Raw genomic sequence first — 72089 nt, 5'->3', positions numbered from 1 at the left:
TGGTGACGTGTCCCTGGGCCTGCCAGAGCTCCAGAGGCTGCTCTCTTCATGGTGAGTAGTTGGAAGGGGGATATCCAGAGGGCTGAGAGTGCCTAGAGGGCCCCACCCACCACCATCATTGTGCAGTGGATGAGATTAGGGAGGGTTCAACCATAGGATCTGGGGATTGAAACTTCCAACAGCCTGTTGGCTGCTGCTGGGTGCTAGGCCAGGGTCATCTCCATGCTCGGAGCCATGATTCCAGCCACCACATACACATGGTGCCCTGTCTCTGGGTGGTCAGTGCAAAATTTGGTGCCAGGCATTGCCTGCTGGCCGCTCAGTGGCCAGCTCTGGGATTTTGGGGCTTTGGATGGATGCTTAGGTAGCTCCATGTTAAGCCCACTGTACTACTGGGATGTCAATGAATCCTAAAGACTCCCAATGACAGAGTATCTTTTCCTTTGAAGGTAAGCAAGAATAATGAGACATGGTAGGTTGGAGGAGAGGGATCAAATGATCTTTACAGATAAGACTGATATACCAAACTCCTTTAAATCCTGTGTAGTACTTATAATCACTAAACAATGCTGACCACTGAACACCAGCCCATACAAAACCTAAAGCTCGGGGCTTGTCTAGCAGGATCATATCCTATTAGCTGACATTATGATGGATCAGGGGACGGGTCACATTAGGCAGGGACATGATATTAACTAGCACATGAGAGCACCATATCCAGGGGTAGATTCTGTGGGGGATGTGTGGGTCAATCTCCGAGGAAATATTTGCCCCACTGGTTAACTCAAGAGTTGAGGTGGTGATGGACGAGCTAGGTGTTACCAAGGAGCCTGCCATCACTCATAGGTAAAGGAGCCGATAATAGGCTGGACTGGTAAAGGCAGCAGCACCCGGATAAGCATCCTGAATAGGGTGTGGGGTGGGCCAGGCTGCAATGTTCACCAGTTCATGGAAGGCCAGACTATGCCAGATACTGTCCTAAAACCAAATGGCATGTATGAGAACTGGGTCAGGGAGTGGGTCAAGTGGAGGAATTTGGGCAACTCCCCTGGTGGGTCATATGTCCCACTGGTGAACACATGATTCAGACCTAAGGGTCACGAAGCTAGCAAAGTAGCTGGCTAATGTGTGATTTGGTAATGGAATAGGGTAGACTGGTCAGGACTGAGAAATCCTTAACTCACAAGCATAATTAGAAATCAGGATGGAGCACTGGTCATGCCGAGCTAGGCTGTTGCACCTACTAGTCTGCATGAGCCAGGGACGCTAAGCCACAGTGGCTAAGGCAGGGGCTGGGGCAGGTGAGGGGCTATGCTAAGCTGAGTCAGAGCAACCACTGGCTTGCAAGTGATCTATGGCTGGAAACAGGCCCGGTTAGGGAGCTAAGTGGACACCTTAGCTAGGCTGAGGTTCCCACAAAGAATCATGGGGCTGGAATGGGAGCTGGGTTCTGATCAGGATACAGTTGTAGTCTCACTTAGCACAAGTGTGGACCGGGACTGGATGCACCAAGTCAGGTTAGAGTACAATACCATTTGGTGCTATGGAGAAGCAGGGTAAATGTGGGACGGACAAGGCTAGGTCTCAGCCCCTACTGAGCCATGTTTGAGCTATATGTGGGTATGGATGAGCCATGGCTGAGCTAAAATATCCAACAGCAAGAACTAGATTGGGTTGAAGGCCAGTCAGGAAAAAGCACTGTTCCTGCTAGGACAGGAGGCAAACAGTAATACTGGCTCATGGACCACCTGTAATGTGCAAAATCTGGCATTGAGAGAGGTTCTGATGAAGGAGCCTGGGCAACTCCTCTGGCAGGACATAGACCCTGCAGGTAAGAGCAAGAAGCATGATAGGAAACAACCGCAAACAGGCCATGGAAAGTTACCCACTGGCATACATTTGGCATGGGTTGGGGGCAGACCAGGCTGAATCTGTTCACGTTATCTTCTGGTGAATCCGAGCACCAGAACAGAGTGTGGGTTGAGCCAGGTTTGATGGTGACAAAAAACCAGTGCACATTAGGGAATGCCAAGGTGAAGTTACCTGTACCTGAGGTGAACGCACCCCCCAACCAGCACACGTGAGAACCAGGGAGGGTGGGCAGAGCCGGCAGGGAGAATATGGGGGGTGCTCCCCTGCTGGACAGCTACTCCCATTGGAGAGCGTGAGCTGGGATAGGGGTAGACCAGACTAAGCAGTGCTACAACACATGTGGGTCTGATGTGCACTAGATCAGGGAAAAGCCAGGCTGGGCTGATTATTCCTACTGGTGCAAACAAAATTAGAGTGGCTGACGGTTCTTTGGGCTTAGCCATAGCATCAGCTGGCAGAAACTGGCACTGGGGTTAATCCTGTCAAATTAAACCACAGAACCACCTGGAGAGTGCATTATCCCAGAGTAGGAGTGGCCTAGAAGGGAAATAGTGGGCTCCTCCCTCTTGGGTTACCACTCCCACTGAAGGGCACTAAAACCAGGACTAGGACTGGGGTGGCTAGACAGAAAGGCACCCAGCAACATCTGTGTGGGCTGGATAGTGGAGATGGTTAGATGGAACTAGATTTCAATGCTCATTCACATGTATGAGAGCTGAATGGGATGTGGGATAGACTGGACTAGTGTGGTGCACATACTGGCAAACTAGCATACTGGGCAGACCTGGTGGAGGTTATAGTGGGTCACTCCGACTTGGCTGCAGCTCTCACTGGTTTAGGTGAGGGCCAAGTGTGTGCTGGGCAGAACCAGGCTTGACTGCAATATCCATTGGTTCCAATGGAAGACAGGACTGGAATCAGAGCTGACCCAGAAATTGAACCACCAGCTGATTGGGGCAATGGACTATGCCAGACCCTGTACTTGCTAGTACACACAAGAATCTGGTCTGGGAACACTTCGGACTAAGTTTCTTTGGGGATCTCCCCAATAGAACTGCCGGACTCAGAACCCCAATTATGAAAAGATAGAGGGCAGTCATGTGTTGCAGTGAAAAACTGGGCAAACAAATACTCTAAGATGGATTATGTCAATCATCAGATTCTTCAGTGATCTCATTGTGCTTGGAGTGGCGAAATTGGCAGCAGTTCATAACTGTTGTGCTATCAAAACCACTTGAGCAAGACCCTCAGAGCATATCCTACATCAGGGAGACCTGGCGTGGGTGGGAGATTGGGTGGGGCATCTCCCTTAATATCCCCTTTACCTAAGATACATGAAGGAAACAATGTGGAACCAATAGTCTTACCCACTTTCCTGTAGCCCTTGAACCTTTCTACTCTAATTAACTCTGTAAAGATTGTCAAAAATATAATAAAAACATTGAAAAAACGCAAGTTGGAATGGAAGTAGAATTAAAAATATAGAAGCTGACTTCACTTGTGCTATTGTAGATCGAACCTTCAATTTTTGTTTTTGTTTTTAAGATTTATCTCTGTTTTTTTTTTTTTTTTTTGGAAAGGCAGGTTTATAAGGAGAAGAAACAGAAAGATTTCCCATTTGCTGGTTCTATCCCCATATGGCCACTATGGCAGGAACTAAGACAATCCAAAACCATGAGTAAGAATGCAGTTTCCCAAGGGTTTAGGTCATCCTCCATTGCTTTCCCATGCCACAAGTATAGAGTTGGAGGGGAAGTTAAGCAGCTTTGAAACAAACTCGTGCCCATATGGGATCCTGCCACTTGTAAGGGGTGTGTTAGGCAATTGAGCCATTGTGCAAGACCCTAGATGATCACTTGTAATGCAAATATCTTACATCAGAATAACTGTTTCAGTCCTGGATACTTTGCTTCAAATTCAACTTCCTGCTTAGGAAGACAAGAGCAACTAATGGAAACACTGGGGCTTCTGTCACTCATGCAGAAGGCAAGGGTAGAGTTCTGACCTATTACTGTAACCTAGCCCAGATCTGGCTTTTGTAGACATATACAGAGTGAATAAATAGATGGATGATCTTTCTTTTTCTTTTCCCTTAAGTCAGATGAATTAATGTATTTTCCTTTTAAATAAAGATACTTTTATTATGATAATAATGTGTTGCAATTTATGCATTTGAAACTGGAACAGTAACTGGACAAGCTTATCCTTCTGCCTTCAGTGTCATCGTCTCATATGGGACTAATTCAAGTCCTGTTCATCCAGCTCCATGATTATGATGTGGGAGGGAAGTGTTGGGTGGCCCATGTCCTTGGGCTACTGCACCCACAAGACAGACCAGGAAGGAAGCTCCTGCCTCCCTGGCTTTGGATCAGCTTAACTCTGGATGTTTTGGCCATTTTGGGAGTTAAATAGCACATGGAAGAACTCTTTCTGTCTCTTTCTCTGTAAAATTTATCTTACAAATAAAAATAAATCTCAAAAAAATTAAGTTTAGAAAAATCATGCTTAATGAAGAGTTGCTTCAACAAAGGCCAAGAGTAGAGAATAACTGACGGTGTTATGTCTGAGTCATCACAGCAGTCAGTAGGACACCATAAAGATACGAGAGCTTCGCAGAAAAATAAGGGGCTCAGTACAGAACACAGTCACTATAGAATCAAGATCTCTGGCATAATGGAACTAAAGTGTTTCAATATATAATTATAGACCCTCTGGGAAATTCACAATGAATTATATATTGAAATCATATCAATCTTACATTATTAGATCATTTATATGAGTATAATAGCTAGATTAACTCTTATTTCTCAGGTTGGGGAATTCTGACAAACAATTGCAATGTTGTGATGCACTTGACAGATTCCTAGTACTATGAAATGAAGCAAGTTTGCATTTTAACATATCATAATAACTAAACCTTTAATATAGTACAGATTTTAATGCATCATAAAAGAAATGATGTGATAATATATTTTACTAAAGAGTTTAGCAGTGGGAGTAAAGCTCAATTAAGGCCAGACTCATTAACATTTAATTTCATTTGGGTCTTTATTGCTTTAATTGTAGAGTTTTTAACTTTATCCTTCTCTCTCTCTCTTACAATTTTAGTGAGCCTTACATCTTCATGGATGATAGTATTTCTCTATGACACTTAGAGATGAATTTACCAGTTATGAATAGACATGTGTCTTAAAGCTATCTTCCCCTGATTGAAGATAAAATGAACTGGTGGGGAATTAGATCATTAGCATTGTGAAGATGAATCCAAGAGATCTGAGATAAGTGAAGGAAAACAGAGTTCTAATAGATACCAATAGTCTCTGCACATGGCATAAGTAATACCTGTGATTTTGAAAAATGGCAAATACCAGTACACAGAATCACATCAAACATTTTAGAAATCTCTTCCTTGGAAATCTTTAGCATGAAAAGAAGTCTAAATCGTAATGTTATAAAGACCCACTTAAACACTGTCCAAATCTAACGAACGTTTCAAATTTTGCATTTGTAAATTAGCAAATATTTCAAATAAGTATGTGGAGTGTTAGAAAAATTCAGGTGTTTGACATTGTGGCACATGAAAGTAAGCTCTGCTTTTGATAGAGACATCACATATTTGAGCACTGGCATCCAGTTCTTTCCACTTCTTTTCTCAATATATCTCAGCTGATGTACTTGGGAAAGCAGTAGATGATAGCCAAAGTACTTGGGCCTCTACCACCCAAATTGAGGATCTGGATGGAGTTGCAGAATTCTGGCTTCAGCCTGCTCAACTCCCACTTCTGAAGCCATCTGAGGAGTAAGCCAGTGGATGGAAGATTTTTGCTCTCCTCTCTCCCCCTCAGTATCACACAGTTCTTAATATAAATAAAATAATTTCCTTTTAAATTCATTGAAATATATATTATTAACAAAAGTGTGTAGGTTTCAAATTGCTCTTTCATCAAAATAATCTTACATTTTCATTTTTCTTCTCCACAAATATTTTAAATAACCTCATAGATAAAGTTTAGGACATAAGCTTGTCTTTGTGCTTATCTCAGTCCCATTGGAGCACCTGGATACTTGAGATTGATGGCTGTACTTTAAGTAACACTTTTACCAAAGTTATTTGTATCCATAAACAATATACTTTATTGTTCTACATTTTTCTGTGGGTGGCACAAGCTCTCTAAAACAACAGGTCTCTTTGGGAGTTCATTGTGTTACTATGTCATTATATGCTTATTATTCTGCTCTTATTTATTACAGTGTTTTTAACATTAGTTTTGATAACTGATGCTGAAAAATGTGGATTAATCTTTCTGTACGTATGATTGTCCTTAATAACTTCTATGTGATCTATAGTGTTGTATCAACTTAGATAGAATATATTGTTTTTAATATCTACATTTTCCTATTTACTGTATTTCACTGCCCCTTTTTTCTCTCCTATTCATTATGCATTTAGCCTCATGCTTAATTTCTTAAAATAAAAAGACAATGTTTTAGTGATTGCCTTTTAATGTAACACAAATATAAACAAAGATAATAAGTAATATATGTTTATTTATATACAGACAATACAATCAATTCAACTAGGACTCTATTTTACTTTCTTATTTTCAACTTACTATTGTCAATTTAAAAATCCCATAAAAAAACTTTTACAATTGTTTTGTGGAAAAAAATATGAATCAAAGTTTACTGAAACATTTTATTCATCTATTTGTTTACCATTGCCTTTTCCTTCATTATCTTTATCCTTTGTTATTTGAAAAATGTAATTTTATTTGAAAGGCTGAGTAACAGCGAGAAAAAGATATATAAAGAAATATTCCATTCTCTGCTTGAATCTCCAGTTAGCTACAAAAGCCAAGGTTGGAACAGGCCAAATCTAGCAACCTGGTATTCCATCAGTCTTCCAAGGGGTGCAGGGATCCAAGCACTGGAGAAAAATTCTGCTGCCCTCCTAGGTACACCAACAGAGATTTGGATTTGAAGAGGACCAGCTGGGACTTGAACCAGTGGCAATATGAGATCCTGATATCTACAAAAGCCTAGCCACTGTCCTTTCAGGTCATTTTCTTAGTGGAAATCTGTGAAATATACTCTTTCTCACTTTTTTCATTTGAAAATATATGTGAGCACTATTTACTTTGATATGAAGTGTACTCTTTCTGCTTTTTTGCATCTGAAAATGTATCAGCACTACTTATTTTGATATTAATGTCTAGATTCACAACTGGTTTTGTGAAATATCTGATTTTATTATTATTTTACTTAACAGCTTCACATGTTTTGCTAACTACAGTGCATTTGAATGATCTTCCTTTAAGAATAATCTTTTTCAACTTTTTCTGCATTAGTTATATTTTATGTTTCTTTATGATGTAAGCAGTTATGCATTTGTGGAAGATGTATACTTACCTGCCTATCTATCTATCTATCTATCTATCTATCTATCTATCTATCATCAATCTGTGTAATCTTAGTTTTCTATATTTCATTGCAATTGGTGGACCAGTTATTTTAAATCTGCTCATGCTTAAATTATTCTTAAATTATTCTTAGTTGATTTTCTAACGCAAATCTAATATTCATTATGATTATCTTCTCACCTCCTCTCTCCATTCTCTTTTAATCTTAATTTAATATCTAACAGCTCCTATACTAGCATGTTTTCCAGGTTCTTACTTATTTGCTCTATATTTTTTCCAGCTTTCCTTAAATTCTGCTTTTCATTATGTCATTCTTTCTCCAGGTGTGTTTACTTCTTCCATTGAAACCATATATTGTTTAAAAGAAAAAAATATATTTTAATCTTTCTTTTTCCAGAATAATCTATCACCTTCTGTATAGATATCCTAAAAAATAAAAAGAGTTGTTAGTGTGCCTTAAATATATATAGGTGTGTGGATATGCATGTATGTATATATATAAATATAAATAATATTCAAATAAAGTTATTCATTTAGCCAGATATTTAATTTTTCTTCCATAAAACTCAGAGTTAAGTGAATAATTTCTTAAAAACATTCCCTTTGGAAATAGGAATTTATGTTTTAGAAATATTTCATAAAAATGAATTCTAAGACTTCTGTTGGTACCAGGTATGGATACATTGCAATAATACTGAGTTCAGTTCCTGATACAGTTTCTTGGATTGAGTTTTTTCTTCATCATTTTTAGTGGCTAACATTTTTCTCTTTAACTTAAATCATACATCACTTATGGTTTTCTTAAGTTGGAAACATTTTCATATTGACATAAAGAATTATTGTGACATGCAGTACATGCCAAAAAGAAGGCTGATGAAGACTTGCCTCATAACCCACTATTAATTACAAATGCAGATTTATAGACATCGGTTTCAACTCAACATGAAAAATTTCTGGACGTTTCATCATGAAAATTTTGGTTCAATATCAATACTTTTACAAACCAATCATCAAAAATAGATTTAATCAGTTAGTGTTGAAAGACCTCTTCCAGATTCAGTGCTTGAGGTTTATTCTGCCCCATCTGTGACATTTTATTATTTAATTAAGTGATTTGAAATAATGTGAAGTTTTCAAGATATATGGTTATACTTTATTACATTGCTTTGGCACCTTTAGTATTAAAAACCCTTCCAAAGAATAGTAAGTTAATCTATATAATTACAAATGAGTTCCTGCTTCTGTGTTAAATTCCCTGATTTGATCCCTGATTCTGGCTCCTGCCTACACCTTCCTGCTAATGTGAAACCTGGAGGTTCAAGTACTTGGGCCTCAACCATTTATGTCAGAGACTTGGCTTCTAGTTTTGACCCCTTCACAGTTCTGGTTGCTAAAGGTATTTGGAAAATGAACCGGAAGACAGGATCTCTCTCTTCCTTCCTCTCTCTCTCTCTTCTCAGTGAAAAAAAAAAAAAAAAAGGAAAAGAATTGAAATGATAGCACTCACAGAAGCTAGTATGAGTATGTCACATACTCATCTCCCAAGGCTCAAACCAAAAATTTGTCATGAAAATATTATGGCCACAATTCCTAAATCAACTTCCAAGACTAAGATTATGGCAACGTCAAGTAGGAAGATGTTGGTGCTGAATATGTTATGATGTCTTTACCTCCTTTGTAGATGGATGGAACTCATTTGAATGAAGGAGACAGACAGAGCAACCAAGACATGGGTCCCTTCTGGTGATGTCCCATGCTTATGAGGGATGTGAATCATCAGGCGTGTACTAATTGCCTCAAGTTGTCAGAAGCCTCCTTGGCTAACAGTACCCTTGAGCTGAAGGGAAGATCACTACCATGACCCTCTATGGTCTTGTCTTCTACGTGAGCTTAAAGAAATGACCTGGTAGCCTGAAAAAGCTAAGTATGATGACATCAAGAAGTTGAAGAACCTGAAGGGACTCCTGAAGGAAATTCACTGAGACCCCAAATAGTCTCCTGTGACTCTGATACTGAGGTTGCCTAACCTTCAAGAATCATTTTACCAAATTCATTTTCTGAAATGACAACAAATTTGTCTACAGAAACAGAGTAGTGGGTTTTATTTTCTACATGTCCTCCATGGTTAATAGCTCTTACTATCACTAAACCGCGCAGAGCATGTAAGGATCTGAAGGAGTCCTTGCCTGGTTCACATCCTAGTACACTCTGCATATCCACTGAATTACATACTTTCCATCCTAGAACAACTGAATAAAGGAAGAAACAAAATTCTATTTTGCCATGTATCGTCACTAAAGTACACTATACATAGCTAAAACAATGAATGTATACACACAGAAAACAAAAATGAGGAAACACAGGGCCAAAGCAATGGCTCAATGGGCTAATCCTATTTCTGCTGGGCCAGCATGTCCTGTGTACACTCATGCAGGAAATCCAGCAGAAGCTCCTGGCTCCTGGTTTTAGCTTGGCTCAAATTCAGCCATAACAGCTATTTGATGGAATATGGATGGAAGAACTTTTTCTGTGATTCTCTTTCTTTCTACAAATCTGCTTTTCAGATAAGTAAATTATCAAACCTTTAAAGAAAATGAATAAACAAAATAAAATCACAAAAGGCCAACCAAGATCCCATAATTTTTACCAAATGTCCACAGGCCAAAATATGAGGTGTTTCTGCACAAAGAGGGCTTTTCTTCAGGGTAGGTTGTGTGTTATGGTAAAGAAAACTCAGGACCTCAGAAGTGAGAAGGTATATTATCAATCTGGATGCTTTAAAAAAATATCCTGGGCCCGGAACGGTGGCGCAAGTGGTTAAGGTCCTCGCCTTGCACGTCCAGGATCCCATATGGGCGCCGGTTTTAATCCCCGTGGCCCTGCTTCCCTTCCAGCTCCCTGCCTGTGGCCCGGGAAAGCAGTAGAGGACGGCCCAAGACTTTGGGACCCTGCACCCACGTGGGAGACCCGGAAGAGGCTCCTGGCTTCGGATCGGCTTAGCATCGGAGGTTGCGCTCACTTGGGGAGTGAATCATCTGATGGAAGATCTTCCTCTCTGTCTCTCCTCTCTGTATATCCGCCTTTACAATAAAATAAATCTTTAAAAAAAATCCTCTTGAATATTGACACACTAATAAGACCTAAACCACTGTTCTGAGAGGATGCAACAACCTCAATTAATCACAAATAATATTCTGTGTGCCATATTCGTAGAAGTTGGCTAGGGAAAAATATGAATGCAGATTTCTTGGATAGAGCAATTCAACATTGGTGGTACCAGATTTCCTGTGCTAACTACTTGCTCAGTCATATTATTGATGAGGTCTTCCAAAGTACTCTGTGTATTCCATGAAGTTTTAATTTTCCTCTTATTTTATCTATGACACTTAACATCATCTGATTTCATTTATTCACAATATTCTGTCAATAAATAAAAATCCAGTAAGATAGGACCAGCCCATGGGGTAGTAGGTTAAGCTTCCCTCAGTGGTGCCTGTATATTATAAGGGCACCTGTTAGAGTTTTGGCTGCTCTGCTTTTGATCCCACTCTTTGCTTATGACCTGGGAAAGCAATAGAGGATGGCCCAAGTCCATGGGAACCTACACCAACTTAGAAAACTGAGATAAGTGAATTAGTAAATAATACAATTTAATGCTATTTAATTATAGTCATTTATGTTATGATTACTTGTTTATCTATCACTCAAGACAGATTGGACATCCTAGGAAATTAGAAATGCATAAATATTGACATATTAAGAAAGTCAGATATGCCTTATTGTGGAAATAGAATAAATGTTAGTATATAATTTCAGAGGATATATTTTTTCTTTTTAAAGATTTATTTATTTATATTGGAAAGTCAGATTCACAGAGAGAAGAAGAGAGAGAAAGCACGGTCCTCTGTCTGTCAGTCCACCAAAGTGAGTGGCCTCAACTGCCAGAAAAGAGTGATCCAAAGCCAGGACCTGGGAGACTTCACTGGGTCTCCTTCCAAAGTTCAGGGTCCTAAGACTCTGGGCCATCCTCCACTGCCCTCTCAGGCCACAAGAAGAGAGCTGGATGGAAGCACAGAATCCAGGATACTAACTGGAGTCCATATGGGATCTCAGTGCATGCAAGACAAGGACCCCAGCCACCAGACCACTGTGCTTTAGCCAAGATGCATATTTTCCAAAGGAAATAGGTATAATAAATTGGAACAATGTAGATGGCTAACTAATGCTGAGTGAATGTAAAATGGTTGGAATATGTAAAATACTCAGACCCTGCAGATACAGCGTGTTATTTTAACTGTGACATATTATATAAGCTGTTTTAAAATTTTAAAGAAGTGTTTTTCTAAACCTTTTTATTTGCATAAAAGGAGCAAATTTCATATATTTAACATATAGAGTTTCAAGAACATAACAATAGTTCCCATCCTATCCCTCCTCACTGCTACCCATCCTTTTCTTCCATTTCCATTTTTCTTGTAATTTGTGCAATGACATACTTTCAGTTTCCTTTATAGTCACAACCTTACCCCTCAATTAAACAAAAAAAATCCAACAAGCAGTGACAAGAAGGAAAACACTAGTCTAGAGTATAGACAAGGATTAGAAACATCAATAAAATCTCAAAATGGCAGTTATGCTTAAACATTTTACTTGTATTTTATGTGTTAGTTATGATTATTTGATAATATTGATTATTACTAAAAACAAAGTTTATGTTCTGTGATTATTTGATTTTATATCAGGGGAATCACCACTGAAATGACAAATTGGCCCTTAAAAAGCATCAATTTTCCTATTACTAAAGTTTTTGGTAAATATTCTTATCTATATACTCAGTTGCATAATGAATGTCATGCTATTACTTTAAGTCAGAATGTTATCCCATTTTTGAGATACTTTTCTGAAGATTCAATCTTTGCCCATTTTAGTACCCTCATAGCCTAAGGTGATGTCACTGATATAGAATTCACAGAATTTTCAAAGAAGAATACTGACTAGATTCAAAACACATCTCTAGAATTTAGTTACAAGTACTTCCTGGAGCAAAGGACTTGGTAGTTTTTTGCCTTAGTCTTTTTTGTTTGTTTGTTTCAAATGAGGTTTATGTTAATACCAAGCAAGTATGAGGATTCCTATATATGCCAACTGGCTGGTTTTGGTTAAGCTATAGGCTACCATCAAGATTTCAATTTTATGCTTCTTATAGCTACTTAACAGTTGGCATCACTGAAGACCTCAATGACAAATGTCCTATCATTCCTAATAAGCCATCAAAATTGCAAGCTCGGGGCGGGGGGGAGGGTTGTCACAAAATGAAACATGCAGGGTCAGCATGGTGGTGTAAAGAACAAAGCTGCTGCCTGCAATGTCATCATCCCACACAGGTGCCTGTTCATGAACCAGTTTCTTCATTTATAATACAACCCATGGCCAATAATCTGGGACCTGCATAAGAAAATGGCCCAAATTTTTGGCCCCTGACACTCATATGTGACATTTTGAAATCTTGGTTTCTGGTTTGATCTGGAATAGCCCTAATCATCTTGAGAGTGAACCAGTAGATTAAAGATTGTATCTCTCCACCCTTCTGTCCCTGTCTCCCTTTGTTTCTGTAAGTCTGTCAAATAAATTAATAATTTTGAAAACCAAAATGATACATACTCTTAGTTGCCCTGGAGCATCATGACTTCTGTATCCTTTCTCATTTTTGAAAAAAAAAAATACTTCTTATCATATATCTTACCTGCCAGAATAGTTGTCCCCCTACCCATATAGGTGGCATTATGTTTTCTGACACTCCTGCTTTTCAAAATGCTTCTAACTCTCTTTAGGATTCCTTCCGTAAAACATCCTGAGGCATGTAATTTCAAAGGGCCTGCTTATAATATCCTTGCTTTGAACCAGGATAAATAGAAATACAGAAAAAAAAAAACAAGTTCTTACCTCAAAAATGATCCTGTCACATATCAAGTCTCACTTTCTGTTCAAACCTACTTCTTGAACTTCTAACAATGATAGCCGTTCTGTGCAACAGTCAAGCGTTGTGCAGGACCTCACACTGCACAAAATTATTTTCTTCTTGGGATTGTATTAATTTATAAGAATATAAACAGAATCTACAAGCTTTAAAATGTCATTAGTTAGTTAATGTGCAAAATTTCACCTAATAATATGGAAGAGTAGAGCAGCAGACTCAGACAGCTCTGAAGTGGATGAGGTTTCTACCAGCCCCTTATTCATTTTCTAACCTTTGGAAAACGACTTATCTCATTTTTCATATGGGATAAGACAACTCAATAAAAACATACATCAGATTGAGGTTCAGAAAGGGGCTGGGAGTGAAAAGTGAAAATGAAGAATGAATTTAGGGACGATGGCTAAGATACTGCTTTGGGCAACTGCATCTCAGGTTCACGTGCTTGGCTTCAAGTCTTCTCTTGAGTCCAAATTCCTGCTAATGTGCACCTAGCAGGTGTGGGGGAAGTGTGTCATTGGCTGTAATGTTTGACTCCCTGCTATCCGTGTGGAAGACCTGAATTGAGTTATGGACTGCTCTGTACTGTATTTTAGCCAAGGCTGCCGCGGGCATTAGCAAATGGGAAATCTCTGTTTTTATCTGTACTCAGTCCTCCAACTTGTCCCTACCCCAACACACACTGCTATCTATCTTCCTGTTACTCCCTCAAACATATGAAAATAGATAAATAAAATTTAAAAATGAGTATAGCTCTCTTTGGATTTCAGCTTTGTTAAAGTACCAATTCTATGACTTTAGACAAATTACTTAATCTGAACTCCAGCTTCTTCTCCTGCAATATTGAGAGAATTACTGTACCTACTTCTATCTAGTTGGGAAGATTACATGCTATAAATCAAGCAAAGTACTCTGCAAAATGCCCAGACCTAGGAACTCAATAAGCGTTTTCACTAATGCTACTATCCAAATCACATTTATTTGGTTGCTTTCTTTTCTTCCAGTATACTTCTTTTCATCTTACAGGGCCTAGGAGGCTGTGTCTTTAAAATTAATGGCTTTTTAGGGGAGAAATACCAAGAATAATGAGAAGTAATATTTATGGGGCTCTGTAATTTTATTTATGCCTTGTCCTGCTCTCAGAATTATCTGTGCTTAGCAAGCCAGCCTTCTAAGACCCAAGTCTTATCATTACATTTCTCTAAGTGTTTGTTTAGATTATTAAAGTTGAAAATGCCTATCTTTGATTTTAGAAAATTAAAAAAAGACTTCCAGAAGTGTGAAATTAAAAGCATGATGCTTGCAGTTATTCCTTATTAAAATCCACACTCATCTTTTTTTTTTTTCCTCCTGATTTCTACATACTTTCTCTGATGTTTTGTATTGCTGACTGTATTCCATGGGCCAGAAATGATAGTTGTGATACCTTCTACCATTCTGTGTATGTAAGGAAATGATGACCAAATTATCCATTTTCCTGATGAGGAAACTGAAACAGCGTAGTCTGAAGCATCTCTACTTACTAACATGCAGTATGCAGATCCCACATCTGCCTGCTTATACTTTGTGGTATCTGGTGAAGTGTCAGTAAAAACAATAATGATGGAAATGTTTTCTGACCACTGTCTCTAATTAACCCAGCACTGATGTCACAACTGAAATTATACCGCCGAGTTCACAGTTTCACAAGGAGCAATACAACAAAGTGCGAAGGAAACCATAATGATACTTGTTAATATAAAACCTACACGTAATAACTTCTAGGCCAATAGTGAATATTTCTCTTATCAAAATGTGTCAGTGAATTTATGTGTCTTAATTCGCATAGTACTACTTATTACTCCCAGTAATTTCAGACTCTTCTCTATAATATTGGATTCAAATATTGCTCAAGGATACAGACTCCCAGAGGCTTGTTATTTTTCCTGTTTCTAATGCCCTCAAGGGTGCTGTAAAGCAACTTATGACACGCTATTATTATCAGCAGAGGTCACAAATGATCGGAAGATGCTGCACATTCAAACAGCATTTCAGGAAACATACATACACACACATAAACACATACACAGACACACATTTTTTTTAAACTGAGCAAACTAACATAAAATAAAAATTTTTTACACCTAAAAAGGGATTTAGACTTCATTTTTATCATGTAAGATGAAAGAGGGAAATGTCTGATTAAATTTTTTGTCTCTTGAATTTCCTCAATCATCTTCACCTTGACCTGAATTCCGGATTCCCTGACCACTTGAGTCATTTGCATTCATGTACTTTCTGGCAGACTAGGGTCTCACATATGTCAAAAATATCTAGTGTCCAGTATTTATTTCCTCTTTCTCGAAGAACGAAATGAAAGCTCACATTGTATATTCAAAAGTGTTAATAAAACTTAGCTTTAATGTAGATTTCCCCAGGCTTACTGATAACTTAATCACTTAAACTGTATCCTTTAGTTCACTGACTTCACAAATTCTCAATTGTTGTGGGCTAAGGAGTTGATTAATGCTCTTTGGGCTGAGCAGGAACAAGAACTGGGCAGAAAGAGGAACTGGGCTTGTGGCTAAAAACACCTAGACTAACTGGACTTATCCAATATCCTGCTCAATGAGGATGTGGAGGGAACAGTTTATAAGGAGAGGTGAAGGAGCAATAAAGGAAGACTTTGAAGAGATATCCAGCATCACTGGACACCTGTCACTGCTTCATCCCCAGACCCTCTCTGTGTCCACGTTACTGGCTCTGCTGGCCAGAGCACTCCATAATCAGTAAGTTTTCTGTTAAAATATGATTAGAAAAACATAGTTTAATTAACTCAATATTGATTACCTGATTTACTTTCCTATGCTTACAATTCATATTTTTCAATTTTCTTATTGTGATATTTTTATTACTTATGTATAGTTTTGCCATGTTATCTATAACCATGTTGCATACTTTACATTATGTTTTCTTACAATTCTAATGCAAAGTTTGTGCTATTTTTACTGTAAAGCTTATATTAAGAAAATATGATTATGTTTCTATCCATTCCTCTCTCAGCCCATATTCTATTTTTGTTTGTTGACTGCTTAATTTGGGTTAATTTTTCTGAGTTAAACATAGTTTATCATGAAGAAAGATTTTATGACATGTGCTTTTCCTGTGGTCTCAATGTAGACAATCCAGACAACCATCTAGAAGAATCGTACTCTGGCTTAGGAATTTTACATTTGCACTATAAGTTTGGGGATGACTATCAGAAAATATTTTATTTGTCATTATCATTTATCTATCTAATTATCTATCAGTTTCTTGGGATTTTTCAGTGTTTATTTGATTTTAGTTGCAAAACCTAAGGACACACAACTGTAATTTCTTATATTAAAATATAGCTAGGGTGGGAGTTTGACATGGTTGTTAAGCCACCAGTTAGGATATCAGCATCTCAATTTCCTGAGTTAAATTTCTTTGTCTGGCTCTGGACCACAGGTTACTGGTACTATTCATTGTAAGTTGTATGAGTGATCATTTCAGTCTTAGGGTTCCTTCCACCTCATGAGACAGCTGGGTTGAATTTCCAAGAATGTTCCAGTATTTTGGAAGTGAATCAACAGATGGGAGTTCTTTCTGTATCTTTATGCTTGACTCCCTCACTCTCTTTTAAATTAAGTAAAAATTAAGCATCCCTATGTAAGATAAAATATATTAGTAAAATTGTATGATTTATGATTCCAGAACAGTAAAACATAAAATTACTTTTGTTAAGACTTACTTATTTTGGGCCTAGCACGATAGCCTAGCAGCTAAAATCCTTGCCTTGAATGCACCTGGATCCCATTTGATCGCCGGTTCTAATCCCAGGAGCCCCCCTTGCTATCCAGTTCCTTGCTTGTGGCCTGGGAAAGCAGTTGAGGATGGACCAAAGCTTTGGGATTCTGCACCCACATGGGAGACCTGAAGGAAGTTTCTGGCTCCTGGTTTGGGATCGGCTCAGCACTGGCCGTTGCGGTAAACTGGGGAGTGATTCATCGGATAGAAGATCTTTGTCTTTCCTCCTCTCTATATGTCTGACTTTGTAATAAAAATAAATAAATCTTTTTCAAAAAGTTTTATTTCTTTATTGGATGCCGGAATCCAGCCCCAGCTGAGTTTGAAACTCGAGAAGGGCGCATTGATGAGGCGCAAAGAGGAATGAAACGAACCACTAGAATTCCAGAATCATAATAGACAATGCGAGAAAGCTGTCCACTTTATTTACACAGAAACAGTCACAAAGACTGGCACAGACTTTTCATACCTGGTCAATCGGGAATTCCTAAGGAAATTTTCGCCAAATGTTCCCTTGAGACTGGATATCTGCCGTCCCAATCTTGTGGTCAGGAAGTTCTCAATAGACAGTACATATCAATCAGTAACACATTCCTACTACAATCCTCATTCTACAACTTAATCTTGAATCAGTTAAGAGAGGAAATGCATCACAGAAGGAGGGAGCTAAAGATTAAGGATGGCCAATAGGGGCAGCAGAGACAGACATAGCATGAATTGTAAAAGGCCATTTTGCTAAGACGTTATCAGCAACATCAACTTTCAAGCTCACATTGATAGTAAAGACCAGCTCCACAGTCGCAGACAATACCTAAATAGATTACAGAATTCTTACCGGGGTTGTCTGGTATCCATGTAAAGGGAGGTGGAGCTGCATTCAGGTGGTTGTAGAGACATCCTCCCTGCCCTGCCATGCAGCGGGAAATTCCATGCAGCCCTGCCTGCAATGGAACAATACTCTTCACATCTTCCTGTCTTCCAAACCCACCACATGGACCCCAGCAATTGGAAAGGCAGATTTATGGAGAAAAGAGAAAGGGAGAGAAGGATCTGTCCAGTTATTCATTCCCCAAGTGACTGCAACAGCTGGAGCTGGGCCTATCTGAAGTCAGGAACCAGAAGATTTTTCCTAGTCTCCCAAATGAGTGCAGAATACCAAACCTTTGGGCCATCTTCTAAAGCTTTCCCAGGCCTCAACCAGGGAGCTGAATGGGAATTAGAGCAGCCAGGATATGAACTAGCACCCATGTGGGCTCCCAGAACATACAAAGTGAGAATTTTAGCCAATTAGCCATTGCATAAAATTTTAAATAAAGAAGTAATGATAAATTTTGGCACAGATACTTATTTATTACATTATTAACAATTTTGTAGATTCATTTTAAAAGCTGAAAAAGAGATCCCTGGTTCACTGATTAAATAAAAAAAAAAAGGCCCTCAACAGGCAGAGCTCAGGTCAAAGTCAACCTGCCTGCCTCAGGATCAAGACAGGGACCAAGGAACTTGAGGCATCATTTGCTGCTGCCCAGGATGTTTACAGAAAACTGAATGCAGAGTAAAACTGGGACTCAAACACAGACACTGTGAACTGGAACACAGTTGTCACAAGCAGATTCTTAATGACTTCCTTCACCCCAGAGAAATATTATAAAATGATCTAGTTTTTGGTAATCTGGCCAAACCAGAAAATTACGATGTCTTTGCCTCATGTTTCAAAACATAAGGCATTAATACAAAGAAAATAAAGTATAGGATACATTAAATACTTTATGATTTTTACTGTGTAATCATAGAACACGTTGTCTACATGAATTAGTTTCTTGTTTGGGGGATTATTAATAGATCTAAGTTATGCTTTTTATCCTAATAATAGGGAAAATTTCACTGCAGTAAAGAATGTGATGGTAGCAGACAACATACAACTTCCAGTCATTTTTCCGATGGTAACTGAATTATATTTTAATACCTTTATTTTAACAGAAGGACGATACTTCTTCCAAGTGCTAAAAAAAAATGAAAAACAAATTATGTGCTTCACATAAATGAAAATTTTGAATGAATTAACTGAGTAATCATCTGTCTTTGCACCAGTGATAAAAGATTTGTCCATGTGTTATATTATGCCTAGATATCAAGTTGTTGCTTTACAATATTTTCATCCTGCCACTGATAATGTTCTAAAATTTTTCAGTGTCTGGGTAGGAAAATTGCGTTGGCATAAATACAGACAAGAGACAAGTATGTTGGGCAAGTAAGAGTGGCATTTCTGGCTTCTTTATTAAATGTCAGTGTTACATATTTCCTACATTTTCACTGGAGCATGGATACGTTGGAAATGAACCTTACACAACTGTTCTCTATGTTGCTGTTTCTGGAGAAAAACCCATGGTTCCCTTCATGAAACTGTAGCGAGACATTTTGTGTTTAAGACCACCAGAGATGATCATGAGTTTTTTTAATTTACACTTTTACAAAATATAAAACTAACTGTGGTTCTATTATTTACAAGATCGTGACAGTTACTTCCCCCCAAGTGAATGTGAACTAATAGTGACTTTGTGCAATATTTATTACATATTTAAGTTTAGCTTTTATTGTTTGCATAATGCAACAGGTATTTTCCAGGTGAAACAGTAGGTCATTCAGTAAATGCCTTTATCTCCAGCAAACATCTAATTCTCTTCTTATAGTAACATAGAAAAGGGCAAATGTAAAATATTTTTTAATTGCATACATTTCTTACCCAGATGTAAACAAAAGTAATATATTCTTTCGTCTACATTTTTGTTTACCGGGATAAAACAACAACATTCTTCAAACAGAGTTTAGAATTTACAAATGCTAAAGTAAGAAAACATTACTAAAAACTTTTAAAAATGCCTTAAAAATAAAACAAAATTCCAAGTCATCTATTCGTATTGTTGACAAGGATTTTGAATGTGGTATTCAAAAAACACACAACACTGAGAAAATATTTTCATATTAGGTATTGCCAAGAGCTAAACATTAATGCTACAGAATGCTGTATTTTTATTTTGAAGGTAAGAGAAGTAGGTCAGGGAGAAGATGTGAAAAACATGAGCAAGAAAAATAAAACTTAAATTTTTGACATATTTGGGACAAGGTGTTCCTGATGGATCATGGTTTGAGCTTGTTTCCTGACCCACATACTATCTCGTATCAATCAGAGAGAAAATCTGACTACAGCTCCCATTTATGAGCCTTTCGCCCCAGCTCTTTGTCAATGGGAGTGAAAGCTTTGACTTAATTGCTACTATTGGTTATTCTATCATTATTTTCTTTGTTTAAAACATTTATTTGCTATTTATGCATGTAAAAATTTAAGACTGAAGTTAAGGACTTATGCCTTGTCCTTCAAATGTATATTCTAGTACAAAAAATTAATATTTGTATTGGAATTGATAATGAAAATAATATAAAAATTATCTTTTCCTTACAGAAAGGCAAATTAATTTAAGACAATAAGCTCATGGTTTACTATATGCCCATGTACTTATTTGTAGTAATGATGAAATTGTGAAATAAACAGAACATTTTCATATTAAGCATTTAGATGGTTGAGAAAACTTGTCATATCATGTGCAAAGTCTATAGTACTGATTCTATGCATTGTTAAGTTCAATCCTGTAACATATGAAAGAGCTCAGAAGAAATATAAAATATTAGCAAATCGCTATAGTTAATTACTGCCAAGCAAATGCATTAAACACTAGATACTTAGAATTGTTTTCATTAATGTTTTAAATTAAATCAATTCTAAAATTTTGAAATGTTATAACTGAACAATATCTCTCTTCACTTTAAATGCTTCCCTCCTCTAGGCAAGTTTTTAATGTATCAATATTCCATAAATACAAATCACTGAAGGATACATTTTCATTTTCTTGTGTTATGATTTTCATTTAATTTCAATGTCAAGGTCCAGAATTTTATGTATAAACTGTAATCTTATATGAAAAGAAACCTCTAATCTGATTTTGTCATTCCACTGTCTGCATTGCATTAGATGTGACATAAATCTTTTACACAAAATCTCAAGGTGCCTTATTTTGATGGTAACAATTTTAAAGAAATAGACTCAAAAAACAATCAAACAAAAAATCTCATACCATTTCCAACAAATGGTCTTTGTTTATTTTATCTACCTGGAACATTTGCCCCTCCAGATTAAGTAGTTTTACTAATTGGCTTACATCTCAAAGCAGGCTGCAATTTCTTAAGCATTTATACAATCTTAATGTAAATCATGCTGGATTTATTACTTTTAACTCCTAAGTCTTTTATTCCAGTTACAACTTAATGATCATTTTTGTTCTTTGCCAGGATTAAATAAATAAATAAATAATAAACAAACAAAAAGCAAACTGAAGTAAAACATGTACAGGAAGCATGAGAGTATTAAAACAAAAAGTGAGAATGGAAAATACCAACTAAAATACGATTATGCCGGACCACATTCCACTGTCTCACCTGTCTTGCAAGCAGTCTTGCCTGTTTTGCTTTTGTTTTGTTTTAATCCAAATTCATACGATTTCTTTTTATCCTAAGAAAACAAAATACAAAAAAAAAAAGCATCTTTGTGTTAGATGGTTGATTTTAGTCTTCATGTAACTTGATAAAAGCACATCAAAGCTGTTGAGTCATCCTATATCTTTCACCTGATCAGCAAAAGAAAGCATGCCTCTTGAGAGCTTAGTAAGACACTCAGACAAAAGAATGTAAAATATTACCCTCATAAAACAAATTAATACTTTATTTTACAAGCTATAATTGTGAACAAGATTTATTTCACTGGTTAAATTTTTTTTTCATTTCTAATATTTTTCTAATAGCTGAATTAACTTGGAACATGAACTACCACAATGAAAATCACAAATACAGTTATAAATAGTCTCCATTTCAAACCATCAGTTTTTTCTGTAAGAACATCTTTGAATAAATGTATGTTTATCTACCTATTTTTGCTTACATAGTTATAAAATACTTTGCATTATAAATAAGAATGTATTTGTGTATCTTGCTAGTATTAAATGTACCACAAGTATTTTATCCATTTGCAACTGGAATATTCATGTCTGATTTTTAAGTACTATGGCCTATGTTATACACTTATTACATTCATATAAAACTCAGTGCCATTTTTTTATATTTATACCTATTATTTAAAAACAACTTTGTTTATTTTTCATGTTAGCTGTTTTACTGATAGTATAGTTAATTACAAAAATTAAAAGAGTATTTAGTCTCTTTCTATTATCTATTTTATGTTTTAATCTCTTTCAATATGATTTATTTTTATTGCTTTATTATCCCTGGTCCATATTCTTTTTCTTGCTTATTTGCTTTGGGTGATTGTTCTTTATAATATAAAAACATTCAAACCAGGATAAGCCAAAAATATTTTGTAATTTATATCCAATTTTAAATTTTTTATCTAGGACTAACACTTGTGGAATCTTTAAAATATAAAACATATTTTATGTTTTGAGGAATAAAAATGTCTATTACCACTAATATGCATTTTGTTTCTAACATAAAATTTTTATTTCACTAGAAAATTTCACTAAAAATTTTCTAACATAAAAAGCATAAATAAGACTTAAATATAAACTGTGTGAATACTCATTTCCTATCCATCACTTAGAACTGATACTAAGACTATGATGATTATAGGAATAACTCAGTAAATAATGTGTTACAAATTCACAATCTATTGATTCATTAAACCACGGACACAATAGTTTTAATGAATAAACTTGTAGCTAAATATTTTCCAGTGCTTTCTGCCTAAGTCCTCTGGCAAGAATGTATACATTGCATGTTTCTGCTTTTTAAGTTTTATTCTTACAAATGAAATTAATTTTTTCATCTTCAGCTATTTAGCTTTTTCATATGACAAACATTTAGGATCTGCCCTTCTCTTATTAAATTACCATTCTTTCTTTCCTGCAATTCTTTTGCAACCCTAAAAGTGTGGTTAGGTATCTCTCGTTCAAATATTTTCTTTACCCTATGCTTTTCATTTTTGCAGCTATTAAAGCAATTATGCTCTTACTTCTGACACAAAACACACTCATTTTTGAAGCCTCAGTGCCTCAGATCAAATTCTACCACTCCCAGGAAGCTTTTCTGCAGACTGCGGTTTATTACTGTTCTCAGAATTCAGTAATTCAGTAACTATGCTATGACTCAACTCTTCCTTTGTTTGAAACTGTGATACATCATTCTCTTGTCTATACAAGTAGAGATACAGTCCCTAGGTTTTGTCGAAAAATCTAAAGTGCTACTTGTGTACTTAAGTCCATTATATTTTAGTGACTTAAGTAGATCTGATTTTCCGGGTAATTAGCTCATAATTATCACGTCTTTGTAATAGAGTGAATGTCTATCTTGTTGAAATGGCATGAATACTATGAAGACTTGACCCTATCAGTTATCAAATGGAGACATTTTTCTGTTGTATAAAAACCTTCCCAAGCCCTATTTCACTGCCATTGACTATTTACAAGTTGTCTTTTACGCTTTAGAGTTACAAATAGCTGAACCAGATTAGTTTAATGCATGAATATACTATGTCATACTTGTGCCAAATATTCTCTAATAAGACTGAAATAAAGTGTATTTTTTTCTTTTCAGTATTTCTGTTTTTGTAAATTCAATGTCAGTAATCCAACAAATTCTCAAGTATACTGTGCTAACACATAAAATTGAGAATATTGCGTCTCAACAATGCAAGGTCCATCTTATTTTAAAAATGGTTGGTCTTAATTTTTTTGACAGGGATTTCAAGAGATCAGTCACCTACTTTTATACTCTGGATTTCAGCTGTATACAAAGGACCGCGTTGCTTGAACGTTCCTGCTCTTCATACATAGACATTTTTATAAAATATTCATAAGAAATTGTTGACTATAGAACTACGGCAATTCTCTTGAGTGATCCTAGCAGTTATTCAGTCAATGAGCTCCATGCAGCTCTGGCAGCATGAGCTACGCTCCATAAATCAGACTAAAACCATTGTGTGCTGCTTTTAAAATTACTGCCATCAACAAAACCCATGAGCCTGAATTACTTAATCTATGCAGATGTTGTTAACTGCATTAATTATTTAATTCTGACAATAAAGCAGCAGTTCCAATTGCTTCAATAGAGACCATTCACACTTTTTTTAATAGAATATTTTAGGACATGACCACTAGATGGGAGTAGACAACTTTTAAAGTTGCATGCAGCACTGTATGAAAACTAGTCACTAAACTTAGATGGAAGGTAATTCTAGGTTACTACATTATATTTCTAACCAAAGCTTATGAAGCACCTTTTGTTAACTAGTGTAGGTTACATTAAAATTGAATTCCTTTTCTTAAAAATTGAGTTAACTTGAGAGAATTTTCTTCAGTATTACCAGCATAACATTTCTGATTTCACCATATATATAAAACTACACAGATTCAAGCGTTTCTATACTTTTATTCATATAAAAATTGGTTGTACATATTAATTAAGTTAATGCTAATTTGATCAATTAAGTGATCTTCTTAAGATATGATCATACTTTCAAAAATAATCATACTAAGAATGAATTAATCAAAGGATATTAATAGATTATTGCCACCTTTATGGCCAGTTAACTGACTAATTCATGCACATCAGTTGAATACTAAATGTTATCAAACGTATGCATAAAGAAAAATTACCTACATTTTTTTTTCACTGGGTGAGCCATGGCCTTGAGCTGTGGCAGGTCAATGAAATTATAATTGGTTCTAATTAGCACTCTTCACGCTGTTAAATTTTTTTGTTGTTAACCTGCAACTAAATTATACAGAAAGAAAGGTAAAGCTGTCTTAGGAAATAGAGGAGGTGACCAAAAGCATGGCTCTTCCAGTGCCGTGAACATCTCCAGGGCTCAGATGCTTTATAGGGTAATGGTGGGTGGAGGAGGGGATGCCATTGCTGAAATTAAAGTTCATTTTAAATTGCAGCACTTTATTGTTTTTTTTTTTCTCAAGATAAAAGGCATGTTATTGCAATAGACATTCTCTTTGTTACTGTTGTTATCATTTATAACTACACAGGGAGTGAGGTCACTTAACTGGAGGCAAATGTCACATTTTCTGAGGAAGCTTTGAGCTTTCTGCTTTGCTTTGTTTCAAGAATTACTGGAAATCCATGATTCCAGCTCTGATTTCCGTGAAGTCTGCCACACGCGGAAGATGAACATGAAGCTGATTAGTGTCTTTGTGCAATCCAAGTTAACATCATTTTTGTTTTAGATGTCTGTTTCTCTTACATGTGTCAAATATGTAATCAATTCTTTCAAATTGTCGACAGTACTGTCTAATAAAAATGTAATAAAATGACATCTCTATTTTTTTTTACTGTGTACCGATATTCATCTCTGTTTTCCAAATGTGAATATTTCAATTAAAAAACTCAAAAGATAACGGATTACATATCTCCCTGGAAGTTATACTGCCAGAGTTATTTTACCTATCACATTAATAGCTCTGATAGCTACATTTTGATTAAGATATTATAATAACAATGCTTTATATTACTTTTGTTGTTTCATACAGATTTTGCTGAAAATTTACTTTCTCACGATGACTTCTTTGTTTTAGAAATGAAGCACAGAGTTAATATCAGAGTCCAAATTTCTTCCATTTGATCTTTCAGCCACAGTATCGCTCACTGAAGCACACTGCAGCATTTTCCTGTAACAGAGAATATGCAGAATAATTTATTCTAAGTTATGTTAAGTTTCATTTAATTGATTAAATGCTACATGTTTTAAACAAAAAATGGCAAAAAAAAATGTGAAGGGTTGTTTTTAAGTACATTGTGGAGATTTAAATAAAATTTAGGGTAACTTAAATATGTATAATATGAAATATGTATAACATGAAATAATATGTCTGCCAAATGATGAACAAGACAAAGCCATTTGTAATAAAATCAATGCTGTTTGTTTTAAATGAATGCTATTTTAAAGAAAAATCCCAACCAGATGTGAATGTCTCCCATACTTCAGAGATTTGAATTACATAGAATTGTTTGTGAAGTGAAATTTCTTACAAAATTTTCAATGGGTTTAAGTTAAACATTTTCAATTGTATATAGGATATAAAGTGGTTCATTAATTCATCTAATTTAGCAAGTGCAGCTTCTTAACAAAATCTCATTTTGCACGGTTGAAGAGTTTCAAAACTTGGTAAATTATTTCTGAAAAACAAATCTAGTATTATGAGGAAAGATAAAAATGTCACCTTAAAAACAAATATGATTTGATTGTAATATCTAAGCTAATCTGATAACAGATTGGCTACACAACATGTTTAAATTATAATGTGTAGTACTTAATATAAGAAATTGAGAGAGAAACATTAGTATTAAGTGGCGATTACTTCTCTAAGATATCTTTAAAAGTTAAAATATATACAATTATTTTCTCATCCAGTTACAATTCTTTGGTTTTTCTAATTTTAGCATGTTTATAACACTTTAATTTACTGAATTATTTAAATGTTTGTAAGATTTAATTTTAGATTTTAATAATCAGCTTTGGAAAATTATTTTAAAAGTTTGCTGAAGATCTGAGAATTATACATGATGAACTACAGTACAGAATATATAGTGGAATTTTATATTCTTTTATCTTTTGTATTATCATTAAAGCTGACATCATGAACAAATTGTTCATATTCATGTGTTCTAATTATTTGCCTCTTAGCCAATCATAGAATTCACAGAAAGGCCAATTTGATATGACTGGGGACAATTGAGTCATACCATCCAGGATTTGATATTTTATTTGATTGTTTTAAATCAATTTATTTAAAGAGAGTGTACTTTTCCTGGAAAGAGTAATTTTCAATTAAAATATGTAAAATGCAAATAAGCCACATATTTAGGTACTAAAATAAAGGTAAAGACAATTATGAAAATTTTCTATGATTTTGCATGTATTTTACACATATTGTATTTGCTTGACTTAACTGTCTGTAGCTTGGGAACATACAATTCCTCTAATCCTCAGACAAGCAATCGGCTCCAACCTTAACCTGTTGAACATCATCTGAAAGCCATTTCATTTCATAAAGTCAGTTGCTGTATCAAATGCACTACTTGCTCTCTCTGTTCCACTCTATTGCTTTTTTTAAATCACAGAAATGTTACAGAAATTGTTTTTGCAAAATGAGCAAAAGCTCACTCAGTCCTAGAAGGGCAAATCTTTATAAAAATATAACAATATGGGATCAAATTAAGTGTCTTTGAACAACATCATCAAAATATGGAAGTATGTCTGTGAGAATATTAGAATTACTGATGTGCATGTCTGGTGAGCAATATTTTAAGATATCATACCTGAGGCTTTAGAATGTTGTCAATTAAGGCTGCCTGAAAATGATACAACTTTAGTAACTAAATCAGCTTATGTTCCATTCATATTTTTGCCAGAGCTTAAATTGAATTTGTTTATTTCCAATTCAACTGTGAACAAAATTTTATGATGTAAAGATAGTAAATATATCAGCTTCTGATTTACCGTTGTTGTTGGTAATAGCAGATGTTCTATTCTATGTCACCTCTTCTGTTTAATGATATAATGACAAGTGCATAAATATACATGACAGGTTCATGTGTTTGTACGTGCTTCTAAAAATCTGACTTGTTATGTTTTCTGCCAACATATTTGCAGTCTCGGGAAATTTGTATGAAATCTGATTTTTCAAAATATAGTGATTTGAAGAACTTTCTCTTGTTTTTCAGCTTTTGCCTTTCCTGCTAGTTATGTTATTCTGATTTTCAAATAAATAAATACATCTGTAAAATGTACTAAGTAAACTAAAATACAGGGTCACGGTCATTTTGAGATTATTAATCGCAATTAATCTAAAAATCAAATGAATACCCTAATAGAAAAAAAAGTTGGCAGCATGAAAAGATGCACAAATTCATCTCATTAGCGATTGTAATTGACACCATCAAGATGCAATCTCAGGCTCTACTCTTAAATAAACAGTAGGCAGTGAGCAAGATTCTCCTTTGAATTCAATGCAGGACAGTCAATTCCTCATAGCTATAGAATTTGAAAAATAAACAGATATCATGCACTATATTATGCCATATAGCCACATTTAGCATATCCCATAGAAAATTTTTATTCATATTACAGTGTTCAATGTGAAAGAAAACATTGAATAGTTTACAAAAGTCAAAGAGTACCAAGATGGAATAAAATCTGTGGCTTCGGCGTTTCAAAATTGAGGACAAATCTTTCTAAACAAGCATATTTGATTTGGAAATTTCCCAAGCTTACTTAACAGAAACTTCATTTCAATTCCAGAATAATCTGCTAGAGGGAATGGTTTTAGAGGCAACACATAAGGTTTGAAATACTTGGACTTCCTGCTACTACAAGTTCAAATCCCAGTAGTGCTCCATTCTTTGGTGCTGGCTTAGTTAAGTACCATGCACGTGTATGTACATGTGTGAGGGGATTTTTCACAGATGAAACATCCAAAAAGAGAGCATTTGTTGTGCTGTGTGAAGATCCCAATGCAATTTTCCTGAGAACAGAGTGTGTGGCTCATGAATGACTTCAGTTTCTGGGAATCATGCCAAAAACCTAGGGCAACGGAGAGTGTGGCTTTGCTCTAAAGGAGATTAAACTCCCTATTTAAAAGCTCCCTTCTCTCCACCATTGTGAGGTTACACACATTACTTTTCTCATGTTAGATGGTGAGTTCATACGCATGCCTAAATGCAATGTCTTAATTCTCTGCTCCCTCCCTGTCTGGCAGTCGGTAGACTTGCCACCACACACAGCATTCAAGGTTATTGATTTCCAACAGCACACACAAAATGCTGTTACAAGGGAAATATGTGCACGGGGTGAATAATCATATAAAAGGCAAAAAAAAGAAAGTGACCCCAATACTTATCTCACCGAGAATATAAAAATAAACAACTTTTAACCATGAGGTAATATGATTAATTTTCTTGTGAATCATTTATTTGTGTCTTAAGCATGGCCTATTGCCTCTCAATGTAACCATTTGTTTTAAGCATTAAGTCATATGATATAAATAAATCCACAAAATACTTTTATTAACTCGCTGACTGTCGTGCATTGCTTAATCTATTTTATTTATATATTTATAAGAAAGCAGCCCAATCAAAAATTTACTAAATCAGTAAGATTAATTATTCCAAGTTTATTTTGTGGAATAGTAATTAGCATGGAAAAATATATAAATCGTATATAGCCATTATTTTACACAGCACATTAAGAAATGAATTTAATAAATCTAGAATTTTAAACAAAATTTAATATTTAGTATTCCCAAAAGTATTCAGTGTTGGGAAATATAGGAGAGATGGGTATGATGAGAAATGATTCTGTTTCTGCTGTTAATTTTAATAACTTCTTAATATCTAAAATGTCAGCAATAATTTACTCACCTATTGCATATGATTACAATAAGATGAATATAATAGAGGTTTCCATTATACTGCTTATTTTTAAAAGAAATTCATTAAATTTTTCACCTGGGAAATCATGTAATAAAATATTAATTCACAGAAAATTAGGTGGCTCATTCAAAAAAATTATTCTTTTGAAAATCATGTTATCCATGGATGAAAGCACAAGATACTATTTTTCTAAATCTTGAGATTCGTATTAAAATGTATGTTTTCCAAAAGACTCAAATGGAAGAAAAAATAAAATAATCTTCTTTTATGTAATTTAAATAAGTGGTTTAATTTTATAGTAAATCATAATACCTGGATTAAAAATGTATTTTGCTTTAGAGGTCTTCCTAAACATTGTTGAGAAAACTTGATTTTCTAAGATAATCATTATATGATTCTTAAAATGTATCTACTTAGTAGCAGAATTATAGAAATTAGGTATTTTAATGTTTTCATCCTTCATTAATTTGAGTGGTGGAAAGATGGAGAGAGAGGAAGAAGGACTTTGAGAATTGCCTTTTGCTTTTTCACTACTCAAAGGACAGGATTATGTCAGACCAAAACTAGGAGGCAGGAACTCAATCTGTACTTCCCGTGTGAGTGATGGAGACCCAAATCATGGAATCATCACTGTTTCTCTGATGTAGAGATGAGGGGAAGCTGGAATCTGAAGAAGATCTGGAATTCAAGCTTGGACATGCAGTTATGAGAAACTACTGACTTAGGAAGCATCTTCACCACTAGGACAAGTCTCTGTCACAATTCTTATTTTTACAGAATACCGATTTGGTGTAGTAGCAAGATCCTAAGCTCTATGAAACAGGGTTTCAGTTTTTGTTTTGCCTTTTCTTTTTCTTTTATATGTAAAATATTTGAGGATACAATTATTCACAGAAGGCATTGTCAGCTACATTATACAAATAAGCTGGCTCATAATAAGAAATCATGTTGATTGGTAGTATTAAAATATCTAAATATTGGGCCTAGCAGCCAAAGTCCTCGTCTTGCATGCACTGGGATCCCATATGATCTGCAGCTTCTAATCCTGTCAGCCCTGATTTCCATCCAGCTCCCTGAGTGTAACCTGGGAGAGCATTCAAGGACAGGCCAAAGTCTTGGAACCTGAACCCGTGTGGAAAACCCAAAAGAAACTCTGGGCTCCTGGCTTCTGATTGAACAGAGCTGCGGCATTTATGGGCCCTCGGGGAGTGAATCATCAGATGGTAGATCTTCCTCTATGTCTCTACTACTCTCTGTATATTTGACTTTCTAATAAAAAATCAATACATTTTTAAAAGTCTAAATATTAAACTAATTCACATGTATAGATACCAGGAACAACAATCAAGAAACTTTGAAAATGTATCAATCTATAGCTACATCAAAATGCACTACCTAGAAGGATAGTAGTATTTCATTTATTTTGTGATCTTGGATATATTACTCTAAAGATTATATAAAACAAACACACAAAAAAAAATCCTGAATTTTCCATTACGTCCTGTAAAGAGGAAGTGGAAATTGTCTCATCCCATAACAAATTATAGACTCGTACTAACTAACTCAAACACTGGATTTAGTGTACAAATTAGCAAAGCTTAAATAAATAGAAAGCCCAGAAACAATCCATACATAAATGGATTTTTGTTTTTTTTTTCTACGTGAACCGATGAGCTTTTATACATGATCCCTTTAAGATTGTATGGTTATCTACATGGAAACAGGAAAAGTTAGAGTCTTATAAAACACAGAAAAAATATTCCAAGTGGATTAAATGTTTTAACATGAGATAAGAAAACAATAAGTTTTCAGAATTCAGTAGAGTAGACTTGTGTCCTAATTTTTTTCTCAATGAAAGTTTAATTTTTTCTTTTTTTTTACTTGAGAGGCAGCATGCTGTACACGCATTCTAATCATAGGCTTAACATTTTATTAATTAAAGTATTCAACAAAGAAAACTGCTGAATCTAGAACTGAACCTCCAAAATCTGACAGAGGCTTTATAAGCGGTGGCTTAATCCTGTGGACTGACCTAGTGTATCATAATTTCTTGAGAATGAGATAGTTGAAACGATTAAAGATCAAATTGTTGCTATACTGAAAGTTTCACATGTCCAAAACATCATGCAATTAAAAAATCAAACACCTCAGAAGCAGAATAATTGCAACATGGAAATGAAAGGTGGTTTATGGTGAAGAATAAAAGAAAAATCACTATTTAAAAGAGATATGATCAAATTTCATTATTGACCACATAGAAACAGGAAAATTCACCCAGTAGTTTTGTTACAGATAAAAGTTTGTCAATAGAAAACAATGATTAAAGCTTTCAGTAACTTCATACTATTAGTTAAAAGTGATAAACTTACTTTAAAGAAATGTTGCCGATATTTAGTAAAGCTGAAGATGGGCAAGTTGAGTTTTATTCCTTCATTCAATGCTTGATGATCACTCTTAGAAAATATCAGCATGACATTTGTCTCACTGCCTTTCTAAGCCAAAGTCATATTACTTTCCAATAAAATTAAACAAAAGACAAACTGTGAATATCAGGAATATGCTAGGTGCAAAAACTTGCATAAAGTCTTATATACTCTATGCTTTATATAGAAAACTTAAAACTTGAAAAATTACATATTTTTTCAATGCATGTACGTATTTGGAAAGCAGATCTACACAATGACAGAGACTTGGAGTGGCACAGCAAGTACTAGATCATGCCTCTGTTGGTTCATTTTTCAAAAAGCAGCCTGAAATGAGGTTGGGTCAGGGCAAGTCGGTGAATCTGGAACTCCATCTGTTTCTTCCATAAAGTTGTTAGGGATTTAAACATTTGGAACATCCTCTGTTGTTTTCTCAGGCACATGAGCCAAGAGACTGATGAGAAATAGAGCTTCTGGAGCTTCTAACACAATGGATGTGAGATGATGGTTTTATAAGCTAATGCTAAGCCTGCTCTGCAACAATTCTAGCCCCAAGTTATGTATAGCTTTAGTGTGATATTATGTAAAAACAAGAAAACAACTAACATGAAATTCCAAAAAAGGTTATGTGCTTAATGAAACAGATTGGGGGAAAGGAAATCACTCAGAATCTTCAAAGAAATAAAAATGCTTTGCTTTAACTAGGCAGTTGAGTGTTCATAGCCTTGTTGAATAATATGCTTAAATGTAAATAGTTAAATGTAAATGGTCTATGTATTTAATTTTTTATCTTTTAATATTTAGTAGATGTCCTTTCTGTTCCAGGAGAAAAATCACAGGACTACACTGTTTAGTCAAACACTGCAGTTTTCACCAAAAGCAGCTAGTTCTGGCTATCATAACTCTCGGTAGACCGTATCTTTTGCATCTGTGCATCAGTATAAGCCAACTGAAGGCCCTTTTACCTGAGTTATATGTTGAAACTATGACCTTAGACCTTACGATACATAATGTCAGGGAATGTTTTGAAATGCACACAGTTTCTGAGGTTGAGATTTTTCCAAAGATAATTCTCACTATAGTATAAAATAGACCCTCCTGAGCACCGGAAAAGCAATGTCCTTAACATTTTGTTTTAAACAGGGAAAAGAAAGACAAATTAACTGTGCAGTAAGTGTGCTGTGAATTAATACGGTGAACCTAAGGACCTCTGAAAGTTCTAACTTAGCTCTGCAACTTTTTTTTTTCCTTTCTTCCGACTTTAGGACCTCAGAGAGAAAATGCTCTGGCTCAGCTATGATCACTGAATACAATTTTATAGCAGTCATTCTGTACTGTTTCTCTAGATCAATTTTCTCTTTTCTTTTAGAAGACTGCATACTATTATTTTTGTTCTAATTTGTGCATATTCATGTATCAGAAAGTGAACATTTTATTTCAGAAACACAAGTATAACATTTGTTTCTAAAATATTTTGGATATATTATTAAATATTTTTATTTAACCTCTTATCACAGAAAACTTGAAACCTAATTTTTGGAGAGTTGGCACTATCACAACAATTTATATACCAAATCATTCGTATATAAATAAAATCTGTAAGTTGTTTATACAAATTTTATATTTAAAATTCTATACAAAATATATCACATATTTTCTTTGTCAATAGTTCAAGAGGGCCCGGCATGTTAGCTTAATGGCTAAAGTATTAGCCCAGCACATTCTGGAATTCCATATGGGTGCCAATTATAATTCCGTCCAGCCTCAATTCCCATTCAGCTCACTGCTTGTAGCATGGGAAAGCAGTCGAGAACGGCTCAAAGCCTTGAAATCCTGCACTCACGTGGGAGACCCAAAAGCAGCTCCTGACTCCTGGCTTCAGATCATCTCAGCTCCAGCCATTGTGACCTCTTGGGGAGTGAATCAGAGCATGCAAGATCTTTCCCTCTGTCTATCTGCCTCTCTGCGTATCTGACTTTCCAATAAGAACCAAACAATCTTTGAGCAAGAAAAAGAGAGAAAGAGAGAGAGAAATATCAAGAGGGTATATTTGGAATAAGATGAAATATATAAAGAATATAGACAAATTTCAATACGGGACATAAGGAAAAAAGCAAAACATTTAGAGATGTTTAGATTAAAATCAGTTTAAAAATGTACCCCTTCATATTTAAAACACTACATTGACAGGTCATTTTCCTAAGCTAATTCAAAATGTTCACTAGAATTATAAGCCACATTTTCATACACACACACACACACGACTCACACTTTGGAAACTGACTCAGTAGCCTACCCCGTATATTTGCATCACCATGCTTGTGCACTGAGACATAGGGTGCTTTGTTGGTATCTGGTGTTGTGCTTGGGGCAGCCTTCGGCACCTGCCCTGGATTTCCCTCAACAGCGAAAAGCGACGTGTGACCGTTCCTCCTTGACTCAATTCTAAAATAAGCTACCTCAAAAAGACTTCAAGATCTCTCAATTAGTAAGGAAAACTGGCACTAAATTTTGCATGCCACTCCAGCTAAGTTTTCCATTGATAACAGGACACCCCCCCCACCCCCGCCATATCCTGGGGAAAATCCCTCCTCACAATGCGAGCACCGCTCAGTCTTCCCAATGATATGATTCTGTCTGCCTCACTTTGTCTATCTGATTGTTGGTCTGCCTGTGTGACAATCTCCGTTTCTGTGTTTCCTTCATTTCCCTTTTCATTGTTTTTCATTTTGCCTTTATGTATTTTTAAGTGATATAATCAGTGTAACTCATTGTGCTTATTGTGATCATATTCTGCCTCAGACCAAAAAGTGTTTACAAACATTTCTGAGTTTATTAATCAGTGATATCAACTAATTTTTTCAGGCTCTTTTATAATCAATTATATTATTTTAATGTTGCTAACATTTCAGAATTTGTATTCTAGATACCACACAGAATAAGTCAATTTAATTAAACTGTACAGATATAACAGATTCAAAGCAGATGCTTATCAGATGACTAAAACTGTTAAGAACATGTGCAATGGTTTCAGTTTGAAACATTTAAAACTACACAATCTCAAGCTTCACCTGGGTGGATTTCTTTACTTTGTGGCATCGTATGAAATGGCCAGACTATACATGCACATGCTTATGCAAATGTACAGATAATTACATATATGCATTTAATAACCATATAATTGGTTTCTTCCTGTAATGAAATTCAGATATTTTCCTCAATGCTTGTATTTTGAAGGGTTTCCTTCCTCATATTGAAATGAAATAGCATTTATTTTCTATTTATTGAAAAATATTATCTTCTAGACACTCTTTTATGGTTTATGAATGTGCCAGTGGAAAAAACCCTGACTTGGTTGCTTGCATTTTAATGAAGAGAAAAATTAATCTCTTTCCATGTGCTAGGCAATAAGCACTTTATGTTCAAAAATCCATTTATTTCTTAAATCAGCCTGTGGAGTCAGATACCATTATTTCTTATTCATTTATCTAATAAAGTTTGTTTTCCTCTTATGTAGCACACATCATTGTTAACCTTATTATTCTTACAGTTTCATGAAAGACATACATATTAAAAATGCATAAGAATTAATACATAAATTTGTGGCATTCAAAATTGACAGGTAAACCTTTCAAGAAGAAATTTTGATTACAAGACATACACTTAATAACAGGAGTTAACTAAACAAGGCAGCGCTCATGCTGAACCTTCCAGCAGATGGCATTAGCGTGTGTAAAGAATTTATTCATTCCTTAAATATTGACACCAGGACAAAATGTACAATTTCATGGTCAGTATCTATTTTTAAGTTTTTTTTTTTAAATGAACCACGATGAAAGTATGGGATAATATCAGATCTTAAAATGAAGTATTTTTTAGTCAGTAAATGATGTGTATGGATAGATTGGAAGCAATATTGATCAAGGAAAATATTTGATTTGGGCACATGTGAACAACCCAAGCAATTGTTTCACTTGAAAACATTTGTCTTAGAAGAAAATTCAGCAGAATATATATTTCCAAATTGGTTTCCAACTGTAGCTAATAAAGAATTGCTTGGTGGCAGTTTCAATAGTCAAATAACGCTGCAAAGGTTTGCTGAGGCCTGCAGACTCCGGGAGCTTTGGGTCTTCTTTTTCATTGTTTCATTGCTTATCTGATTAATAATGCGTCACATGCTTGTAAATTGTAATTAAATGATTACTTAAAATAAAAGCAAGAAAAACATATATCAGCTCACCAAAAAATGAAGACTGCACAGTCTTAATTCAGAATATTAAATGCTTTTTGTAGCTACTTGGGACAGAGAATAATGGCATTAAATCATGCATCTATTTGTCATTTGTATGAATGATTTTTGAATCATTCCTGAATCCTAAACTTAAGAGATAAGACTGGAGTATGATGAAACCATTCCAGGTCGAGCATTTATCCTGATTGACGAAAGAGTTGTAACAAAAGTTGTGCCATGGTTCAGGTTCTCCACCAAATGAATTGTCTTGTTTTTCACTCTATATTGTAAAGCCCAGCTACACATTGCATTCACTGTCTTTCCTTGTGTTAAGATGTAACCACATAATTAACGTCTCACTAAAAGGCTGGTACATGAAATCACAGAATTCCAATTATAAAGCCAACAACAATGCCATGGGCATTAGGGTGATAGAAAAAATGGATAACTCCATTAGGGAGAAGCAACTTTAAAAAGATAAAAGACTTGTATTACGAGGTTCTTTTTTTAATAACATTATAGCATCTGCTTTTATTACAATGGATGGCACAGAGAAAAAATTGCTTTATTGGTAATTGTGGAATGATTGAATAGATCTTTCATATGAATAATAAAGATTCCTTATTAGTTACAAAATAAAATATTTGAACCTATTAAATATGGCTAAATGCATGCCTGCTATTTATATAACTAAATATCCTTGCATTTGTATTGTATAGAGTGTTATCCAATATTCCAAATTTAGTATGAAATTTTGTAGCTTTAATACAATTAAATGAATATAAAGTTGTCAATAAGTATCACATTACAAATAAGTCATTTTGGTCAATATGTTAAAATAATGAAACACTAGCATATAAAATAAACCTACTAAAAACAAACTCAATAAGGAAATAAATATTTTGTCTTAAATGGAATGTGTCATTTGACAGAATGTGCTCTCATGAACAAATTAATTTTTATGAACAAGAGTATAAAGTACATATAAAAATTCGGTTAAGGACTAGAACACCATGCTGAGGCCCCAAAATATACATTCTTAAAATGAAAAGAGAAACACATTCATAACTACAGTTGGAATTTAATGTCCATTCTCATTAATTGACAGAATTAACAATATAACTTTATAAATATGAGTGTGTATTAAATTAATGCATACATTTAAGCAATCATTACAACATTTATACAATATTTTGTTATGCACTGATATGTGTATTCCATTTTTCATAGAAGAAAAAAGTCACAGAATAAATCAATTCCCATAAAAAATAAACTATCATTCTAGTCATTATTTAGGCCTTTATGCAGCCATGATAATGATAGAAAATAGTATATTGGCAGAGCTAGACACATTGTTCAATGATTGACAATATAAAGCATTCTGAAATACATGGCCAAATTACATATAACTGGTTTATTTGGCAAAAATTTTAAAACAAATAACTGGAGAAAAATAGAATATTGAACAAATTATGCTAGAATAATTAGCTATCCATATTAAGGTTTAGGCATCTCAAACAAACTCACATACTTATATGGGTATATCATAAGATAAATATCTGTTTATATATTTATAAATGCATAAATAGATAAAATATAAATATAAAATTGCAAACTTTGCATAAATATATAGATGCATAAACGTGGATCTAGCTAAGTAGATACAGATATAACAAATGTTTAATATAAATATAATAGGCATTTAATGTAGATATAGTATAAATGTGTGATATATTTATGAATTTATAGACATACATAATGTAAATATAAAATTAAGAACTTTAATAAAGCACATATGAGAAAACATTTGGAATGTAGTTATAGATGACTGCAGGACAGTCATGGCTCAGCCAAGTTGGTTAAACATTAGAATCTCCATCTAATTTTCTCACGTGGAATGCAGGGATGCAGGTACATGAAACATCTTCTACTTGCTTCCTTGGTGCATTAACCAGAACTCTGAAATGGCATCTGAGTAGTGAGGCATAAAACTAGCACTCAGACATGACATGTCACTGTTGCAAGCTTTGGCATAACCCAGAATGCCACAATATCACCACACAGAGTGTAGTCTTGAGCTTTTATCTCTGAGAGAAAAATAAATGCTCATACAAAGATGTACACAAATGCTCACATCTTTATTCATCAAGGCCAGGAAAGGGAAGCAAGGTACATGGCCATCAAAGGGATAAGTGGTAAATGAGCAGTCATTTTTCCACACCTTTTGACACTACTTTGCAATACAAGGAGACGCATCAATGACACACAGCTTGAATGAGTTAGCACGGAATTATATTAAGTAGAACAAAAACAGGAATCTAAAAGAAAAAAAAAAAATACTGAATGGTGCAATTTCTAAACAGTTTTTGCACGGACAAAAAAAAAAAGAAAAGAAAACGGAAAACAATTACAGTTTTGAGGAATCAGGAATAGAAATGGAGAAGAGTGAACATAATTTAAAAATAGTAAAAGAGCAATATGACTACCCACTCTGATCATGTAAATGCTCTGTCTAGGCTAGAACAATGTCAAGCTCCTACTGTGACAGTATTCTCAATTCACATCTTTCTGCAAAATGTTTCCATGGGGAAGGCATTGAGTAATGTGTATAGAAAATGTCTCTATGTTATTTTTACAAGTGCATATGAATTTATGCTTAATTCATAAAAAAATAAAAATAAACTGTGAGAACAGATCAAATATTACTTTCCAGTAATGTCCTTGCCATGAAGCAAGGCATAAAATGAAGGCTTAAAATGAGCTGCCTAAACTAACATGAGAAGCCAGGAGAGCCACAGGTGGCCAATCCAAAAGTCCTTCTCAATCTTACAACTTAGGCAATGTCCCCTAACCAATGATATTAAATTGATTAGCTATGATTCGTGCTCATCCCTAAATAGCAGTATACAGAGAGTAAGAGATACAGAGAGGAGATACAAACAGAAAGACACCCCATTCACTGGTTCACTTCCCAAGTAGCAGCAATGGCAAGAGCTAAGCCAATCTGAAGCTGGGATTCAGGGGCTTCTCCCAGGTTTCCCACATGCGGGCAGTAACCCAAGGCTTTGGCCCATCCTGGACTGCTTTTCTGGGCCACAAGAAGCAGGGAGCTGGATAGAAAGTAGAGCAGCCGGGACAGAAACCAGCAGCCATATGGGATCCCAGAGCTTGTAAGGCAAGAATTCAGGCAATTGGCAACCATACTGGGTCCAACAGCAGATTTTCTTTAATGCCCAGTCTAAGAAAGCATTCAAACATGACAGTATCATCTCTAGTGGGAACCCTGCCTGCCCCGACCTTAGATTAAAGTTGTGCATTTTGTTTCGCATTTCAGCTCCAAGATAAACTTGAGGCTCCCTATGGCATGTTGTATTACCTGTAAGACCTGGTTATTCTGTCTGATGGTTTTGGTTTTATGTGTCTGGTGTCAAGTGTCATGAGTCATCTTCAAATTGCCATGTCGGAAATCCGTCTCACCAACAGAGTGACCATAAGGTAATAAAATCTCTTTCATTGCAATAAAAGCAAAATCTTCCATAAAAATGCCAACGTGAAATGTAATCACGTTTAAGGATTTCCTAAAGAGTTTTGTTGCAGTACAACACATACATGGAAAGAAAAATGTTTTAAATGTTAAACTCAGTGTAACTTTGACATATCTGAGTCCCTTGGAAGATACATGTTATTGGAATTTAAATTATAAACACTATGTTTTCATAATTTTTTCCAACACAAAAGGGTAGGTTTGGGTTATTACTAATGTAAAATGGCAGTTATTTCTAGATAAAATACAAAATAAAGCAAAACACAGAATTTTCAGATCATAACTGGGACCCCAGTTATTTTTCTGACAATGGTATACTTAAAAAGAATTTCATGTATCATTTGATTTATATTAGACTCTTAATAAATATATTTATGTATTCAAAAGTTTGTCTTTCTATTATATGGTTCATATTTCCAAACAGGACTAAACATTAGTTTCTCAGAGAAAGATTAATATATTGTTAATTTCAAAATCAGAATGATTGGTATGCAAACCGAGTGGAGGTGTTACAGAAAAGTCCATAAATCCCGTAAGCCATGTCAGAGTGACAGCTGTGCTGCGATCCTGTGCTGTCTAGCTTTTCCAAATAACATTGGGTTTAATTCAATGGATTGAAAGTCATTCTGATATCCTAGATAAGTTGGGAAAATTCTACCAACTTATTAAATATAGGATTTTATAAACCAATGAAAAGTGGAATTTTTTTTACTAAATTTCTGTTAGTATTTTCTGTCACTAAAACAATAAAAAGAAATAACAACGAAAAAGAAAGCAAATTGCATATAATGTGAAAATGAATAAATTTATGCTAGGTGTTCTGAACAGTTAAAGGCAGTCAAATATGTTCCAAAATATAATTAATTTGTGATGTAATGAGCATTTTTTCTTTTTGTATTTTTTTTTATTGTTGTTTACATTGTATTATGTGGTACAGTTTTATAGGCGCTGGGTTTAATGGAAATTTACTTTAGCAAATTTCTATTTTTTGTATTCTAAAGTTGATTGCTGTAGTTTTAAACTGCTTTACAGAAGGTGAACGAATTTTATCTATTTCACAGTAAGATTTAGGAGCACAGTTACACTTCCCACACCTTCCTCTCTGCTGTCTTCGATCCCCATCCTCCCTCCTCCTTTCTTATTTCTTCTTTTTGTGTTCAAAAAAATTTTGCAATGGCATATGTTCAGTTCACTTCACAAGCACAGGTTTAAGGTTCTGTTAGGAAAAAAAATGCAACCAATAGTAACTAATAAAAACAAAATAGAAAGCCATACTGTTCCTCTAAATATAGACAAAGAATCTAAACAATAATCAAATCTCAAAATGTCAATTCGCTCATGTATCACACTTCTTCGATAACTTCCTTCAGGGAAGAATTTGATCCATTTAGGTTCTCTTAGCGAATTGTTCCGTTGTTAAAACCAGGGTACTATAAGTGTGAGAGGAACTATTTGCAGATATGTATGTATCTTGCATTGAACAGTGAGTTAAGCTGACACCTGCAATGCCAGGATCCCATTTAAGATCTGTTTCTGATCCAGCTTCGTACTAACACACTTGGAAAAGCAACAGAAGACATGCTGAATGCTAAGCCCCTGACAACCAGATGAGAGCCTGAGATTAGTATTCTGGCTTCTGCCTTCAGCGCCGTCCAGGCTTAGCCACTGGGGTGATTTGTTTGGTGGGTGGATGATATTTATCTCTTTCTCCCAACCCTTCCCCCTTCCCTAATTCTGGCTTCCAAATTAAATAAATATCATAAATATTAAAATTAACAATGTATAATAATATATTCTCCTTAAATGTATGTGCTTATTGGAAAGTTAAAGAAAGGGAGAGAGAGAGGATCTCACTGGTTGGTTCACTCACCCAAGTTGCACAATACTCACAGCTGGACTGGCCAAAGCCAGGAAACAGCTTTGTCTGGATCTCCCATGTTCCAAAGAGCCATAGACATCCCTTTCTGCGTCCTGAGGCCCACTAGCATAGAACTAGATGTGAAGTAGAGCAGCACTGAGGACTTGAACTGGTACTATTACGGGAAGCCACATACCAGAAGGCTGCTTAACCCACAGTACCACAATGCTCTGGGTAGTAACAATGCAGTTTGTTTACATTCTACTGTAAGAAACATGAGAGACTCTTAAAAAACATTATGGAAAATAGGACTAAAGAATGAGCATGTGTTGGCACAAATAAAATGTGTATACACACCTAGTAGTTTTCCACATATTCATTATCTATGAATTTTGGAGACCCCACATAATAACTGCCTCTCATCATTTTCCAACATTTATATGAAGAGTTTTCCACAGTTACTCTCTCAAAGCTACTTCTGTGATCAACAAGTGCCAATCAAATCAATCAAAAATAAACAAACTTTCAGGAGTTTATAACTATTGCAGAAATTCAACTATTTATTATCTTACAGAAATATAAAGGGAGTTATCAGTACATATCAAGAACTCTGAAGCATGCAAGCTTACCCACATCCAAACTTTTCCATGTGTTTTTGAAATCCAAACATTTCAGAGCAAATATATTTATGCTTTTATGTTAACTGCTGAAAAACGAGCCTTATTCTTTAGATTACTTTGTTCTAGTTTTCACATTGTTGCAAAATTCATCGAAATGACTTGACATTTCTCAAGGTCTTCATTAGAAGTATCAAGGACATTTATTTGTTACGTTTCTTGGCCAGGAAATAAATTTTACAGTTCAGGGGCTATATGATCATTTGTAAAAGCAGGTTGAAATGAATAAATGTAGAATCATAACCTCAGGCTTTTGAATACTGATTTAAACACAGCAACAAAATTTTCCTTATTTGGTATATTGTTGGCAATTATTAAGCACCCCCCCAAAAATCATACCTCCCAAAGCAAAAAATCCAAACTCCAAAATTATCTGTGTGATCCTGTACAATTGTATCATGGCTAGGTGTTTTATTAGAGCAATTCTTAAATCAATACATAAACAGAACCCTAAACACAGCACATGGCTTGTTAATATTTTGTTAGTTGACGCAACGGTTTGTCTGCTTTGAAAATGATGCTTACTTGGGTTGCTACAGTGGTGTTAACCTGCTAAGCTTTCACCTTTTGTCCTGTCATCCTAGCATAGGACCAGAAATTTGCACATTTTTAAAGCAATGATTTGTGGAAGATATCTTTCCCACATGCTGATGAGTAACTGACCACACTAATTTCAGTTTCTTTGTTTTTTTTTTTCATGAAATGAATGGTGAGTTCTTATTATAGGTAGTGTGATGGCCAATTTTATATGCAAAATTGGACATGCTGTAATACCCATTTATTTACTCTAGAATTGATTTTGATGTTTATGTAAGTATAATTTACAAATGTTTGAACTTTATAGTTATTTAAGCAAATTAGCCCCAATGATATAAACGGAAATCATGCATTCAACTGTAGATCTTTTTTTTCTTTAAGATTTATTTTATTTTATTTTATTGGAAAGGCGGATATATAGAGAGGAGAGACAGAGAGGAAGATCTTCCATCCTATGATTCACTCCCCAATGAGTGCAACGGCCGATACTATGCCAATCAGAAGCCAGGAGCCTCTTCTGGGTCTCCCACGCGGGTGCAGGGTCCCAAAGCTTTGGGCCATCCTCGACTACTTTCCTGGGCCACAGGCAGGGAGCTGGAAGGGAAGCGGGGCTGCTGGGATAGAACCGGCGCCCATATGGGATCCCTGGGTGTGCAAGGCGAGGACCTTAACCACTGCGCCACCGCGTCGGGCCCTCAACTGTTGGTCTTAACAGCAACAAACAGGAATTCTAGAGTAGAAATTCTGGGTCAAGTCTTACAGTCTGCGTTTTTAGCATGTACGTTTTCTGCACAAGTTCTGAATGTGGATATCCTTACAATATGGAAATCAACTATTTATAATAAATCTATATTCTAAAATGTATATAGATATATGTAGAGATAGGCTTTATACACGTATTTTTTTTTCTGCTTTTCTGGATTAATTTAAGTGCTGTAAGTAACTTTTCAGACCTTGCTTAGCTTTTAGAAATAATCATGAAAAAAAAAATAGTTTGGGATATATGCCATTGGTCTTGTCCTAGGAGAGTAATCACAGGGCAGTTACATTCAAATTTCTGATAAAATGAGAAAGCCAAAGAAAATTATTAACAAATTCTTGTGAGTTGGAGCCAAGCTCATACTCTGGATCAGACAGCCTGTGTTCCTCTTCCGGCCTGCCAATTATACGGGCTCCTGGGCAAGATGCTAACTTCTAAGACGCGGTTCTCCATCTGCATAATGACAGTATTAATGATTTCTGCAGCACAGAGTACTGTGAAGATTTAATGAGGTCCTGGATATAGAACGTCAGCACAATGTCTGGACTACAAAGAACACTCAATGAATTTAGTGGTAATTAAATTTCATATGCCCCAGTTTCATAAGGAAATGTGCTATTTATAGGCAGAAATAAAAGGGCAATAATTTGGTTACAAATATGTTAGTGATACTTGAAGTTGGGAAGTAAGTGCCAGCCATTCAAGGAAAATTATTCCATTTCTGGTATTTTTTAATGATTTTTTTTTTTTAATTTAAAAGTGTTTGAGAGAGAGAGGAGACAAAGAATCTTCCTAATTCTGGTCACTCTTCAAATAGACACAAGTATCACAGCTTGGCTCTTCTCAAGACCAGGGTCAGGAGCGCTGGGTCTCTTCGGGGTCTCCCCTGTGGGTGTGGTGGCCCAGGGACTGGTGCCATCTTGGGCTGGTCACTTTTACTTGTGTACATAACCAGAGTGCTATACCAGAAGTGGGGCAACAAGGAGTCAAGCTGACACCTATTTGGAATGCTGATGCCACAGGGAGAGATTTAACTAACTAATTCACAGCTGCAGCCCTGTCCAAAGTTTCTTCTTAAATAAATGTTTAAAATTCTATCTTGGGGCCCGGTGGCATGGCCTGGTGTCTAAAATCCTCACCTTGAACGCTCCGGGATCCCATATAGGCACTGGTTCTAATCCTGGAGCTCTACTTCCCATCCAGTTCCCTGCTTGTGGACTGGGAAAGCAGTCCAGGACGGCCCAAAGCCTTGGGATTCAGCACCCATGTGGGAGACCCAGAACAGTTTCCTGGTTCCCAGCTTCGGATTGGCGCAGCACCGGCCACTGCAGTCACTTGGGGAGTGAATCATCGGACGGAAGATCTTCCTCTCTGTCTCTCCTCTCTGTATATCCGCCTTTCCAATAAAAAAAATAATAAAATCTTAAAAAACAAACAAACAAAAAAACAGCCTCTATTCTTCAAATGATCAAAATGGTTCAAATTCAAACTGGATAATCAGGCCAAACTGGAAATTGAAGAATCAAGAATAAACTTAAGGAATACTCTACAAATACTTTAGAAAGTAATAAGAGAAGTAAATGTTGGTTAGATAAAATGTGAATGACATTTCTGTGGTCAGTTTATCTTGTATTACTCGTAAATGATGCTGAGGGAAGTAAAGACTCATTTTTTTTATGTTTTTTTTTATTTTTTATTTTTATTTATTTTATTTTATTTTATTTTGTTTTTTTGCAGCTAGAGGCTATCAGTCACTCTGTTCAGAACTTCATTTCTTTTTCTGGCAGCCAAGGAGAGTCCACAGGGGCAAGCAGGGTCCCGGGAGTCATGTTTTCTAGGTTATATGTGGGGACTGTCTGATCTTTTCTGGGAACGAGTTAGAAAAAGAGAGAGGCTGTGGATGAGCATTTTCCCCCATGATTGGTATTGCTCACTAGGCAGAAACCCTAATGCGGGAAAGCATTGCTTCTGGCCCATTCTATGCTTACAATCATTACTAATTCCATGGGTTAAGATGTGATGAAGTGAGATTCTGGCATGGATATGCTGATGATTGCCCCGCAGTATAGTTATCTTAAAAAAATTGCGGAATTTGGTGTTTCAGATAGGTTACAAGGATATTTTCTCTCATTTTATTTGAGTATCAAATAAATTCTCATTTTTTGTTCTTTTTTTTTTTTTTTGACAATCTTTACATAGTTAATTTGGGTAAAAAGGCTCAAGGACTGTAGGAAAGTGGGTAAGACTATTGTTTCCATACTGTTTTCTTCATGTATCTGAGGCAAAAGGGGATATTGAGGAAGAAGCCCCACCCAGATTCCCACCCACCCCAAGTCCCGGATGTGGGGCATGCTTTCAGATACTTGCTCAAGTGGTTTTGATAGTTCACTAGTTATGAATTTCACCACTTCAAACACGATGAGGTTGTTGAAGAGTACGCTGATTGACACAGTCCCTCACAGAGTCTCCATTTGCCTGGTATTTCACTGCCAAAATATAGCTGAGGTGGTTGATTGACTTGTTCTGTCTTCTGTCTTTTCTTGGTTAGGGTTCTGAGTTTGGCAGTTTGATTGGGGAGATCCCCAAAGAAATTTTTCCTGAGGCGTTCCCAGACCAGATTCTTGTATGTACTAGCAAGTCCAGGGCCTGGCACAGTCCATTGCCCCGATCAGCTGGTGGTTCAAAATGTTTCTTTCTTTCCAGAGACCTGAATTCTAACTGAAATAGCTAAGTTATAAATTTTTATTCATGGGCTTGGTTCAACAGTTCAACAGGCTAATCCTCCACCCTCAAGCTCTGACATTCCACATGCCACTTGTTCATAGCCCGGATGCTCCACTTCCAATCCAGATCTCCACTCAATACATGGGAAAACAGTGGAAGATGGTCAAAGCTCTTGGGAACCAAAGCCAAATGCGAGACCCAAAAGAAGCCCTTGGCTTCAAATCAGCTTAGCTCTGGCTGTTGTAACCATTTGCGGAGTGGATCAGAAATAGAAGATCATTCTTTCTCTGTCTTTCCTTCTCTCTGCAAATCTGTAGTTCAACCCCACGCCCCCATGCTGTATTGTCAGGTATCTTATCAAGCTTATTTTATGCACTCTTTTAATGGTTAAATATGACAGATTATTTTTGCTTCCGCCTTATATAGTCTTTTTCTGTACAAGTTACATAATTATTTTAAAAATATCTTATTGTTATTGGAACATCAGATATACGAAGAGGAGAGACAGAGAGATAGATCTTCCATCCGATGATTCACTCCCAAAGCAACTGCAACAGCTGGAACTGCACCAACCTGAAGCCAGGAGGCTGCAGGGTCTCAAAGCATTGGGCCATCATCTACTGCTTTCCCAAGCCACAAGTAGCGAGCTGAATGGGAAGCAGGTTTGCAGGGATTAGAATCCATGTCCATATGGGATTCCAAGGTGTGTAAGGTAAGGACTTTAGCCACTAGCCATGGTGCCAGGCCCAAGCTACATGATTCTTAAACAAATCAATTTTATATCACATTTCAGCTGGAGATTTCCTTAAAACTATTTTTCTTTCCAAACACCCAAAGCTCTTAAACTATGGCAGAATATTAAAGAAGACACAACAGTTAGAACAAGTAGCCTATCATATCCCATACAACAACAAAAAAAGTACATGTTGCTATAATCATACTTTCATTTTTCTTTACAAAAAGTTTAAAAACTTTATTCAGTGCAAAGATAACTTTTAACAGTGATAATTGTAACCTTTTTAACACCCTTACCAGTCTGCTGTTACTTCACATGCTTGCTAGGGTTCTTCTCACACCAGTTCGTTCAGATGTCCCCAGACCAAATACTGCCACACATTTCCCTTTGCAGACACGACCTTACTTCTGATTACTTTTGGAGAACAAACACAATGGGCAGACCTTGTTAAGGTGACTTTAGCGTACTACAGTAGCTACTGTTAGAATTCCAGCATGGTTCAAACATCCACTAAGGAATGACAGAGTGGCTTGCAGAAAAATATCAAGCAAATGAAGCATATTCTGAAAGCGCTAATACACTAAACCAATGTTGGACACAGAAACAGTATTTGAAACCCTGCCAACAAACTGTAATATAAGCAGCAGAGAATTATTTCATTGCTACTGCAGACATTCATAAGAGCCAGCTGCATCCTGACCTTGTCTCTGCTTTCCTGTCTGCTTTAGTCCCTTCAATTCCTTTCCATGGGTTCCCTTATCCCCGCCCCCCCTTCAGCTCCCTTCCCTTCTCCTTCACTCAGCAACCTTTCCCTCCACTCCCCTCAGCTCCCTCCCTGTTGCTTCCTTTCCTCTCCAATCTCAACTCTTTCCTTCCCTTCTGGTCCATTTCCTTCCCTTCCAGTCCCTTCCTTTCCCTCCCCACCTTCTCCCTGCTGTCTGCTCCCTTCCCTTTCTCTGCCTCCATCTCCTCCCCCGCCTCTTCCCTTCCGTCCCTCTTCTCCTTCTTCCCTCCCCCTAGAACTAAGAAGTAATTTTATACCTTTTAGGATAATTATGCTGTATCTCTCTCTATAGCATAGTTACCCTAAAAGCTATAAATTAAATCTACTTACATTTATAATAAATGCAGTGGTTGAATCTACTAATAGTTCTATTAATGTAATCATACTTTCTACAAATCATATTTGAATTTCTAATTTTATTTAATATCTCTTGCATTAATGTAATTTAATTGTTTTGTCATGAGTCTTCTCAAGCATTTAAGAATATCAAGCATATTTTATATATTAATAGTAGGTATTCATTTTCCTTCCTCTAATTTAAATAGATAATATTGGAGGTTTTACATAACATGCTGCGTCCCATATCACACATTTTATTTTCATAAATATATCAAAGGCTATGTTTACTTATCATTTTTAAACTTGTTAAGGAATTTGGAGATTGCATCTTCTCATTTTGGAAATTTTAAACTAATAGAGGAGTACAAGTACATACATGCATTTAAAATATGTTAAATTAGGGCTTGACATGATAGTGTAGCGGTTAAGGTCCTCACCTTGAACTCCCAGGATCCCATATGGCCACAGGTTCTAATCCCAGCAAGCCTGGTCCCATCCAGCTCCCTGCCTGTGTCGTGAGAATGCATTCTAGGATGGCCCAGTGCTTTGGGACCCTGCACCTGTGTGGGAGACTCAGAAGAAACTTCTAGCCCCTGGCTTCAGATTGGCTCAGCTCCAGCCATTGAGGCTGCTTGGGGAGTGAAACATTGGAGGGAAAATCTTGTTCTCTGTCTCTCCTTGTCTCTGTATATCGGCCTTTTCCAATAATAAATAAATAAATAAATAAATCTTTAAAAAACAAATAAAATACCTTAAGTTATATCCTACCTTGGAATTTTATTTGTCCACAAATAGTTCTTGTTTTCAAGGTGATAAAGATTAAAGATATTAAACCATTTTTACATTAATTTGAAAAGATTTGTAGCAACATTCTAAATTGAAATGGGAGTGAAGAAATTATTTTTTGCCATCTGAACTTCAATAATGATAGCTTTAAGTCCCTTGAGACTTTATTATTCATTGGCACTAAAAACACACCATTGGCTAAGCCCTATACACTCACTATTCATTTCTAATATAAATGCTTGATTAAAGATTTTCATTCATTCACTTCTGTCTCAATCATGGCATTGTTTTAAAAAGTTGGTGTCAGGGTAATCTTATAACACACAGGACCTAAATTAGTTCCTAGTTGGTACAGAAAATGTCTATTTCTGGCACATAATGTCCTCTGCTGACAAGAAGGAAGTACCTGTGCAAAAATTTGAACAAGAACTTCTAGTTGAAAACTTGCTAACTTGCTATAGTCAGTAGCAAGGGGAGAGATGTTTTCTCCTCACTGCTAATGATGAGTTAATTTCAGGTGGACTGGGAGGAACTGTGGTTATTTGTGTTAATAATGATCATTTAGGAAACACCTCACCTGGCAAAACTGGTGCCCTTCAAGTTTTCTAATTCTGTTCATAGAAACAACAGTGCTAACTTATAAAATCAAGTCCTTCCCAATGCAGTATTTGTGTGAAAGTTGTCCAGACTTACAGAAGGACATGCAAATACAAATACATGCATTTCACATGTGCCTAGACATGCATAAGGTATATATTTTACTCTAGCTCTGTATCAGTATTATCACTTATTGAAGACAATCTATAAGGGAATAAAAGTATTGAAAATTAACATGTATGACTTACAATAACAGTAGCACAAATAACAAAAAACAGACCAAAGAATATAAAGTATATATATATATATATATGTGTATGTATATATATATATAATATCCCCAAAAGAGAGGCACTTAACCATAGAATGTACGTAAATAATTCTAAAAGCTTTTATGCACATTGAGTTTTTATTCATGCAAATTTAAATAGAAACAAAATATAAATAGTAATAAGAGCCATTAGTAAAAAAAATGATAATTGTGAAATTAAAAAAAATATGAGATAAGAAATAAAAATTAATTTTAGGGGATAGAGATTTAACTAACTCTCTTACCATTTAAGTAAGATTTCTTGAATAAATCACTAAGATAATACATGAAAGGATCCCATAGGGGTGCCAGTTCATTTCCCAGCTTTTCCACTTCCCATCCAGCTCACTGCCTGTGGCCTGGGAAAGCAGTCAAGGATGGCCCAAAAGCCTTAGGACACTGCACCTGCTTTTGAGACCCAGAAGAAGCTCCTGGCTCCTGGCTTTGGATTGACTCAGCTTTGGCTGTTGCAGTCACTTGGGGAGTGAATTATCAGACTGCAGATCTTGCTTTCTGTCTCTCCACCTTTCTGTTGATATGATTTTCCAAAATAAATAGATAAATAAATAAAGAAATAAAGTAAATAAATCTTTAAAAAAGAATAGATGAAAAACAATATTTAAAAAAGTCATATGAGACAAAGAATGTTCAAATTCAAAAAACTCAGTAGGATCCATCCCTTACAACAGCAAAAACAATAATCAAGAGGATTATGCATGCTTATTAGAGAAAAAAAATCAATAAAAAAGATTAACCCAGAATTTCTTATTAGCCAAATAAACTACTACTGCAATACTACTGCCACAGAACTACTAATAATGTCAAAATAAATGTAAAAATATTTAAAATTTTTAGGATGACAATGTTTTATATACATTTTTTGTTTAGCTTGGCTTAGTAGCCTCTTTGTCTCTTCTCTCTGTATAACTGACTTTCCAACAATAATTCGTAAAAATATTTTTATTAAACATTGTCTTAGAGAATAATGAAAATATGCTTGTACTGAAGCATTAGAAAGTATACAACTCACAGCCTCAGACCTCTGAAGGAATTGCCAGAGAATGCACTTACCAATTTGAGCAATTACTCTCACAGAAAAGTGGTAAGCAAGTAAGTTGTATTAAAATCAGAATTTAGCATATATTTTGAAATCTAAGTAAATGTTAGTTACACAATTGGTGGAGACAATAGTGATGCTACTGTGTGGAATCAATTAAGAATGTATTAGGGAAACATCAGGACAATTATGCAGTGTACAATATGTCTATTAAGTTTCACTCACTATACTCACAAGCTTCATCTCTACAATCATGCTACATGAAACACATTTTGTTACATCAATCTACATTAACTTGCTCCTTAAAATTACATTTTGAAATGAAAATGATTGCAATTTAATATTATTCATTTGTTCTGCAATTATTTGCTCAATTCCAAGGTGTATGATCTCAGTAAGCCCAGGTATTTGCTTGGTATGCTGTTGCACAGTGGGGATGGGAATCCTGTAGAACACTTGGTAGTTATGCAGTAAACATATTTTAAATAAATCATCAAATAGCTGGCTGAGTCAATGATTATGTGTTCATACCAAAAACACTCTATAACCATTAAAAATGATATAGCATTGAACTTCATTACTATGGAGTGATTTTAAATTATGTTTGATGAAAGTCAAAGCTACTAGTATACATTGACTGATCTTTTTCATTGAATACATTTTATAAAGCTAACTATGCTCTCATAACAAAGCTAGGCAAGAAAAACAGCATTGAATCATTTGTGTATGTAAACAAAGAGAAAGAATGGCAAAGCATAGTATATTACATAAAACAGAAACTTGGAAATATTTATTTTCATCAAAAATCAGGTATTGTTTAACATTTAAAAACATGCTCTAGACAATAACATTTACTCTGTTCTTAGGCAAAAGGAAAGGGGCATAATCTAACTCAACAACCCCCCGACCCCCCAAAATATCTTCAAGGATCATAATTAATGATTATTAGGATTAATTTATTAGGAAACGGATTGGTATGCCAGAAGCCAAGGCAACATTAACTTTAGAGTTTTTAATATGCATTACCTTATTAAATATTTTGGCAATAAAATACACTGTTTTTTTACTTTTATTGGACAGACAGATTTACAGAAAGGAGAGAGAGGAAGCATAATCTTCTGTCTGCTGCTTTACTCCCCAAGTGGCTACAACAGCCCAGAACTGAGATCCAAAGCCAGGAGCCAGAAAAATTTTCCATGGAAAATCTTCCAGGTTTCCCAAGTGGGTACAGGGTTCCAAAGCTTTTGACCAATTTCTAGTGCTTTCCAAGGCTACAAGCAGGAAGCTGGATGGCAAGCAGCACAGCCAGGACATAAGCAGGTGCCCATATGGAATCCCGGTGCATGCAAGGTGAGGACTTTAGCACTAAACCATTGCACCACTCTCAATTTTCTGTCAATTATAGAAATATGCCGTCATTATACTTACTGTAAAATGATAAAATTTAAGCTGCAAATTGAAAACTAATTTCTCTGGGTCATACATTAGTAAATGACAAAACTGATTTTTCAGTATGACTATTTAGTTCATGATTAAAACTAGCAAACTTTTTTGCCTACTCATCTAGTCAGACTAACTAGGAATTAGGCTGTGGAACTTGAGCCGTGGCTTCCAAACTGAGATTCCACCTGTGGTGCTAACCTCGTATATTGCTTCTGGTTAATGTCCTAACTGTTTTGCTTCTAAAAAGCTTGCTGTTTATGGACTGTTAAAGTAGCATAGAACAATCCGAGTTCTTGGACCTCTGACTGTATGTAGGAGACGGAGGAGAATCTCCTAGATCCTGATTTTGGACAAAACAAATTTCAGCCATTGTGGCCATTTGAGTAGCTAACCAACAAGTGAAATATCTCTCCCTTTTTACTTCTCACTCTATAGCACTGTGCTTCTAATTAATTAATTTATTATTACTCTTTTAAGAAAGAAAGTATATTAGGAAACAATTCAGCAACAATTGCTGCTTCATACTATAAAGTCCTTAGAACTATACATAAAGAAAAACATGGTCAGACACTTTGCAAGAAATTGATGAAACATGACATAAGAGCAGAAAAGAAGTGTAAATAGCATATTAAACTGATGTAAAAACAGGAAGAGTTAAGAGTATAGTGATATAAAACTTTTCCAAAATATCAATAAATACAATCCAACTCTACTAAAATTCCAGTATAATATCATAAAATAAAATAATCCACAAATCATTCATATACATTTTGGAAAATACCAAAAATTAGGTCTCAATATTATTGAACTTCCAGTGTACCTTTTTGGTCTCTGAAGAAAATAAACAGGAGTACTTTTAAAATGTTAAAAAGAAAATCATTCATAAGCAATGAAAAATAAAGTCACTGAGAAAAATGTTTAACAAGTGTTTCACTCTTGTTAAAATAAGCATCATTATTAAAACTAGTTTACAAGCATACCAGAAGAAGCCCTAAGCTTGGTCAAATAGTAGATCCCTGACCGCACTCCACATAGCCCACATGGTTGGCAGAAGGCAATCGTTTTAACTCATCACCTGCTACATCTAGGAGTCTACTTTGAAGAGAAGGTGTAAACAGTAGTTGGAGATAGGACACAAATGTATACTTTAATGTGGAATATAAAGATCTTAGAAAGAGTCTTAACAATTTTATTGATTTCTCATTAAATGCCATATAATTTGTGCTACATGAAAATAGGTTTTAATTTTCCAAAAAGTAAAGCAGGATAAGATTGAAAAAGAATATAAGAAGATATAGAAAACAGCTGTAAACACGAGGCTTTTAAATCGGAGCATCTAAATAGTCCAAATACTCAAAGTGCAAGTTACAACAGAAAGGAAAACATATTTTGAAATAAATAAAATTGAAAAAAAGTATATAAAAATGTTAGGATCCGATAACATGATAGTTATTGGATAATATATAACACAAAATACTTATATTTAAAAAAGCAAAGATTTCTTAAACCTATCATACTGGTTTATTTGTTAAAAGCAAAATACTATACAGGGGCTTGGTGTAGCCATGTTAAGCCATCACCAGCAACACAAGAATCCCATATGGACCCTGGTAGATGTTCTGGCCATTGCATATCCAACCTAGCTCCCTGTTAAAGGACTTGGAAGAGCAGTAACAGAAGCCTAAATATCTGGGCTTCTACCGCCCGTGTGGGAAACCCTATGAAGCTACTCTTTCCTGTTTCCCACTTGGCCCAACCGGTTGAAGAGTGAAGTAGTGGATGAAAGAACTCTGTTTCCATTTCACAGTCTCATTGCATTATTGTTTCAACTAAATAAGCAAGTCTTTTAATAAGATATTAGTGCAAGCAAGTTAAATAAACCAAATTAAACAGTTATAAAAGTGGTAAAATAGATGTAGAAATGTATACAATATGAACACATAATTGGAAAAATCAAAATCCTACAGGCCGTTTTTAAAGGCCGATAAAAATTAATGCTTTAGGCAACTAATACAATAAAGCAGAACATAAATATGGTCAATATAACAAATAAAAGTCATTACTGAACTCATAGATAATAAATGATTAACATCAATTCTGTAGAAGTCAATTCAAGAACATACATGTGATTAAAACCTTCTATGAAATGAATGGAGCTCCAAAACATATTAAATGAAATGTAAATCCAGATGAAATGTAACAAGCTAAACAGTACTGTTTGTTAGAAGTATTAAATTACTACATTTGATATTTGAATATGAATATAGATATTTGTACTTACAAACTGCCAGCATGGTTTCAAGTTAAGAAGTAAGTAAAATAATTCTACCATTTTAAAGTATTAAAATAGAACATTTATTTTAAATAAAAGCTCCATTAAATATTTAAATATGCAATTTGATATAGAATGATACATATAGTACCATGATTAAAACCATGCAGCAAATTAACATGTCAATGATCTCTCCTGGTTGCCCTGTTTTAGAGGGGAAATGATTTGCCAAGAGCAAGTACATATCTGCTAAAAATATTTGATACCTATTACTGATTGCAGTCCTCACGTGCAGATTTCTAGAGTTTTTCAAACTCTGTATCTAACACTTTGTATCATTTTATCTACTAATGCCATTTCCTTTCCTCAACTACAGCTAACCACCCGTATGTTTTCTGTCCCTGTACATTAATTTTTTTGTTTTTTCAGGCTTTAGCATAGAATTAAAGTCATCCAAACTATTGTATGTCTATCTGTCAAAAGATTTTCATTTAGTATATGTGAATCATGCCCTTCAGCAAAAAGAAAATTTGAATATTTAAATGTAGAATAATATTCATTAGTAGAGTTGGGCTGTAATTCAACAGACGCAAGATATTCTTTCTCTGTCTCTCTCCCACTCAATGTGAGCATGTGAGTAACTCTGCTTTTGTAATAATAAATAATAAAATTTAAAAATTCAGAAAGAAAGAGTAAGAATTTTGACTATAATTGGTTGGCAAAATATTTCCATTGTATAAACTGTATCATTAAGAATTGGAGGAGGATTTTTTAACGACTTAATTAGCCTCTCAGTGCCCTCCAATCAAAGACAACGAGGCAAATCCTTATAGTTGAAATGATTTCTAAAATCCTGTGACAAGTAAGACCTTTCGCTATGGGAGAACATAATATTAGGACTTTGAGGACATGCCTTTGTGCTAAGTGACTTAGAGGTGCGATCAAGGAAGAGAGACTTTGCATTTACTTTGATTTGTTCAGGAAGATGTAGTAAGCACATAATGAGGTATGTGAATAATTTTTATCCAGACAAATGTTCAGAAGCAGCAGTCACTTAGAATAGCTGGGGAGCCCATTGCACGTTAGCTGCTTGTGCCAGAACAGAGTCAACAAAAGGAAGCCCTGAGAGTTCATCGTTTCTAACTAGATTGTTTCTGTTGCGATCTGTTTTCTTTCCCTGAGACAATAGGAAGGGTTGCTAAGGATGGAGAGGGAGAGTTGGGAAATATTGTAACCTTCTCAGAACTGTACCTATGAAATACATGGAAGTAATTATTTTTATATTAATATAAATTTTTGTAAAGGGATGGTAAAATCACTAAGTGAAATAACCAACTAAATAAATAAATACATAAATAAAACCTGTTGCAAGTGATAATAGACAGATTTTGTATGCAATACAAAGATATCATTGTCTTCCACCAAAGGACAACTATCATGGATTTCCAGTGTTTTATATTCAAAACTGTAATTTTTCATTTTTACTTTAAATCTTTTAAAATTTATTTATTTTTATTGGAAATTAGATTTACAGACAAAAGGAGAGACAAAATGAAAGATTTTCTGTCCACTGGTTGACTCCCCAAGTGGCCATATGGCCAGAGCTGAGCTGATCCAAAGCCAGGAGCCAGGAGCTTCTTCCAGTTCTTCCACATGGGTGCAGGGTCCTAAGCCTCTGGGCCATCCTCGACTGTTTTCCCAAACCATACATAGGGAAATGAATGGGAAGGGAAGCAGCTGGGACACAAACAAGTGCCTATATGGGATCCCAGCCTGTCAAGGCAAGGATTTACCCACTGAGCAATTGCTCCAGACTCACAAGCTAAATTGTATAAAAGTCGATTAAATGTATAACAACACATAAGTTTATGTTTGAAGTCAATTGAAGGTTTTTTTTCCCTTTGTTTATCCCTTGTGAAGATGAATATTTTGTTACCCTAGAATCACTTTTCGGTTATTTGTAAAAATTTCTTCAGTTAAATTTCCTCATTTGCTCAAAATCATGTCATTTATATTTTTCATCAATCAGGTTTTTATGCAGAATTTTCAATGTTTTATTGCATTTAAAAATGCATGCGCAATCAGTTTTAGAACTTTTCCTAGCAACATATACATTAATCACTCATACATACTTATCTACTTTACATGTATTAGAAATTTTTTAAAATAAAAATATTCTGATCATTCTATTTATTTTCTTGATGTTTTGTCTTCCAAAAACAGAAATGAAAATTCAATTTCCATCTTAAGTTAAAAAAATAGCAGCACCGTAATTAGGTTTTCTGTATGAAATCATGTTCCATATGGGCAGAAACACAAACATCTTATTTCCTTTATCCTAGATCTTCCAAGGTTTGCCAGATATATTTTTAAAATATTTGTGTTCAATGCATCATTTAAAATTTTTGTTTTACATAGGTTAGGATAAAATATATTTTAAAAACTGCCAATTTGGATCTTTCTTCTAATATTTTAAGAATAGAGAGGATTTATTAAAAAAGAAGTAAAGGTTTATTTCTTATTTGAAAGCAGAATTACAAGAGAGAAGGAAGACAGACAAAGTGATCTCTCATTTGCTGGTTTACATTTCAAGTGACTCTATAACAGTTGAGACAATAAAAATGGTGACAGTAAGGCTAGATATCCTTAAACATTTCTGTAACCCAACCTTTGCCATGGCCTCAGGTTCTCAGAAATCCCAGGAATGTGACAGTGACAATGAAAAAAAAGATCTCTTGTAGCATTTCCAGGAAATGTTCATAACCTTGAGTTCACAGAAAGTTCTGAAAGGGTAATGAGAGTGCTTAGCACAAGAAAGTGCCTCATTCTAGGATGAGATCTTGCTTTTCTTTTAAAGCTCACATGGCAAGTGGATTACACTAAATTGGTTTCTGTATGTGGAATTGTGAGGGCCTGATTTCCCGGTTCAGTGGCTTGCTAGAAGACAGTGATCCAGCTCTTTACTCATTGGACATTTTAAAAATGTATAATGCTTAAACTGATTGTTGTCTGTGATTCATGAGATTGCATCTAATTAAATAGTTTGTATCGCACACTGATGTAAACTTGGCTGATTGAATTATTCACATCATATATTAGTGCTCTCTTAATTCACTGGATGATCATGGCTTAAAAATCCCTGAGAACAGATGGTCAGGGAGGCGTCCCTGTTCCACTTGGAGAGATACGAGACAGGCCGCTGATCAGCCCTGGTTGGTGAATAGAGTATCTTGAGTTTCCAAGAGACTCCTCCAACTGTATCCTGGGATTGATCTGATTAACTCACAAGAACTTAAATGGCTGGAGATGTCCCAGGCCAAAGCCAGGAGCAAGGAGCTTCCTCTGGGTCTCCCATGTGGCTCTTAGGCCACCTTATACTGCATTCCCAGGCTGTTAATCAGACAGCTAGATTCAAAGTGGAGCAGATAAATCTGAATTCAGCTCCCATAGGGTCACTGGTTATGCAGTAGGTGGCTGCCTGTTAAGCTACACAGCATTGGCACCAAACAAAGGATATTATAATAGACTTTCAGTAACGAATGCTAAAATAAGTAAATGCATGCATTTGAGCCATTTTCAAAAACCTCTTGAAAAATGCATATTGTAAAATTTTGAAAATATCTTAACTCAAAATGAACATCTTTTATTTCAATATCTCATGAACATTTTAAAATCCGTTTTGCACTTTTAAAAATATATAATAAATTATATGATTCTGTATGTATCCATTTATGTATGTGATTTATTTTGTTTTAGTTGCTTGTTCTTGCTGTCTACATGATCTCTATGAAATGTATGAATTCCCATCATTGGAGATTATCATCGCAGTTTATAAAGTGAATCCATTCTTATCAATAACCTGAATTTTCACTAGGGAAATAGTTTGTCAGTTTTTTCATTTGAATATGATAACTGATTGACACATGTGAAAATGTAAATAAATTCCACTCAGAATAAGCTCACTGGGAGGAATGCAAGTAATCTTAGCAATAATAATGATGTGTGTGTGTGTGTGTGTGTGTGTGTTTGCACAGGCACAACGTCAGGAAGAAAGAGGGGCCTGGTCTAATGCTAGTCCTATTGAATACTTTCAGAAGAAATTCCATTAAAAAATAAACTTACCATTTTCCTATGGATTTTTTTTCCCAATTTGTCATTTTGTATGTTGCTAAGAGGATTAAAATATTGCTGTTGATGATTTTGTGGAATTTTTGGTAAGAGTATGACTCAATTGTTTCAGATTATAGCATATGCAAAGTATTACCTCTGATATTTTAGGACCCTTTTTCCTATAATATTTCACCAAGTATTTTATGTTTTTCTGACTATCCAATCGTATTTTTGCAGACTTTTCTTATTGCTTCTGGAAATAAGTAAATGGTACATCTCTCCATAAGGAAAACAAGCAATTTAATTTTTACTACACCTGTGTTCTATGATTGTCATGTGAATGGATGTAACTTCTAGACATAAAGCAAAATTTCTACCGGTTGCTCAAATTATCATTTTAACTTTTGGGCATTGTGATTGTTGAAAACTTTTATTAAATATGTGATAATACATTACTTTGACTTGATACTTAAAAAATCTTATCCATTATATTTCCAAACCCAATATTTGTATATTTTAATCTAAAGTGCATTTCTAATGATAATTTAATAATCAAGTCAGTTTACAATCAAGTGTTATCTCAAGACTCTTAATCACATTTATAATGCTGTTACTTCACTTCCCTACATGACAGAATAATTTTTCTCTGGACACACTCACTCTTTCCTGAACGACTTTTGTAATATCAATCATTTTTTTTTTACAAGTCTCTTCCTTCTTGATTTATTCTATCGTCATGGGCTTATGCTTCTATGTAAAATTACTAACCTAAGAATTAAGTTGTTAAAAGATGAATCTATCATTTCTAAGGGTAAAAAAAAGTGTGACATTTAAATTTAAAAATAAAAAGGCAGCAGGTCAAATAAAGGCCAAGGAAAAGCCACATCTTATTCTTAGGGAATTCATCTGATAATAAATTGAATGTCTTTTCATTAAATATAAATCATTTTATGTACTATTTTTGCTCTATGTGTAACTGATAATATCTTGGTAACTAGTTTTATTATTTGAAATTCTTGCCTGTCTTATATGCTGTACTTGAATGCTATTTAAACTCAATCTGAAGTTACTGAAATATTTACATAAAATACTACAATTTGTTAAAATCATTTTGTCCCTTTATGCACAATATTGTATTTTTTCCTCTCTCCATTGTAATCTTGTCTCCTATTCCTTATCTCATTTTCCCCCTCAGCTTAACCAGATCTCCCATTAAAATGCCAACTATTTTACCTGTAAATTTAATAGCATGTCTATGCTCATAAGAATTGTTTAAGTGCTGTTAAGAAGTTGAAGCACAAGTATGTTTTTAGTTTTGAGATAATGCCATTATCAATTAGACATATATGGAATGCAAAACAAATCTTTACAACTTTTTCCCGTAAAAAAGACAAATGTATGAATGAAATAAAGCTTAAACTTTATGATGTCAAGTCAGTATAACACAAAAAGGCATTTTATTTTTAATATATTTTTGCTTTCAAAATAAAATGGTGCTCAACTAACATACGTTTGAAATACCACACAACATATCTATCTGTTCACCCTAAGAAAGGACAACTGAGAATTACATTTTCATAGTATTTAAAAAATGTAGTTTCCTATTCCTATTTTGAATATGTAGCAAATGAATAATCTGTGTATACATTCTTGAGAATAAAATTTCCAAATTTATGCTTTAGAACTATGTGTCTGAACTAAATTACAAGTGAGGCTTTTATGATTTTCAGCTTTAATTCTTGAGTTTAAATCTAACTTGAATCTTTTTTTTTTTCTTTAATTAATTTTTCTTGGAAAGTCAGATTTACAGAGAGAAGAAGAGACAGAGCAAATGATCTTCTGTGTATTGGTTTAATCCCAAAGTGGCAGCTTCAGCTTTAGCTTAGTCAGGAAACAGGAGCTTCTTCACAATCTCCCAAGCAGGTGCAGGGTCCCAACACCTTCGGTGGTCCTGGGCTGCTTTCCTAGACTACAGGCAGGAAGTTGGATGGGAAGTGGGGCAGCCAGGACAGGAACCAGAGCCCTATGGGATCCTGGTGAGTGCAGAGCTGCTAGTCTACTGCACCATGCCTTAGCTTGATTCTCAAAAGAAGGTATTCAGGAGAATATATTGTTAAATAGGCATTAATAATAGAAAATATGCAAAATAGTCTATCACTGCATCAACATTATTAAATAAAATTAAAAGATAATGTTATAGATATTGATGTAGGACAACATTTTACAATAAACGCTTCAGAATTTGAAAATCAAGTTTAAAAAATTGAAGAATGGAAATGGGAAAGAAATTGCAATCCAAATTTGTGGGTTAATTTTGATATTCTTATCAGTATCTGATAGATAAAGATTTTTAAGATTGTATTTCAAATTGAATGGCAACAACCCTGTGATAGTGAGGTTTAAACCCAGTATAACCATCGTCTGAGAAGATCAAATGTATATTACTTTTTATGTAAAATATATAAGAATGAAATGATTGAAGATAAAAGGTTAATAAAAGAACAGAAGGAGAGACCAGTGCTCTTTGAAAAATAGATGAAATAACATTTCTAAAACAAGTACAGTAAAATCAGGTTTGTTCGTAGGTTGTCAGTCTGAATTGTTAGATTCACAAAAGTTAATAAATCTGTAACTTCCAGGTTTATTCTCTCTGGTGGATTCTAAAAGATAATCAATAAACAAGCAAATCAGCCACCAAATCATCAGAGGTGCCTGGATATGTTTTCATACTGAGCACATAGTAACACTCTATACTCTTTTCAATGACAGATTGGCTTGGCTATATTGAGTATTGCAATAAACAGATTTAGAATTAACAAGAAATTTATAAGTTTTAACATAAAAAAGATCACTCTAAGAATCTTCTAACTGTGTTAACAATGTTCCCAGACCAAATCACATTTACATACGTCTCAGCTTTTAGGTTTCAAATGTCTTCCCTTATTTTGTGACTGAATAATATAATTTCAGTCCCAAATTTTGTGACTGAAAAATACATAATTTCAGAATAGGCAAGTCTTTGTTCAATTTGTGAAATGCAACCTAGCACACACAAATTTCATCCTATTGTTTAAAATTATTTTCCAGAGTTATTTGTCAAATTCAGGATCATTTACCATGAATTTCAAAGCATTTTATTGGGTGTGTGGGAATGTTAAGTTTCCTTGTGTAATTTGCAATGAGCTGTTTGTGTAAGCAAATGATATAGTCATACAAAAATCAGGCTCTGTCATCTACAGTTTACATTTAAAAAGCTGAGGCATAAAATATTTAAGAAAATTTTGCTGGGCCTGTACTGTGGCACAACAGACTGATCCTCCATCTGTAAGAATCATCATCCTATATGGACATCTATTTAGCCCTGTTGCTATGCTTGCATTTCTGCTCTCTGCTTCTGGCTGGGGAAAGCAGCAGAGGATGGGCCATGTCCTTGGGACCCTGCATTCAAGTGAGACTAGTTCCACTCTGCATATAGATATAAATACATAGCTATGTATATATATATACATGTATATTTGTCTCTCCTCCCACCTCCTTTTGAATAAATAAATGCAAAATTGCATGCTTCAACCAATAGAACTTAATTGAACCAGTTCACAACAGGTTTGCTTTTCACCTCTTACACAGAGTAAGAAAATAATATATATATAATATATTATATATATATTTTTTCAAATTTTATGTGATTTCAATATATATTACCGTAGTTTGTAGAGTGTTGGGATTTTTTCCTATTTTGCAGAAGTTTTTTATTTTTTTAATTCACTTATTTTTATTGGAAAGTCAGATATATAGAGAGGAGAAGGAGAGACAGAGAGGAAGATCATCCAATGATTCTCTCCCCAAGTAACCGCAATGACCAGAGCTGTGCTGATCCAAAGTCAGGAGCGAGGAACCTTTTCTAGGTCTTCCACATGGATGCAGGGGTCCAAGGCTTTGGGACATTCTCTACTACTTTCCCAGGCCACAAGCAGTGAGCTAGATGGGAAGCAGAGCTGCTGGGATTAGAACTGTCACCCATATGCAATTCTGGCTTGTGCAAGGTGAGGATTTTAGCTGCTAGACTATTGTGCCAGGTCCTTGCAGAAGTTTTTATAGCACCTTTCTCTAAGTAAAGTTTTAGTGTCAAAACTTTCTCTTCTGAAACTTACCAATTATTTGATAAAGACATTTGATTGTTTATGTAACCTCATTACTTAGGGGTTTGATTACTTGACAATCTGCATTGATCTTCATCTTTTTCTCAAAATTTAATGATCTTCTTTTTCTGACATTTTCCTCTTTATAATGTGCTTAACTTCTAGTATTTATAGACATAGTGATATCCATGTCTATATTTGTATCATTGTATCTCGCTAACTACTCTCAGTATTTGAAGGGATAAGCAGTAGCCTTAGACTATTGCATGCCATATTCGAATTTTCCTTCTCTTTATGCCAACTGTTGCTGTCATTGTTATGTTTTTTACATGATATTCTTTTAAATGGATTTCAAGGAAGAGTGATAAAATGATAAAATGATATACAACCAATCTACAATATTGAGGAAGTAGCCATTTTCATATTTAATATGTGCTAATTAACTTGCCTTATCCACAGTCCTTTTTTGTGTGTTAATATTTTATTAACCCCTTTCTGACAGTTCATTCACTTACTACTTTTTTTTTACATAGTAACCAACAGTACATAAAATACTTTGTGACACTTTATCCAGAATTTTGTGAAATCCTTCTTCCTGCTTTTCTTACCATGTATCCATTTCCATTCTATCTGTAGATTTTTCCTTTTCATGTGACATGCACTATGTACACATACATTAAAAGCAAATATGTATTTTAAAAAGTTAAATCATCATATCAGCAATAAAAAGGAATTTTTTTAAGTGCAAGACCATTTACCTTCTATGGGCAATCGCTGCTGAGTTGGCCTGCTGCCTGGTTAGCGTGGCGTAGAGCTTACCTCCACAAGGCCTGAGGCACAGCTTCCAAGCCTACATGTGGAGTGTGACCACTCTCTTGGCTAGAAGGTCAAGGGGAATGCATGAGGTACATGACCTCTGACGTGACCGGAAGCTCAAGGGAAAGAGACATATCCTACAGCCAATTACAGTGCCTTTGGTGGGTGGGGTTTCTGCAGGAAGATGCTATCCTGCCCTCAACCTTCTTACCCTTTAAAAGCTTTCACCTGTTCACAATAAATCAGACATTCCTCCGCAGTTTGTCTCTGGTGATTCTTATGGCCAAAGAACACAGTTAGCCCACACTGGTGACCATGGGAATGCTGGCGGGTTGAACCCTGAGAACCTGATTCCTAATAAGTTAGAAGTTACCACTAATCCAATTTGTGAATCTATCTTCCCATTCCTAGTACGAGTTGTTTTGTTGTTGAGAAATATTTTGAAAATTCTGAAGAGAAATAAATTTCAAGCCAAAAGTCTGTTTACATATGTTAGCATTTAGATATAAAGCAAATGTACAGGAGTTTTTAGATCTGTTTATTTGAAAGGCAGAGTTGTGGAAAGAGAGAGGGAGAGAGAAGAAATCTTACCTGTCCTGATTTGCTTCCACAATGGCTGCAATGGCAAATGCTGATCCAGGCTTAAACTAAAAGCTCCCATGTGGGTGGCAGTTGATGACCTACAAGGGCTCCTCCAGAAACATTATCAGGGAGTTGGGCAGAGAATGAAGAATCGAACACCTAAACCAGCACCCACACAAAACGCTAGTATTGCAAGCAGCAACAACCCACTAAGCTACAATATTGATTGCTAAAGATGTTTTGACACACAAAGCCTTAAAACTGTCTCCCACACAAGCTTTCTGGTAAAGATTAAGGATGCCATGCCCAAGACAATAGAGGGAATAAAGCAATAATGTTTGTCAAGATAGGGGAAAGAGAGGCAGGAGTCTCAGGGACATGACAAAGGGAGATGATAGAGTTACAACAAGAACTGAGAAAACAATGAGTGGAACCAAAACAGTGGTGGCTGGTGAGGATGAATGTTACTGTTATAGTTAAAGAAAACTAGGCAACCAAGACAAAATGAAGAAATAGAGGCACATTATACTAGATGCCTTTAATTAATCTCCTTTCCTAAGTTCTTCATAACCATGATGCTGATTAGTCTATACTTATAAATGATCAAAATTGGAAGAGTTATTGGCACACAGAAGGATGTTTCAAGGTTGTCAATTGTATCGTTTCATCTTAGAAAATCATTACTTCTTTATTTTAAATTTAGTTTTATTTTTTATGATTCAGTTCCATGGGCTCAAGGATCTCAAAAACCTAGTAGTCATGATGCTAATAAATGGGGGAATGGATAGAATCAAGAAGTAGAATGGTCATACTCATTTTGAGGAGAAAAAAGTAGACATTCCAGGAAGAAGTTCCTGGAACCTATCTTCAGACTAGCCCCACGCTGGCTGTTGTGGTCATTTGGGGGAATGAACCATTGGATGGAAGATCTATCTCTGTCGCTGCCCTCTCTCTAATACTGCATCATTCCAAAAAATAAATAAATAGTCTTTAAAAAAGCCATTTCTGGCTCAACCAGGCAGGATCTAGGAGCCTATCTGGGTCTCTGCTATGGGTGGAGGGAATGAAGGACTTGAGCTGTCCTGTGCTGCCTTTCCACTTACATGAACAAGCAATTGGATCAAAAGTTGAGTTGCAGGCAATGAGCTGAGTGTTCACTCTTAGTTTATGTCCCAGTTACCAACATTATCAGCAGCATGATGCAGAATCGATCAGGGAAACAACAACAACAACAGAAGGATGAGCATATTCCTCATTCAGTAACAGAATAATGGAATCTGTATGCTCTTTTCTATGGTAGCAGTCTATCCCTCATACCTCAATTGGAATTTGGTATGATTGAGTTTAAATAAACCATTTCAGTACTTAGGTTTGTGGACATATGACATAGCTTCTTTCTCTTCACATTTTGAATATAGCAACGAGTTAGATGAAAATATTTACTGGCTAAAATCCTAGGTTACTGACACAAATTAGAGTAAAATGACAAAACTACACAAAAGCATTAAGTGATTTTATTTTGCAATAAAAATATATCCCAGGAGAAACAACACAATCAGCCTGTGTTATTATTTTCCATAATGTCACAGGTTTCAAATTTCTCAGTTACAAATGTAAAGTGTTTATTTCAAATTGTGAGTAGAGGTGTGATATATTTTCATCTTCAATATCATCTGACAAATTGTTTTATATAAATTGAGAATTTTTTTGCCATTTAAATTTTTCTCAGTGCTTCAGATAGATTTAGTTTCTCCTCAGTTTTCATAATCACAGTGCATTTTAAGCTGTCAATACCTTAAAAGATCAATAATTATTTATAAGCTGAAATCTATACCCATGCAATCGAACTTTGAAGATGGATAGTGACCTCATTTTGTGTTTATTTGTATCACTGGAGTTTGGAAAATCAAAAATACGTTATATATTCACATTTTGTGGAAGCATTTTTGATAATGGAAATTAGTGAGAAAGATACTATTAGCCACATTTAGTCATAAATTTGATTGAATCATAGATGATAGATAGATAGATGGATAGATAGATAGATAATTTGGTTTATTCTAAGGAGGACCCCAATAAAATCTTCAAAGCATATTCATTTCATACACATCTTAAGTTGCTCCATAGCTGTGACATTCACATAAATATTTTCCATATGCTTAAATAAAAAATTGAGTTACTTGTCTGGTAACAGTATGATATTCTACTTTAAAAATCTATTTCATCACATGTTTCTAATGAAACTCTACTATCTATATCTTAAACATTTTACAAATTGGCTATTAGCATTAAAGGGGCTTTGTCTTCCTGTAAATGTAGTTAAATAAAGACATTAATAAATGGCGGGAGAAAAAAGACTGACAAGGGCAAGGAGCACAGCTTTTCTGATGATATCTCTTGTTTTCTTTGGAAATATGTAAAAAGTTTTAGAGGGTCTTAAAAATATATATATATGAAAAACAAATCTCTAAAATAAAATAATAAAATAATTGAGCTACTTCTTTAGTGGGTTTGTCACTTAACTGCATAGAAATTTCTTTCACATGATAAAGAAAGCTATGTGCTTAGAGTAAAAGACCTAAGGAAGCATTTTATGTTGATGTTTTATAGTCTTATTGTTAAAAATGTTATTTGTTTGTTTTATCAAAATTTATGTACTGTGTCTCCGCATGTTATATGTACACTTAAGAATGGTAGGTTCAGTCCAGCTCATCTGCCTTGAGAGAGCCTGATATTGAATTGTTCCTAGTGTTGTGAGCCCAATATTGAATACAAGCATATTTTTAAAATGTATAGCCTCACAATTAAATGAAGATAGTAAGTATCCCAAAAAAATATTACTACTCATGAATTTTACTGTTATTTTAGGTCATCTATGGTGTTATCTGTAACTTCTGTGCTTGTGCAACAAAGCATCTTTTATGATATCTGCAGTTGATAATGTCATGTACCCTAGTAGGAGTACTTAATAGGAATCAGCAAATTCTATAAATTGGGGAGTTTTTATTTCCACACAAAATGACTTTATAACACTACTGTGTGTATGAACAGAAATAAATGAGTATAAGTTTAATTTTAGGTGAAATAATAACATTAGGATCCAATATCTTTCATGTTATAAGATAGGAAATAATAAAATATAAGAATGTATAATAGTCTCACAGAGTATTTACAAAATTTTAACATGATCTATTGCATATATTTTATTTCTAACAATTAACACTAAACCAAAAATATTTGTACATATTAGTGTCGATCGGAAAGTCAAAAAATGTTTATTCCAATAATAATTTCTAATGCTCAGATTGTGATCACTAAAAATGTTTCAATTTAAAATCAATATGCCTTTACATTTTTTGCTGATTCTACTGGAGTTAAAAATCTAATAATAAATAAGTATCTTTTACTGTGCAAGAAAACATAGGAACTATGAAGACTACATGATTTATACAAAATAAAAATAAAATAAAAATTTGAGAATTTTTTTGAGTGTAGAATGACGTCATTACAGTGGATTAAACTGCTGCTTTTGATACAATATCAAAACTTGGACTGGAGTCATGATTGTTTTATTCCATTCCACTTCCTGCCAATGTGCTTCGGGAGGCATTGGAAAATGACCAAAATACTTGGGATCATGACATAATAGAGACCAAGATGAAGTCGCTGGCTACTGGCTTCTGCTTGCCCTCGATTCAGCTATTACCAGCCACACTGGAAATGAACTAGTAGATGGCAGATCTGAAACAGTATCCATCCTACCAACACAACTCTCAACCCCTCTTCTGCAATTGTCGCGCTGCCTTTGAAACAAACAGATATATAGATATATAGAGAGAGACAGTGAGTTTCAATGGTAGAGAGTGAGGGAGGTAGTGCGAGAGACAAAGGAACAAATTTTCTGTCTGTCAGCTTTCTCCAAAATGATCACAACAAATGGAGCGAAGCAGGTAGATGTCAAGAGCTTAGAATTCCCTCAGCCTTTCATGCGGCTTTAGGGGCCCAAGGACTTGCATTATCATTGTTTGCTTCTCCAGGAATATTGCTGGAGAGTTGGACCAAAATTAAATCACTGAAGATTTGAACCATTCCATATGGGATTCAGGTGTTGACTGTCACATGTCTGCAATGGCTTCACTTCAGGACAGAGCCAGGAGCAAAGATAACAATTGACCTCTTCAATTGAGGGGAAGCAACCCCATTACAATACTAATCCCCTGGGCCTCCCAGCATGTGTGTCGGCAAAACACTGGTATTGCGAGCAGAACTGGGACTTGAATCTAGTTACTTCTAAATAGGTTGAGGAGTTCCAGTCAGTAAGGAAGCACAAAGCCAAGTCTCTAGTCATCCCTGTTTTATTCTTCTCTGTGGATACATATTATGGTTTGGAAAGGTGTTTATTCATTCTTTCAATCCATATTGTCTATCCATTTTTGGTTAAAAGATCAAATAGGTTTTGATTTTAATTTTACTATATCTTATTTTTATATTTCTTACATGTTTTTTTTGTACATGAGCACACGAAGAAATTTCCTCTTCATGTTGTCATAAGTATACACAATAATTTACACACACATACAAACACACACTTACCCTTTTTTTTAAAGATTTATTTTTATTATTTTTTTATTGGAAAGGCGGATATTCAGAGAGGAGAGACAGAGAGGAAGATCTTCCGTCCGATGATTCACTCCCCAAGTGAGCGCAACGGGCCGATACTATGCCAATCCGAAGCCAGGAGCCTCTTCCGGGTCTCCCACGCGGGTGCAGGGTCCCAAAGCTTTGGGCCGTCCTCGACTGCTTTCCCAGGCCACAGGCAGGGAGCTGCAAGGGAAGCGGGGCTGCCGGGATAGAACCGGAACCCATATGGGATCCCGGGGCGAGCAAGGCGAGGACCTTAACCACTTGTGCCACCGTTCCGGGCCCCACACTTACACTTTGATCAAGACAAGTCATTATAGTCCATTCAGATTCTGAAAACCACTACTTGGGAAATGAAGAACTGAGTATCTTTTCTACATTTCATGGAAAATAGTTGACTAGTAGAATTTACTGACTGCCTACTTGAAGGTTACTTTTCTTCACAGTAAAGGGATGGGAGAAATACATTATATGGAAGATAAAATTAATAACACCGTTATCAATTAGTACAAAAATAACCTCAAGCATCAGTGACATGGCAAATTATTAAATAAAAAAAAATAGCATATGCCATAGCAAACTTAACAGTGCATAGCTTTCAAAGAAAGCAGCAGCCTTGTGTGGTTATATTTATACAGTCTGCACCAAGCAAACTCAGTTTTTTCTTCGGAATTCATTGATTAAGTAGAAATGCCTTGATTGAAAGAAGGGAGAATTTAACCTTGATAATGAATAGGTCTCAAGATGCTTCCCTAATGTTCCAAGACCTCGGTTTATCTTTGTTTCTAGCAGTGTGATTCTAAATCAGGATTAAAAAGCAACTCAAAATGAAGTAAAATAAAAAGAAGGTCATTTAATCACCCAGTTAACTTCAAATGATTATTGCTTCTTGGAGGTGATGTCTAATTCTGCCCCAACATTCATTTCGGTAATAATTGCTGCCTCAATTTTATCTATGATCCCACAGGTTATTAAAAATGGAGTTTTTAAGCGAAGTATATAACTATGGGTAGATAATATCATATTTTATATTAGATTTTGTCAGAACAGAGTTTGTAGATTTCCTACAAAAGGTTAGTCATTAAAGGATATGTGCTACACAACCCTAATTATTACACACAGTTTTTTGGAACCATAGCACAGGAAATATCTTGTGGAAAATATCAAAGAACACTCAAAATATTCCAGCTCTGATTGTTTCTTACTAGCACACACATACATCATTTCAGTACCATGGCTAGAATCCAAGACTAATCATTGTAGTTTGTTCTTACCAATGATTTCTGTCATACCTGAAAAGACTGCTAAAAATCATAATTTTTTAAACACAGTGAGTATGAAAATCCACAACGGTAATAAATGAATACAGAAAATGTAAAAACCAATGATAATAATTTTTTTAGGATTGGCTAAGGTTGACTTGACAGTATATTATGCATCTTCGTCTTTGGACATATCTGTGCTTTAACTGAGTACATTCAGGCATAAACAGAAAAGTGAAACATAATCTGAAAAGTGATGTCTCACAAATGAAATTCATTGCTTTAACTAAGTATAGTTAACTCAATCTAACACTGTGGGAACGGATCATAAAAGAACTATTTAAGAGCACAATTTATACATATTTATTAAAAAATATACATGAAACATAAATAAAATAGAGGTATCCAAAAATGATATAATATTTATGATACTTCAATAAGATGAAATTCCAAAGACAGTGATAGACAAAATTGCAAGTCAACTTCTGAAGAAAATGAGCATGCCTTCCAAATACTTATTTCTGAAAGTTATTGACTGTATTATTCTGTTTCATGCGGTAGATGTACAATAGAATTAGAACTATGTGTAAACTTATATTTCATCATTATTTTTAAAGAGATGGTGAGAAAAAAAAGATAGTATAGATATAGAAAATAGAAGAATTGAAGTTTTCTCAGCTCCATTGTAGTTTTGCTTTAAGTTGTAAATTCTAAAATGTTTAAATGAGATATTACTCTCTAAAAATATTAAATATGCAGATATTTAATTATAATGCTATTAAAGCAATATGTGCAAATATGGCAAAATAAGCTTCAAAGCAAATTTAAATATAATGTTAAAAAGAATTTTATGCTAACTAGAGGATTATAAAACGTTAGTATCACATGAACAATTAGTGAGAGTGCCCTGTTATTGTTAGTAAAAAAATTAATTCACTTTAGGATTGGAATTTTGCGTTCAATCACTCCTTGTTGCTCACTCCCAGTATCGGAGGGAGGGCGTGTCTGATTCCAGTCTACTCCCCTTTTAAGCTATCTTGATGCTCATTCACTTGGAATCAGAAGATGGTTGCACAGTGCTTCAGGCCAACCACCCACAGAGTTCCTGGTTCCTGGCTTCAGCTTAGTCTATTCCTGAGTGTTTTGGACAGTTGCAAAGTAGAAATCATTAATCCTTCGCCCAAATTTTTGTCCCTTGAAAAGGTAATTCTATAATCAGTACTTTTTCATTTTGCTGAATTTTCCTATTTCAAACTGTGCTTTCAATAGTTTACCAAATATGACAATCTGATGCTTTGTCCTTTTTAAAATTTCATTTTATGTGTGTTATATCAAGAAATGTAAAATATTTTATTTTACCATATTTATAAGCTAATAAATCAGATATCCATATTCTCACACATGTAAGAGATGAAAGACTTCTTCAGAGTCCCAAGGACTTTGCTTTTCCTGGCAGAGCAGGTAGCTAAGACTTGCCCTTCCCTTTCCTAATGTCATCTGCAACCCAATTTGTATTATGGGGGTGAGATGAGAAGGACACCGAGCACATCTTTGTGGCGCAGCTGAAAAAACACAGTCTAGAAACCCTAACTCATAAGAACTACTGTTTCTATATCCTCTTCTTTCTTTGTTATCTGGAAATTCTTGTCATAACAATAAGGTTCTAAAAAAATTCTAGGTATACAAAGATAATTTGCTATTTCTGAGAAATCAATGCCCTTCATTGACAGAAAGTCAGCATCTTATGTATCTTAAATCCATAACTATCTCCCTCTGGGCTATTTCTTGTCTTTATTGTCTTGTTAAAATCCGTATAGGTCAGCTTCCTCTCCTTTTTAAACATGATTTAGTTGAAAGAGCGGAAGAGAGAGGAACAGAAGGTCA

This window comes from Ochotona curzoniae, unplaced genomic scaffold (genome assembly GCF_017591425.1).
Source record: "Ochotona curzoniae isolate NIBS_2020 unplaced genomic scaffold, NIBS_Ocur_1.0 contig_3819, whole genome shotgun sequence".
Taxonomy (NCBI): Eukaryota; Metazoa; Chordata; class Mammalia; order Lagomorpha; family Ochotonidae; genus Ochotona; species Ochotona curzoniae.
The sequence above is the reverse complement of the archived record's forward strand: the minus strand, read 5'-3'. Positions refer to the sequence as shown.